Here is a 72,089-nt window from a genome sequence, read left to right as displayed (position 1 = left end):
AAAATTGTACAGCTTCAGCTTGAAGATGCTTTTACATTGGGAAATTGGATCCTACAAATGTTCGGATCTATTGACATCTGCAAGTTTATATGCAAAGTCAAGAGGAGTCATCTGGATAAGTCTAGGTCTTGCTGCAACACAAAATTAAGTTTTGAAATCTGTACAAGAAATTGAATACTTAGCATTAAATGATTCAGAAAGTACAGATATTCTTAAAACAAATATGTTGTATACGTACTATCCAAATAGAAGTCCACACCTGGAAAAGATATGTCTATATGAAAACTGTAACATTACATCTTTAAGAAAAATTATTACGGAAAAAATAATTAAAGAAAATATGCTGTAATTAGATGTGAAGGATGTTTGGTAAAACATGCGAAATGAAACCTTATTAATCACAGGAAACTCAGTTGCGATACTCCAGATAAAAGGGAGTTTTTCTATTTAGCTGTTCTGCAACTCTTTAAAACTTAGCAGACTGAAATAGATTTACTTGGAGATTTCTGCTGCACAAAGTCAAGATCCACTAGCAGAAGCCATACTTGAAAATGAAGCAGCAATAGCAATAAGTGAAGTTGAAACAGTGATGCAACAAGCACAACAGGACAATATTGATATGAAAATCTTAGAAGAACAACTGAATATTGAACAGAAATAAATATATCACCAAGTTACACAACAAATAGAACACAGACTACTGCATGAAAAGAGTGTTTGCCAATGTACATCAATGAAAACCTATTCTTATTTACATCAGTGGGCAATCTGGAACAGGAAAACGTTTCTTGATTAAATGTTTGTCACATTATCTACAGAAAAAAACGGATTCACATCTATTATGTATAGTAACCTTTCCAACTGGATTAGCAGCACACAACATCAAAGGGATTATATTACATTGTTTACTTATGTCACCAGTAGGACATGAAAATAAGTTGGAATATCACAAGCTATTTGGTGAAGCTTGTTTCAAATTGTCAAAAGTACTGAAGACAATGAAACTTCTGATAATTGGTGAGGTAAGCATGGTTTCAAACTGAATGCTTGTGTTTGTACATTTGAGAATACAGCAGATTTTAAAAACAAATTCTGACGTTGTATTTAATGGAAAACATGTAACTGTATTTGGTGATCTACTACAACTCACACCTGTGAAAGGCCAAACAGTTTTTAAGACCCTTCTCCATGAAGACTCTAAGAAATAATTGGGAAGTATGGGAAATTTGAACATTTGGGCTTATTTTGAATATAAAGAACTTATTAAGAACATGCGGCAAGCTAATGACAAAGATTATGGAAATATTCTTTAAAATGTTATAATTGGTGTCTTAAAAATGATTGGTAAAGAAGCTTTATAAAGTCGGCTACAAACAAACTTGTTTCCAAAAGAAAATATTGCAAATGAAACAATCTACCAAACAATTGCAGAAAAAATGGTAGCCACTGATAAAATAGAACATGAAGGAGTAACTATTCTTCTGTCAGAGAAGTTAAATTAAAATTAGACTCCTTGGAAAAATTAATATCTAAGACTGCTGGTTTGGAAAAGACCTTATATGTATCTGTAAACTTTTGGGTAATATTATGGCATACTTTTGATGTTGAGAGAGGTTTAGTAAATGGAACAATGGGGAAAGTTGTTGACTTCGTTAGTTATCCAAATAGAGATGGAATTGAATTTTTGAAGATTCAATTTGGTCAGATTGAAGCGGTGAAACAGATTGCACGTTGTGGTGTTCGTTTCTTGCTTGTAAAAAATATGTATGTTCATAGAAAACAGTTTCCTCTTTGTTTACCATATGCAGTGACCCTTCATAAATCTCAAGGTTTAAGTGTAGACAATGCTTTGGTAAATATTGGAAGTTCTGTTTTTAAAGAGGGTATGGAATATGTTGCATTGTCTCGAGTAAGAATATTCTCTGGATTATATTTGATTGATTTTGATGATCAAAATGTTAGTGCAGATGTAAATTGTGTAAAAGAATACATTAGTTTAAGAAGACTCTATGCTCCTAACTTCGGTGAATATCCTATTTATGAAAAATTTTTGATACGTCCAAAATGAAAATATGAGAAACATTTTAGTGAGGTTACATAGAAGAATAGAATTGAAAAGAATGATGAGGCTGAAAAGAAAACGAAAGTGGACATTGTAGCTAATATTGTAGGATATCAGTTAGAAAATAGTTCAGGTATCAACTGCTCAGCTAATGTAATCGTAAACATTGTGTTTTTTTACAAAATCGACAGCATGCAATTATGGAAAATTGAGAAAAAAGATTCTGTTCTATGTTACATTATCGTTTTGAAATGCTAAAAACTGATAAAACGAAAATCCATACAGCTTCTGGCATGGAGCATCTTTTGGATATATGTACTAGTTCTTCACAATTTACACTTAATGTACATCAAGATGCTCAAGCATTTCTTATGTTTATGCTTCAAACATTGGAAGGTGAAAGAATACAAATTGAAAATCTGTTTGAACTACGTTACACATGGGATCATACATGTGACAGCTGTTCTTTTCAATATACCACTAAAAAAGACACTGAACGATTAATATATTTGACAATACCAAATTGCTAAACAGTGTCTTTTAACAAATTAGTAAAATCAGCTAATCAAGATATAGAATGTTCTCAGTGCAAATTGGAAATCTTGTCAACATTATTTATAGAAAGATTTGGACAATATATAATTTTAATGCTGCAACGTTGTAGAGCAGATGTAACAAAATTGAAAACAAAAATTACAAATTTTGTGGCAGGTCAAGTGTCAATTTCAGGAAGAACTTTTAAAACATTGGCTGTTGTTTTCCACAATTGATCTACTGCAACATCTGGACACTATACTGTGTATTTAAAATGCAATAAAGGATGGACACTTTGCAATGATGCACGTTTAGAATTCAAATGTCGGTTACCTAATGACTTATGTTATGTTATGTTATGTTATAACTACTTATGTAGCGCTCAGCTGCCCCAGCGAAGGGGCGTCCCGGCGCTTACAGCAGCAAAAAGAAAAGCATACAACAATGAGGCCCAGTAAGACATATGAAGTATGCAGGAGCACAAGCGTTACCGTGTACCCCCGCAGCAGCAATTGACTAACTGCTGTCAAACCAAATTCATATCTAATATTTTTGATGCCAACATTCTGAGAATATTTCAACATAAATTAATGAGTATATTTTGGATATTTTCACTACAAAGGATTTCAGGAACATCATTTGGCCTATTGGAAAGATGCCAATATGAATTCAGAAGTTTATCTTGGATATACTCAATGCAAATGTTTTCAGAAACATCATTCGGCCTATTAGGAAGATGTCGAGAATTATGGATTGAATTATTGATTCTGTAGTTTGATATTGCACTTTAAAAATTGCGTTCGAAAGAAGGTGCTCATATATTTGATCTTTGTAATATATACAATATTAATGAGAGTGTTCATGTTTGAAAATGTAAAAAGATAGTTGAGTTTACTGTAGAGATTTTAAACACAGATTTAGTTTTTTAACAATCTTATTCATTGTATTTTTTTGCCCGCTGTCACCTGATGATCAAAATTGAAATCACTGTGTATAGTGAAATTCAATAGAATCTGAGGACAGCAAAAAAGGCAAACTGAATATGTTATGTAATTGTAAAATCATGTTGTGTTCTTTAAACTATAAAATTATATGTAATCACAGGATTTTTTTCTTCTCTTTTACAGACCCTACTACTAAAGTTTAAAATATTTTGAGTTTACATTACAAGAAAAAGAAGTGAAAAAATATTTCAATAAATTTCATAAATACTACAAAACAGAAAAGATTAAGTCATCCATACAGTACCCATGCACTGCTACAATCACATGTGCACCATCCATACAATTCTATAACCACGTAAGCACTACTTATTTACACCTTTAAGTACTCAGATAGTACTCATGTAGTCCAGCAGACACCCTCTCACTCCCCACACACTCCTGCAATGACCCAGGTACTAATACATGCACTGCTACAATCCCTTGAGCACTACTGATGTAGTCCAGCCATCTCCTTGTCACTACTTACGCACTCCTCCAATCACCCAGCCAGTTCCACGTCCTTATCTAATCACTGTGCCAAAACCCAAGCACTTATAAATTCACCATGCACTCTCCTTGCAATACTCTAATCATCTAGTCAATACCTATGTACTCATACAATGAATCAGACACTAACACATCCAGTGCTACAATCCCATGTGCACTACCCATGCAGTCCTCTAACCACCTTTACACTGCTTACTCACACCTTCATGTTCCCAGGTAGTGCCCATACAGTCCAGCAATCACTCCCCGTGCACTCCTCCAATCACCCATCGAGCACCATGTACTTATCCAATCACTCCGCCAATACCCAAGCACTTATAATATCACCATGTACTTTTGTTGCAGCACTATCATCATCCAGTCACTATCCATGTACTCACACAATGACTCAGGCACTAACTAATGCACTGCTATAATCCTCCATGCACTAACCATGTAGACCTCTAACCACCTACATACTACTGATTCACTCCTCCAATTACCCAGGTAGTACCCATGCACTCCAGGAATCCCCCTGTTGATTCCCATGCACTCCTGTAATCACCCATCCAGCACCATGTACTTATCCAATCACTCAGCCAATACCCAAGCACTTATAAATTCAGCATGTACTCTCTTTGTAGTACTCTAATCATCCAGTCACTACACATGTATTCATGCAATGATTAAGGCACTAACTCATGCACTGCTAAAATCCTCCATTAGGCATGGGCGGAAAATCCGTTCCGCTCGCGGATTTTGCGGATTTTCGGGAAATTCGCAATCCGCGAGATTCGCGAATCTCCCGCAAAATCCGCAAATCCGCGAGCAGCGGATTTTGCTCGCACTGCTCGCACTGTTCGCGTGAGTTCGCGCCCCGCGAATAAGTGCAAAATTGCAGAAATACGATCTTAGCAAAACTGAAAGTAACTACTTACCAGGTTCAAAAGTTCAGGCTCATCATTAGTAGCCATTTCCTGTAGTGCTTCCTGAGGGGCCCCTCCAGAGTTCAGTTGCCAGTTGAAACTATTATGTGACCCTGCTCTGAACCTCAGAATAGTTACACATATGCCACAAAGGTCCTGAATTACAGCTAAGGGAGACAAGCAGGAGCCAGGCTGGAAGTTAAAATCCATTAATCAGCTCCTAATTCATTATTGTCAGTTGGGGCAGGGCAGGTGTTGTAACTAATTTTGCAACAATGAAAGCACTTAGCAAGTGCAAAAGATCACTAATCAGGGCGCACTAAGGAAGCAGGTGCCAGCTAAAAAAATATTCTGTGACACATTAATCAGCCCCAAATTAATTCAGGTCACTTGAGGCAGGGAAGGTGTGCTTTGCTTTGCCGAAAATAATGTACACTGGACAACCAGAGGGTGTGGTGATGAAACAGAGGGTGGCATGGGTGGGCCAGAGGGTGGCATGAGTAGTCAGAGAGTGGCAGTGGTGACAGAGAGTGGCAGTGATGAAGAAGAGTGTCCCAAACAGGCTGGACACGTAGAAACAACAAGTTCGCAAAACTTGCGACCCGACAGGTAAGTTCGCAAATTGCGAAATTGTAAAAACCCTCGCGAACTGGCAGAAACACGGGCGAACACAAAAAAAAAAAAATCCGCAAATTCGCGGGAATTCGCAGATTTTGCGGATTGCGAATCCGCAAATCCGCAAAATTCGCGAACGCGAGATCCGCAAAATTCGCTCATGCTTATCCTCCATGCACTAACCATTCTGACCTCTAACCACCTACATAGTACTGATTCACTCCTACAATTACCCGGGTAGTACCCATGCACTCCAGCAATCCCCTTGTCACTCCCCATGCACATCTCCATCATCAATCCAGCACCATCTTCTAGTCCAATCGCTCCGCCAATACCCAAGCACTTAAAAATTCACCATGCACTCTCTTTACAGTACTCTAATCATCCAGTCACCATCTATGTACTCACACAATGACCCAGGCACTGACTCATGCACTGCTACAATCCACCATGCACAGTACTGATTCACTCCTCTAATTACCCAGGTGGTACCCTTGCAGTCCAGCAATCCCCGTGTCACTTCCCATGCACTCCTTCAATCACCCATCGAGCACCATGTACTTATCCAATCACTTTGCCAATATCCAAACACTTATAAATTCACCATGCACTCTCTTTACAGTTCTCTAATCATCCAATCAGTACCCATACTCATACATTGACTCAGGGCCCGATTGACAGAACTAATTTACGATAAAATCCTATACCTCTTACTTTTGGTATTCACAGAAGGCATTTAGTAGTCATAAGTTAGGATTTTGTCTTAAATTAGGATTTTGTCTTAAATTAGGATTTGTGTCCTAAATTAGGAATTTGTCCTAAATCAGGATTTTGTCCTAAATTAGGATTTTGTCTTAAGTTAAGATTTTGTCTTAAATTAGGAGTTTGTCTTAAGTTGTGTATTCATAAGGTTTACTTTGAAATATGGCTATGGATAAATTAGTGTGGTGACTTTTTGAGATTGCCATTATGTCTCTATAAAGTTTGATGCGCTGCCCCCTTGCTAAAGCCAATAGGCTAATCTTTTATATGTTGGTGTTCTGACCCTTTGACACAGCCAGTAGGACTGCCTTACTTAAAATATCATATGTGTATATTGTTACATTACATAAAAAAATCTTCGGAATTTCACAGAAAAAAACAAATGTTAAAGTGCTGTTATAGTTAGATCTGGTACTCATATCTTACTTGACATTGAACCCCCCCTAATTTACTGAAAAAAACAAAGGTTAAAGTGACATTATAGTTAGTTGTACTCTACATGAAGTACTTTTGACCTCACAAAGTATATCACTCATGTCATGTTCTATGACATCATTGATAATATTACTCATGTCATCTGAAAATACATCATTGATGACAACACTAGGCATGAAAATTGCAAAAAACACAGTTGGTGGACAGAATGTAGAACAATGTCATACATTCACCCCAGTACAAGGATCTGGGCCTAAATCCATCGTTTTTTTGCACTCCACACCACCCTGGGTTAGACACTGGCTATATGCAAATCAGCTCTGACCCTGTGCCTCATGGGAACAGTCCAGTCCGAACTACCAAGCCATGTCTTTCCCAGACCGGAATCAAGCATCCAAGGACCGGTTTCTGGCTATCAGCCTTCATCAGCCTGGATAGCTTGACTCCAGTGGTGTGGAGAGCCTGGGACTCACGTCTGAGTATACCCAGCACACTCGGGGTGAAAATTGCAAAAAACACAGTTGATGGACAGAATGTAGAACAATGTCATACATTCACCCCAGTACAAGGATCTGGGCCTAAATCCATCGTTTTTTTTCATTCCACAGCACCCTGGGTTAGACACTGGCTATATGCAAATCAGCTCTGACCCTGTGCCTCATGGGAACAGTCCAGTCCGAACTACCAAGCCATGTCTTTCCCAGACCGGAATCAAGCATCCAAGGACCGGTTTCTGGCTATCAGCCTTCATCAGCCTGGATGGCTTGACTCCAGTGGTGTGGAGAGCTTGGGACTCACGTCTAAGTATATCCAGCACACTCGGGGTGAAAATTGCAAAAAACACAGTTGATGGACAGAATGTAGAACAATGTCATACATTCACCCCAGTACAAGGATCTGGGCCTAAATCCATCGTTTTTTTGCACTCCACACCACCCTGGGTTAGACACTGGCTATATGCAAATCAGCTCTGACCCTGTGCCTCATGGGAACAGTCCAGTCCGAACTACCAAGCCATGTCTTTCCCAGACCGGAATCAAGCATCCAAGGACCGGTTTCTGGCTATCAGCCTTCATCAGCCTGGATAGCTTGACTCCAGTGGTGTGGAGAGCCTGGGACTCACGTCTGAGTATACCCAGCACACTCGGGGTGAAAATTGCAAAAAACACAGTTGATGGACAGAATGTAGAACAGTGTCATACATTCACCCCAGTACAAGGATCTGGGCCTAAATCCATCGTTTTTTTGCACTCCACACCACCCTGGGTTAGACACTGGCTATATGCAAATCAGCTCTGACCCTGTGCCTCATGGGAACAGTCCAGTCCGAACTACCAAGCCATGTCTTTCCCAGACCGGAATCAAGCATCCAAGGACCGGTTTCTGGCTATCAGCCTTCATTAGCCTGGATAGCTTGACGCCAGTGGTGTGGAGAGCCTGGGACTCACGTCTGAGTATACCCAGCACACTCGGGGTGAAAATTGCAAAAAACACAGTTGATGGACAGAATGTAGAACAATGTCATACATTCACCCCAGTACAAGGATCTGGGCCTAAATCCATCGTTTTTTTGCACTCCACCCACCCTGGGTTAGACACTGGCTATAGGCAAATCAGCTCTGACCCTGTGACTCATGGGAACAGTCCAGTCCGAACTACCAAGCCATGTCTTTCCCAGACCGGAATCAAGCATCCAAGGACCGGTTTCTGGCTATCAGCCTTCATCAGCCTGGATAGCTTGACTCCAGTGGTGTGGAGAGCCTGGGACTCACGTCTGAGTATACCCAGCACACTCGGGGTGAAAATTGCAAAAAACACAGTTGATGGACAGAATGTAGAGCAATGTCATACATTCACCCCAGTACAAGGATCTGGGCCTAAATCCATCGTTTTTTTGCACTCCACACCACCCTGGGTTAGGCTCTCCACACCACTGGAGTCAAGCTATCCAGGCTGAATGAAGGCTGATAGCCAGAAACCGGTCCTTGGATGCTTGATTCCGTTCTGGGAAAGACATGGCTTGGTAATTAGGACTGGACTGTTCCCATGGTGCACAGGGTCAGAGCTGATTTGCATATAGCCAGTGTCTAACCCAGGGTGGTGTGGAGTGCAAAGAAACGATGGATTTAGGCCCAGATCCTTGTACTGGGGTGAATGTATGACATTGTTCTATATTCTGTCCATCAATTGTGTTTTTTGCAATTTTCACCCCGAGTGTGCTGGGTATACTTAGACGTGAGTCCCAGGCTCTCCACACCACTGTAGTCAAGCTATCATGGCTGAATGAAGGCTGATAGCCAGAAACCGGTCCTTGGATGCTTGATTCCATTCTGGGAAAGACATGGCTTGGTAGTTCGGACTGGACTGTTCCCATGGGGCACAGGGTCAAAGCTGATTTGCATATAGCCAGTTTCTAACCCAGGGTGGTGTGGAGTGCGAAAAAACGATGGATTTAGGCCCAGATCCTTGTACTGGGGTGAATGTATGACATTGTTCTACATTCTGTCTATCAACTGTGTTTTTTGCAATTTTCACCCCGAGTGTGCTGGGTATACTCAGACGTGAGTCCCAGGCTCTCCACACCACTGGAGTCAAGCTATCCAGGCTGAATGAAGGCTGATAGCCAGAAACCGGTCCTTGGATGCTTGATTCCGTTCTGGGAAAGACATGGCTTGGTAGTTCGGACTGGACTGTTCCCATGGGGCACAGGGTCAGAGCTGATTTGCATATAGCCAGTGTCTAAGCCAGGGTGGTGTGGAGTGCAAAAAAACGATGGATTTAGGCCCAGATCCTTGTACTGGGGTGAATGTATGACATTGTTCTACATTCTGTCCATCAACTGTTTTTTTTGCAAGTTTCACCCCGAGTGTGCTGGGTATACTCAGACGTGAGTCCCAGGCTCTCCACACCACTGGAGTCAAGCTATACAGGCTGAATGAAGGCTGATAGCCAGAAACCGGTCCTTGGATGCTTGATTCCGTTCTGGGAAAGACATGGCTTGGTAGTTCGGACTGGACTGTTCCCATGGGGCACAGGGTCAGAGCTGATTTGCATATAGCCAGTGTCTAACCCAGGGTGGTGCGGAGTGCAAAAAAACGATGGATTTAGGCCCAGATCCTTGTACTGAGGTAAATGTATGACATTGTTCTACATTCTGTCCATCAACTGTGTTTTTTGCAATTTTCACCCCGAGTGTGCTGGGTATACTCAGACGTGAGTCCCAGGCTCTCCACACCACTGGAGTCAAGCTATCCAGGCTGAATGAAGGCTGATACCCAGAAACCGGTCCTTGGATGCTTGATTCCGTTCTGGGAAAGACATGGCTTGGTAGTTCGGACTGGACTGTTCCCATGGGGCACAGGGTCAGAGCTGATTTGCATACAGCCAGTGTCTAACCCAGGGTGGTGTGGAGTGCAAAAAAACGCTGGATTTAGGCCCAGATCCTTGTACTGGGGTGAATGTATGACATAGTTCTACATTCTGTCCATCAACTGTGTTCTTTGCAATTTTCACCCCGAGTGTGCTGGGTATACTCAGACGTGAGTCCCAGGCTCTCCACACCACTGGATTCAAGCTATCCAGGCTGAATGAAGGCTGATAGCCAGAAACCGGTCCTTGGATGCTTGATTCCGTTCTGGGGAAGACATTGCTTGGTAGTTCGGATGGACTGTTCCCATGGGGCACAGGGTCAGAGCTGATTTGCATATAGCCAGTGTCTAACCCAGGGTGGTGTGGAGTGCAAAGAAACGATGGATTTAGGCCCAGATCCTTGTACTGTGGTGAATGTATGACATTGTTCTATATTCTGTCCATCAATTGTGTTTTTTGCAATTTTCACCCCGAGTGTGCTAAGTATACTTAGACGTGAGTCCCAGGCTCTCCACACCACTGTAGTCAAGCTATCCAGGCTGAATGAAGGCTGATAGCCAGAAACCGGTCCTTGGAAGCTTGATTCCGTTCTGGGAAAGACATGGCTTGGTAGTTCGGACTGGACTGTTCCCATGGGGCACAGGGTCAGAGCTGATTTGCATATAGCCAGTTTCTAACCCAGGGTGGTGTGGAGTGCGAAAAAACGATGGATTTAGGCCCAGATCCTTGTACTGGGGTGAATGTATGACATTGTTCTACATTCTGTCCATCAACTGTGTTTTTTGCAAGTTTCACCCCGAGTGTGCTGGGTATACTCAGACATGAGTCCCAGGCTCTCCACACCACTGGAGTCAAGCTATACAGGCTGAATGAAGGCTGATAGCCAGAAACCGGTCCTTGGATGCTTGATTCAGTTCTGGGAAAGACATGGCTTGGTAGTTCGGACTGGACTGTTCCCATGGGGCACAGGGTCAGAGCTATTTGCATATAGCCAGTGTCTAACCCAGGGTGGTGTGGAGTGCAAAAAAACGATGGATTTAGGCCCAGATCCTTGTACTGGGGTGAATGTATGACATTGTTCTACATTCTGTCCATCAACTGTGTTTTTTGCAATTTTCACCCCGAGTGTGCTGGGTATACTCAGACGTGAGTCCCAGGCTCTCCACACCACTGGAGTCAAGCTATCCAGGCTGAATGAAGGCTGATAGCCAGAAACCGGTCCTTGGATGCTTGATTCCGTTCGGGGAAAGACATGGCTTGGTAGTTCGGACTGGACTGTTCCCATGGGGCACAGGGTCAGAGCTGATTTGCATATAGCCAGTGTCTAACCCAGGGTGGTGTGGAGTGCAAAAAAATGATGGATTTAGGCCCAGATCCTTGTACTGGGGTGAATGTATGACATTGTTCTACATTCTGTCCATCAACTGTTTTTTTTGCAAGTTTCACCCCGAGTGTGCTGGGTATACTCAGACGTGAGTCCCAGGCTCTCCACACCACTGGAGTCAAGCTATACAGGCTGAATGAAGGCTGATAGCCAGAAATCGGTCCTTGGATGCTTGATTCCGTTCTGGGAAAGACATGGCTTGGTAGTTCGGACTGGACTGTTCCCATGGGGCACAGGGTCAGAGCTGATTTGCATATAGCCAGTGTCTAACCCAGGGTGGTGCGGAGTGCAAAAAAACGATGGATTTAGGCCCAGATCCTTGTACTGGGGTGAATGTATGACATTGTTCTACATTCTGTCCATCAACTGTGTTTTTTGCAATTTTCACCCCGAGTGTGCTGGGTATACTCAGACGTGAGTCCCAGGCTCTCCACACCACTGGAGTCAAGCTATCCAGGCTGAATGAAGGCTGATAGCCAGAAACCGGTCCTTGGATGCTTGATTCCGTTCTGGGAAAGACATGGCTTGGTAGTTCGGACTGGACTGTTCCCATGGGGCACAGGGTCAGAGCTGATTTGCATACAGCCAGTGTCTAACCCAGGGTGGTGTGGAGTGCAAAGAAACGATGGATTTAGGCCCAGATCCTTGTACTGTGGTGAATGTATGACATTGTTCTATATTCTGTCCATCAATTGTGTTTTTTGCAATTTTCACCCCGAGTGTGCTGGGTATACTTAGACGTGAGTCCCAGGCTCTCCACACCACTGTAGTCAAGCTATCCAGGCTGAATGAAGGCTGATAGCCAGAAACCGGTCCTTGGATGCTTGATTCCGTTCTGGGAAAGACATGGCTTGGTAGTTCGGACTGGACTGTTCCCATGGGGCACAGGGTCAGAGCTGATTTGCATATAGCCAGTTTCTAACCCAGGGTGGTGTGGAGTGCGAAAAAACGATGGATTTAGGCCCAGATCCTTGTACTGGGGTGAATGTATGACATTGTTCTAAATTCTGTCCATCAACTGTGTTTTTTGCAAGTTTCACCCCGAGTGTGCTGGGTATACTCAGATGTGAGTCCCAGGCTCTCCACACCACTGGAGTCAAGCTATACAGGCTGAATGAAGGCTGATAGCCAGAAACCGGTCCTTGGATGCTTGATTCAGTTCTGGGAAAGACATGGCTTGGTTGTTCGGACTGGACTGTTCCAATGGGGCACAGGGTCAGAGCTATTTGCATATAGCCAGTGTCTAACCCAGGGTGGTGTGGAGTGCAAAAAAACGATGGATTTAGGCCCAGATCCTTGTACTGGGGTGAATGTATGACATTGTTCTACATTCTGTCCATCAACTGTGTTTTTTGCAATTTTCACCCCGAGTGTGCTGGGTATACTCAGACGTGAGTCCCAGGCTCTCCACACCACTGGAGTCAAGCTATCCAGGCTGAATGAAGGCTGATAGCCAGAAACCGGTCCTTGGATGCTTGATTCCGTTCGGGGAAAGACATGGCTTGGTAGTTCGGACTGGACTGTTCCCATGGGGCACAGGGTCAGAGCTGATTTGCATATAGCCAGTGTCTAACCCAGGGTGGTGTGGAGTGCAAAAAAACGATGGATTTAGGCCCAGATCCTTGTACTGGGGTGAATGTATGACATTGTTCTACATTCTGTCCATCAACTGTTTTTTTTGCAAGTTTCACCCCGAGTGTGCTGGGTATACTCAGACGTGAGTCCCAGGCTCTCCACACCACTGGAGTCAAGCTATACAGGCTGAATGAAGGCTGATAGCCAGAAACCGGTCCTTGGATGCTTGATTCCGTTCTGGGAAAGACATGGCTTGGTAGTTCGGACTGGACTGTTCCCATGGGGCACAGGGTCAGAGCTGATTTGCATATAGCCAGTGTCTAACCCAGGGTGGTGCGGAGTGCAAAAAACGATGGATTTAGGCCCAGATCCTTGTACTGGGGTGAATGTATGACATTGTTCTACATTCTGTCCATCAACTGTGTTTTTTGCAATTTTCACCCCGAGTGTGCTGGGTATACTCAGACGTGAGTCCCAGGCTCTCCACACCACTGGAGTCAAGCTATCGAGGCTGAATGAAGGCTGATAGCCGGAAACCGGTCCTTGGATGCTTGATTCCTTTCTGGGAAAGACATGGCTTGGTAGTTCGGGCTGGACTGTTCCCATGGGGCACAGGGTCAGAGCTGATTTGCATATAGCCAGTGTCTAACCCAGGGTGGTGTGGAGTGCAAAAAAACGATGGATTTAGGCCCAGATCCTTGTACTGGGGTGAATGTATGACATTGTTCTACATTCTGTCCATCAACTGTGTTTTTTGCAATTTTCACCCCGAGTGTGCTGGGTATACTCAGACGTGAGTCCCAGGCTCTCCACACCACTGGAGTCAAGCTATCCAGGCTGAATGAAGGCTGATAGCCAGAAACCGGTCCTTGGATGCTTGATTCCGTTCGGGGAAAGACATGGCTTGGTAGTTCGGACTGGACTGTTCCCATGGGGCACAGGGTCAGAGCTGATTTGCATATAGCCAGTGTCTAACCCAGGGTGGTGTGGAGTGCAAAAAAATGATGGATTTAGGCCCAGATCCTTGTACTGGGGTGAATGTATGACATTGTTCTACATTCTGTCCATCAACTGTTTTTTTTGCAAGTTTCACCCCGAGTGTGCTGGGTATACTCAGACGTGAGTCCCAGGCTCTCCACACCACTGGCGTCAAGCTATACAGGCTGAATGAAGGCTGATAGCCAGAAACCGGTCCTTGGATGCTTGATTCCGTTCTGGGAAAGACATGGCTTGGTAGTTCGGACTGGACTGTTCCCATGGGGCACAGGGTCAGAGCTGATTTGCATATAGCCAGTGTCTAACCCAGGGTGGTGCGGAGTGCAAAAAAACGATGGATTTAGGCCCAGATCCTTGTACTGGGGTGAATGTATGACATTGTTCTACATTCTGTCCATCAACTGTGTTTTTTGCAATTTTCACCCCGAGTGTGCTGGGTATACTCAGACGTGAGTCCCAGGCTCTCCACACCACTGGAGTCAAGCTATCCAGGCTGAATGAAGGCTGATAGCCAGAAACCGGTCCTTGGATGCTTGATTCCGTTCTGGGAAAGACATGGCTTGGTAGTTCGGACTGGACTGTTCCCATGGGGCACAGGGTCAGAGCTGATTTGCATACAGCCAGTGTCTAACCCAGGGTGGTGTGGAGTGCAAAGAAACGATGGATTTAGGCCCAGATCCTTGTACTGTGGTGAATGTATGACATTGTTCTATATTCTGTCCATCAATTGTGTTTTTTGCAATTTTCACCCCGAGTGTGCTGGGTATACTTAGACGTGAGTCCCAGGCTCTCCACACCACTGTAGTCAAGCTATCCAGGCTGAATGAAGGCTGATAGCCAGAAACCGGTCCTTGGATGCTTGATTCCGTTCTGGGAAAGACATGGCTTGGTAGTTCGGACTGGACTGTTCCCATGGGGCACAGGGTCAGAGCTGATTTGCATATAGCCAGTTTCTAACCCAGGGTGGTGTGGAGTGCGAAAAAACGATGGATTTAGGCCCAGATCCTTGTACTGGGGTGAATGTATGACATTGTTCTAAATTCTGTCCATCAACTGTGTTTTTTGCAAGTTTCACCCCGAGTGTGCTGGGTATACTCAGATGTGAGTCCCAGGCTCTCCACACCACTGGAGTCAAGCTATACAGGCTGAATGAAGGCTGATAGCCAGAAACCGGTCCTTGGATGCTTGATTCAGTTCTGGGAAAGACATGGCTTGGTAGTTCGGACTGGACTGTTCCAATGGGGCACAGGGTCAGAGCTATTTGCATATAGCCAGTGTCTAACCCAGGGTGGTGTGGAGTGCAAAAAAACGATGGATTTAGGCCCAGATCCTTGTACTGGGGTGAATGTATGACATTGTTCTACATTCTGTCCATCAACTGTGTTTTTTGCAATTTTCACCCCGAGTGTGCTGGGTATACTCAGACGTGAGTCCCAGGCTCTCCACACCACTGGAGTCAAGCTATCCAGGCTGAATGAAGGCTGATAGCCAGAAACCGGTCCTTGGATGCTTGATTCCGTTCGGGGAAAGACATGGCTTGGTAGTTCGGACTGGACTGTTCCCATGGGGCACAGGGTCAGAGCTGATTTGCATATAGCCAGTGTCTAACCCAGGGTGGTGTGGAGTGCAAAAAAACGATGGATTTAGGCCCAGATCCTTGTACTGGGGTGAATGTATGACATTGTTCTACATTCTGTCCATCAACTGTTTTTTTTGCAAGTTTCACCCCGAGTGTGCTGGGTATACTCAGGCGTGAGTCCCAGGCTCTCCACACCACTGGAGTCAAGCTATACAGGCTGAATGAAGGCTGATAGCCAGAAACCGGTCCTTGGATGCTTGATTCCGTTCTGGGAAAGACATGGCTTGGTAGTTCGGACTGGACTGTTCCCATGGGGCACAGGGTCAGAGCTGATTTGCATATAGCCAGTGTCTAACCCAGGGTGGTGCGGAGTGCAAAAAAACGATGGATTTAGGCCCAGATCCTTGTACTGGGGTGAATGTATGACATTGTTCTACATTCTGTCCATCAACTGTGTTTTTTGCAATTTTCACCCCGAGTGTGCTGGGTATACTCAGACGTGAGTCCCAGGCTCTCCACACCACTGGAGTCAAGCTATCGAGGCTGAATGAAGGCTGATAGCCGGAAACCGGTCCTTGGATGCTTGATTCCTTTCTGGGAAAGACATGGCTTGGTAGTTCGGGCTGGACTGTTCCCATGGGGCACAGGGTCAGAGCTGATTTGCATATAGCCAGTGTCTAACCCAGGGTGGTGTGGAGTGCAAAAAAACGATGGATTTAGGCCCAGATCCTTGTACTGGGGTGAATGTATGACATTGTTCTACATTCTGTCCATCAACTGTGTTTTTTGCAATTTTCACCCCGAGTGTGCTGGGTATACTCAGACGTGAGTCCCAGGCTCTCCACACCACTGGAGTCAAGCTATCCAGGCTCAATGAAGGCTGATAGCCAGAAACCGGTCCTTGGATGCTTGATTCCCTTCTGGGAAAGACATGGCTTGGTAGTTTGGACTGGACTGTTCCCATGGGGCACAGGGTCAGAGCTGATTTGCATATAGCTAGTGTCTAACCCAGGGTGGTGTGGAGTGCAAAAAAACGATGGATTTAGGCCCAGATCTTTGTACCGGGGTGAATGCATGACATTTTTCTACATTCTGTCCATCAACTGTGTTTTTTGACAACACTAGGCATGGCATGAGTGCAAGTGATTGTTACTTCAGTTAGTTATAACTGGTAAATTTCAGTAGTTTTATTGAGTTTAAAATGCTTGGTGTGACGTTTACCACTAACTGCAACTTCCTTTTAACCTTTGGTATAGAAATAGCTAGATTTAAAAATTCAGCAGAATTAATATAAATATACATTTTTTTTTCTAAAAGATTTTATTAGGTTTTAAGTAACTTGACCCTTAGGCAAATGTTTACAAGAAACTAAAAGCATACCAAATGATCATAAACAGTAGCATAAAATACGCACAGAAAGTTACACATATTTACCCCCAACCCAACAGCCAGACCCAGAATTCTCAATGAATGAGAGTTGAACCCTCCTCCTTTTGCCCACCGCCAATATTCGCACCATTTCGGATCTCTTCTTCGACACTTGAAGTTAAGGAATGTACAAGCTATAGAAAAAAACCGTATAGTCTGCCCAATCATTTACTTTTTAATTAGTTAAAAATGTTAACTTATTTAAAAAAAATACATCTGAAAACGTTCAATAAAAATTCAAACTGAATTTACATTAATTGAACACAACATTGAATTATCAAATATAAATTAAAAATAACATTGCTTTATTTTATTTTGATTTTAAATTAACTTTTAAAAATATTAATAATATATTGAAAATATGTAATGATTTGCTAAACATTTTTTTGAAGAGGTGAAATGCTGTCAAAAAAGATAGTCAGAGGAAAAATAATTAATATAATTTAAATGTTAGTTTACATTTATATTTTATGATAAAGCAAAAAAAAGTTTTTTCCAGTTAAGAATTTTTTTATAATTTTCCCTATTCTTTCTCAGTAGTAACTTTACACTTTTAAATATAGCTCCACCCCTGCCTTCCAGGGGGTGCAGACATGTAACGGTGAAGAATCAAAAATGTAAATGTACTCCAATGTATAAAAGTAAATTTACTAATGTATAAATGTACCTTTTTGAATAGGCCTCATTGATTTTAGTTTACCATTAGCTACTCTGAGACTGTCTCAAAATGCAAACCTGGCATGGGTAATAGGATGTCCTTTGCAGTTGGCTGAGGGGTATAAATGCGCAAAATTCACATACTTTGCATTTAAGTAATTACAATTTTTTTTTTAATTTACGTGCAATTATGCGAAACACAAATCCGGTGTTTGCCACTATATTTCAGAGTGAAATGAATCCTTGTGTTCATTTTGGATGTAACAACACATTTTGTCCTTCAAAAATAAGCAAAAACTACTGGCACTACAAACGCGTGCTAAATGTCTTCTGTGTATGGCTCCTATTTACACAATGTAGGCATAATATTTTAATATGGATAATTTTGTATGACAAGCATAATGCAAAATTACCGAAATTTCATGGGATTATGCCCTTTTTACCACAATTATGGCTTGAAAACACAAGTAGGAGTGGAAGGAACTTGTAGAGTTTCACTTTGCGAAATTCCTCAGAGTTACATAAAAACTGAGAGTTAGAATTGGGATGAACTTATATTCTGAATATATGATGTGTGTGAGTAAATTATGTATTTTTTTGTGATTATATCTGACTGTGCTTTCATGGGTCGTTTTGGAATTAACAGAGTCTCTGTGTGGTTGCCTGTTTTCTGCATATTTTTGCGCCAGTATATGTGTCTCTGTGCCTCAGTGGGTAAAAATGTGCGTACTTGGGGCTGTATTATCAAGAACGGCCATAACATTATCGCTGCTTTAGAGGCATGAAACTGCCGCAAAAGCGGTGACAAGGGGCTTGATAATATGCCCTTGTGAATTCCCATAGAAGCCCAGGTTCTGGTGTGAACCTCGCCTTCTATGGGATGTCACAAGGGCATATTATCGGGCCACTTATTGTTGCTTTAGCGCCAGTTTCCTTCCGCTAAAGCAGCAATAATGTTATTGCCGTTCTTGATAATATGGCCCTCGCTTCTTTCTTTATGGTTTTGTATGTTTCAATTAACAACATGTGCTTTATGGAGCATTGTAGAAAATTGCCAACTGTGAAAATTACAACAATATTATGGGTATACGCAAAATATTCACATTACGCTTCAATGTCAACCTTGGATAAAAAGTAAATTTCAGATTGTTTGGACACTGTGCAAGCCAATACAAGTGTGTATTACTGTAGGACTGCAGACCCTTGGAAAATGTGTACTTTAGTGGGGTTCTGAGTTTATTGGCGATGCCAGATTTTTGTAATGGGGACACCTGGTTTTGGAGTAACAAAGGCCATCATGAACATTTAATGCATGGACTCTATTATTCATCACATTCAGCAACGTTATTTTCTCTGGTGAGTCCTCCTGTGGCACTGAGACTGATGTAAAAAGGTGCACATATGGTTAAGGAGCAGTGAGGACAATATTATTTGTTTGAAAGGGGGCAGTATTTATTTACTTCTTTGTCTTCGGTGCCATAGTGATCATGCTTTGCCACTCTCCACACACATACAGTAGCAGGGTCCCCACGACATCTCCCTTTAATGCCCTCATCAGCACTTTATTCCACTCCCTGCTCAGGTCGCACCCTAGTGAGGCCGGTGAACACTGCTCTGTTTGCATGTCCGCTTTCATGTCGACATCCAATCCATATTAAACACAATTGAATAAAGAAAAAATGATCATTCATAAAATCCTTCATAAAACTGAAATAACAATGTAGAGAAGGACAAAAAGATAGTCATACTAGTGAGTCAGTGCAACACACAAACATGCCATTACCATTTGGGCACGCTTCGAAGAATGATTTCACCTGCCAAATAAAATATAAAATTACAATATATAACATTCCATTTAGATTTTTCATGTACTTCTTGTGTTCAAGAACATATTTGTTGCACTTATTTTAGTTTCCAGTCTTCCAACTAGTCATCTAACTATTTCTTGCAGTGCTCCCTATTTTTTTGACACTGCAGTAATGATGCCTTAGATGGCAACAGATGTTCGTGATTGTGTTAAGATTGCTGCAGTGAAAGGTAGAGTAAAATTATATAACTAAATGTCATTTGTTATGCAGCATAATTGATTCAGCGGCTTAGATAATTAGTTATATTCCTTGGAGTTCAAACGTTGCTCTCTGAAATTTTGAAATACAGAAACCGATATATCATGATTAGTTTAGTTGGAGAGCTACAGATCCACCCAGAAAGCAAAGATCTGAAAATGATATGCTCCAGGTTGAGGTAGCACGTGTTTAAAGGTTATGAATTTTGTACAAATCTTGAATTCTAGATAAAACAGGCAATCTGAAATGACTGATTTCGCGAAACGCTGCAATGGCTAAGTCCAAAAATCAGTAGTACATAATTTTAAGAAACAAGTGAGATATGGTGATAATATTCAACTAGCAGAACTTCCTTCTAAATGTTATGGTTCCATGATAACAGATGTTGCTACTTCAGGCTTCAGTAACATCATTTTGGGCAAGAGGGCGCAAAATGTACTACTGACAACTTCTTAGTATGTAAAGGGTCGCTTTAATTGGGCAGGTGCACATCACAAAAACATTATCCAAAAACATAAAAGAAACGATATACAGAACAAAAGCCTCACTATACAGGAAATGCACCTCAAGGCTCTCCTACCGCCACCCCTAACTGTTACCCCAACACTTCGTCTTGAACTTGATCAGCTTTCCTACACATTATGAATTTGACCAAAACTAACTTTGATTCTTAGAAAACCTGCAACTTCATGCATCCATAAGACAAAATAACTCTCACCCTTATAACTGTTTTTCTTGCCCCCAATGCACACTGCTTGAAAGACTAAAAAACTTCTCCTCAAACGCCTACCAACACCTGCCATGAGTGACGACATATAATAAAAAGCACAATCTCTGTGCATCTATCCCAAACATCTAGCCTCTACCTCTCGAGGAATTCATCACCTCAACCATTTGGACTAAACCACTTGCCCAAAATCTACCGGAAGGCATAACTCTGTTATGGTATTCCAGCAAGCCCCCATTTTGTGAGGGCACTGACAACTTCATAGAGTGGAAAACGTCCCTTATTTAGGGAGGTTCACATCACAAAAACAATACTTAAAACCCTACTGAGAAATGCATAACATATCTAAAACCTCACTATACAGTATATACACCTACTGGCTGCTCCTACCCCACCCATAACGGTACGCCCACAACTCTTCCTTTTGAACTTGACCAACTTTCCTGCACAGCACTTTACATTAAGAATTTAATCAAAAACAAATTTGATTCTTCTGACTCGAAAACCTTCAGCTTTGAGTCCGCTAGATAAAAAAACTCTCCCCTTTTTAACCATTTCCCCTGCCCCAAACCCAATATAATACAAACCACTTGAAAGGCTGTTAGAACTGGGGGTCTCTAGTTGGCAGAGGTAGGGTAAGGGGTACACTCCTAAAATAACCCCTGCTCACCACCTTGGTAGCTTGGCATGAACAGACAGGCTTATCTTAGATACTGCAGCGCAGGGAAGGGGATGAGTCGGTTCCTTACCAGAGAGAAAGGTATGCATTGCTTTCTTACTGTGATCTGGTGTGATGCGACAAGATGGCTCCTCGATGCGATGTGACGATCCGGTGCGATGCGAGAAAATGGTGTCTCGATGCAATGCGACAATGTTGGATGTGATGTGTGCACGCCCGACTGCCGTGCGGCGAACTCTGTAACTTCTGAGCCGCGTCAGGCCCTGCAACACACTTCTCTGGTGAGGCAACGGTGACCTCTGTGGCGGCGATACGCTTCTCCGGTGATGCAACACGCTTCGGCGATGATGCGACGGTGAACAGCTTCTACTCGTTGCATCACGCTTCCAGCTCCCAGCGACTTCTCAGTCTTCTTTGAGGGTCCAACAATAGTAGGCACCTCTCTGCATGCAGAATTCCATAGCAAGGGAATTCAGGGGAGGTGGGGGTGAAGTCTTTTATCCCTGAGACTTCAGGCAGGAGGCACGCTCAGTTCAAGCCCTTGGAGATTTTGCTTCAAGATTGCAAAAGTACACACAAAGTCCCTGTTCTCCTTTCCTTGGAAATAAAGTAACCACTGCAGGCCAACACCAACAGCACAGGGGCAGTCTCCTCCTTCAGCTTCCTTGGTTCTTCTCTTTGGCAAAAGCTCGTCTTGATTCCCAGAGGTGATCTGAAGTTCTGGGGTCTGGGTCCCCCTTTTTATACATCAAAATCCTTTGTCTCTGAGTGTCTGTACCTAGTCCAAACCAGTTCTGTCTAGTCCTGGAACACTTTGTTTACAGGACTCCTTCTTTTCTTTGTCAGGGTGGGCCAGGGTCCTCAGACACACCACAGGACGAGGAGCCATCATTGTGGAAGGCGGGTACACTATTCCGCCCAGGTGCTACTCCTTCCACCACTCCTCATGCAGACAGGTCTATTCAGCCTTGTGCTGACTCACCCTGTCTCCTGAAGTCCCCCAGCCCCTGTCACTCACAAAACCAGACATGGAATACACAACCTAGCGGAGGCAGGCTTGGATGGTTTAGGCAAGAAAATACCTACTTTCTAAAAGCAGTATTTTCAAACACAACATTGTAAAACCAACTTCACTAAAAGATGTATTTTATCATTCTGAGTTCAGGCATAGTAAACTTGAATTTATACCTCGTTCCCTCAGTCAGTTTGGATTATAAGATGGTATAATCAAACTGTCCATTCTGGCCGATGGGAACAGGTAACCTTTCAATAGTGAAAAATAATTAAATTGGCTGCAATTCACTATCAGGACATGCTACACACATCAGGGCATGTCGTACATTTTACATACAATGCACCCTGCCCTTGGGCCTACCTTAGAGGTGCCTAATATGTAGAAAAGGGAAGCTTTAGGGACTGGCAAGTGTGTGCACTTGTTAAGTCGAGATGGCAGCCCCGGGCTGCACACAGGCTCTGCAATTGCAGGCTTGAGTCACATTTTACAAGCTGCTTCTGTGGGTGGCACAACCAGTGCTACAAGCCTGCAGCATTTGATTTACAGGCCCTGGGCACACATGATGAACTGTACTAGGGTCTGACAAGTAAACCAAATGAACCAATCATGGAATCACTAACCCAATACAATACTTTACAATAGGGAACACGGGCACTTTGGCACTGAATAGCAGTGGCAAAGTGCCCAAAGCATCTAGTCCAGCAAAACACATAGCAAAAATACAGGAGGCAACAGCAACAAAATGGAAGGTAGACCCAGGCCAATGGTGCCAGGTCTAACAAAGACCAAAAAACATCTCCATAAATGTCCTGGTGATTTTCTGTTCCATCCTCTGCAGCCTCACAAAACCTGCCCTCAACCAGTTGGTGACCACCCCACACCCAACAACTCTCCCACCACCTCTCTGCACTGCAATAGACACAGAACGATACCCTTGTCAGAAAAGTGTACGCCATCACCCCTGAAAAAATGTGCCACATCAAACCTGATATATGAGTGTACAACTCTCCCTAGCCTTCTTTTTCCACAAAACTTATATGTCTCCCTATTGAATTTCCTCCGTGCCTTGTCAATGGCCACTGGGCTCTCTACTCCTTCCCACCTACAATGTCAAACCACTTCTTCCACAAAATCTGAGTCCCTGCCCATGACCTCCATATTTTCTCCAAAGTTGCCTTCATGGCCTTCAACAGTGCCAATCCCTTTGTCTGAACCAAATAATGTTTCCCTAAGTGAATGACCAACACGTCCGGGCACTCAAACCCTCCAAACAATTCCAACAAGGAAGCAGTTCCCTTCATAACATTTCTCCTTCCCCAAATCATGCAACTTTAATCTCCTGTTGTGACAAACCAAGGTGTGACCCAAATTTCTTTACATATGCCTGCCATTTTGGCAGTCTCACAAACAAGTGTCCCACAATCCAGATGCTCATCCCAGCTATCTGAGGTCCAGGCACTGAACCTAAAATGAAAATCATGCAATTAGACTCTAACAATGCACCTCAACACTCACCAATGAACACATAAGTCTTATAGCAATCCACTAACCACCAATCCAATTGCTATATCTGCTCTTTGCCCCATCCATTCTTACCTGCTCAGTAACCGCTTCTATTCTGAAGGAATGCATACTGTATTCTTCTGCTGGCTGTCTTACTTGTCGCAAAGCCTTGGGCAGTACTTGCAGAAGCTGGAAGGCTAACACTGGTGACCAGTCTCATGCTGCAAATCCATGCCCTGTGTATCTCCTGTTTGTCTTTTTAACTGCCAAACCCAAAATAATACCCGGTAACACTGCCTACGTGGATGTGGAGACAAAAACACTGTTGAGCCTTTCCCTTTCTAATACACCTACGACTTATAAATTATTATCAGAACGCCCCTTTGCTCTGGCTGCACCTCCAACCATCATAGATCCATCCAACCTTTTCCCCTCGAAAGTTTGACACACTAACCACCACAAAACAAATCGAACACATGAGACAAGAAAACAAGACATCTTCCCCAAGGCTAGTGCACAATGTCAACAATCGATAAATTACTTTGCAAACAACTGGCCATTCCAAAGATCTCCTCATGTACTCAGCCTTTTAATAGCCTCAAACCCAGGTCCAGGCCAAGGGCATATAGCCCCAGACACATTCCCCACAAAAGCAATGCCAGAGAGCTTCTCTGGGATGGGCACCCTGGACTAACACTTTTGCACCATCAACATGAAAAGTTCACCAAATCTTCTTGATCCTGCCCAAATTCACCATCCCAGACCCTCCTCTGTGGCCCTAACGTCGGAAACGTCCATCATGCTTGGCCATATGCCCCTCTAGTATAAATGGGTAAGGAACAAATTACCAATTGCAGCACCCTTTTTCTCCTACTCCCCACAAATCGACTGGCATCACCATTCTTTCCACGTCCGCTCCCGACGCAAGTCCACGGAAACTCTGCTACTGAAAACAATAAAGAACATTTGTCATGTTATTACATGTCACATTCTGAAACACATTTTCTAGCGTAAACAGGACAGTACAAATAGTATCAGCAACTTCAAAACTTGCTCCGACACCTGAGTCACCAACTGTACCACTGCCATGTTAGCCACATGAAACACTTTCTTCTATGCAAACTTGCCTCCTCAAAGAGCCAGCACCACCAACAATGGAAACAACTCAAAGAAAGCTATGCTCCTGCCTCCTTCTCTCCATGCTTCCAGCCCTTGTTCTGCAAACCAATGTCCCTGTAAATAGAGGCCAAAACCTGCCCTCCTACAGCATCCAAAAAACCCCTCATCTTCCATTCAGCTTTGTCACTGAGGACCTCCAAAAACACCTCAATAAATTCAGTCAAGAAGGTCTACCCCATCTGCAAGTCATCTTTAACCCCTTCTTCAAAAGCAGGCAATGGTCAACCAAAGACAGACCGGCCAAAGCCAGCCCAGGTGCCGACAAATAAGTTCTGCCTGCCCGCTTCACTCTCCATGCCAAATTCAGATGCCCCAAAAGAACTTTCTTCACTCACGCTTACTCTTACGGAGCTTTGCCTCAATCAGTTGCAACATTGTCAGGTTTTTATTCACTGCAAGTGTAGCTTCCCTCTTTCCTGTGTCAATTTTGATGCCCAAAAAGGTCAAAACAGTAGCTGGACCCACTGTCTGTTTTCTTATGCCAAAGGCACCCTAACATCCTCCATGAGCGATCTAAAACTTACCAGCATCCGCTGGCAGTATGTAGAACTAGTAGGAGTCACAAAGAAGAAATCATCCAGATAGTGTGTCACTGAGTCTAAACCAGACACAAATGTGAACAGCCATTGCAAAATGAAATTGAGCGTCTCAAATAAGGCACATGAAATCAAGCAGCTCATGGGCAGTGCTTTATCCACGTACCAGTGTCCCTCGAACTGTAGACCCAAAAACTTAAAATCCTGAGCATGCACTGGCAGCAGCCTGAAAAATTGACTTGATGTCACTCTTTGCCATAGTCTGCCCCAGACCCGCCACGTCCACCAACTCCAATGCTACATCTACTGAAGATTCAGACACCCTTGAAAAATCCTACAGGATGAATGCATAAAGGACCTGGCCCTCCAGCCTGGACATGTGCTGAATCAAATAAAACAGTCCCTTCTCACACATTGGTACCACCCCAACCGGTGAGTCAATCAACCTTTCCAATGGCCAGTCATTGAATGGGCCTGCCATCTTCCCCTCTGCGACCTCCTTGTCCAACTTACCCTGCACCACTTCGGAGTGTTTGCACACCGACTTCAGGCTTTCTGCCCTTCTTTACACCCTCGGACCTTCGTATCCCAACTTGAAACAATCACGAAACCTGTCCATCGGCAACTTCCTGTCAGCCCAGTTCCTGTCCCACTGCAGCCAATAAGTCAGTCTGTCAACTTAACTGGCATATGAGCCCATCCCTCAAATGCTTGCATTTCCCTTACAACCCCGTCTATAACCTCACTGCTGCCACTGCACCCTTTAAGCACTTATCCTTCGGCGGCCCCTGAGAAATGGATAAATGGGTGCCTATTCACACATATGGAGTACTAGCTTGTAAATTTGCAGAAATCTCATGTAATAATAATATAGACATCTATTATATATAGCGCACACATCTCTCCCAAAGGAGTATCTCGATACTGCACTACTGAAGAGGAGGAACAGCCAGGTCTTCAAAGCCTTCTTAAAAGCGTAGGGTCTGAGCATAAGCAAAGATTAGTGGGGATTTTATTCCATTGACAAAAACCTCTGTTGAACGCCCAATATGCCCCTTCCTGATTCAATCAATCAATCAATCAATCAGCATTTGTAAAGTGCAGCATTGTCACTCGTCAAGGTATCTGGGTGCTGAGGATGCTGTGTGCATTGAAAAGCCAGGTTTTGAGTCTCTTTCTGAAGTCCACCAGGGATGGTGTTGTTCGGAGGTGGAGGTGGTTAAAGGTCTTTGCGGTGATGTAGGCAAAGGAGCAGACCCAGATGTGGTTGCGATGGATGTGGGGAGAGGGCGAGTGAGGAGGAATTATGGTTTTCTGGAGGGTTGATGGAATTTCAGTTGATGGTTGATGAGAAATGGTCCTTAATCGTGGAGGGCTTTGTAGGCGCACTTGAGGATCTTGAACTGGCATCCCTTCTGGATGGGGTTTCTAAGGTGGTTTCTAAGGTTTCTAAGGTGGTGATGTGGGATGGTTTGGGGAAGGTCCAAGATGGGTATGGGTGTAGTGATCTATATGATCCGGAGTCTTCTGAGGAGTAGGCAGAAGATTCTGGTGTAGAGCGTGTTGCCATAGTTGAGGCGGCTGGTGACAAGGGCCTGAGTGACGATCTTTCTGATGTTGATTGGAATCCATCTGAAGATTCTGTGGAGCTTGCAAAGATTTTGGAAGCAGGAGGAGGTGACTGATTGACTGAATGACTTGTCGTTTTATGATCATTTGGCTGTTGAGGATGATCCCCAGGTTGCATGCATGGTCTGTTGGTGTAGGGGTTGGTCCACGTTAAGCTGGCTATCAGCTGTGGTGCCAGGCAGAGGTGTTGTTTCCAAAGATCAATGCTTCTGTCTTGTCAGAATTCAGTCTGAGGCAGTTGTCTCTCATCCCATTGGCTGCGTTGGTTATGGTGCTGGAAAAATTGGTTTTGGCATTGGTGGGGTTCGCGGTGAGTGAGAGGTTAAGTTGAGTATTTGTTGAAGCCATGGGATCTGATGATGCATGCAAGGGGAGCAATTAGATGTTGAATAGTAATAATAATCTTTATTGCGTGATTTAAAAATAAACCATTGCAAGTACAAAACATTTAAAAAGTTCAAGATTACATTTAGAATGTTAAATTCATTAAAAGTCAGTATGTATAGATGATAACAAATGAAACTTCCATTTTAAAAAGTCATATTCATAAAAAGCCAGCAACAGCAAGTAAAATTTGGCAGCATTATTCCAATGGGGGATCGCAAACTCTGGGCAGCTCAGTAAGTTTTTTTGCAGCGCGCTCCATGAATCTTACTAGGGCACAATTTAATTTAGTGTTCCTAGGGTCGAAACAGGCCAAAACTGCTGCTCTACAGCTTCTAATCATGTTTCTATTCCAATGATGCTTGAGTAGGGCCCGTCTCTCTGTCAATAGTAGAGGGCACAGGCATATGATGTGTATAATGTCTTCTTTGTGGGTCCCACAAAGTCGGCATTGATCTTTTCCATGTTCTCTTTTCCATTTTGGCCAATGAGTCAACAGGTTAATAACTCCCAGTCTCAGTTTTAAAAAACGTAGTTTTGTCCGAGCACTGAACGATATAGTAAGGTACGGCTGTGGAATTAACAAGGCATAGGATTGAAGGGTCATCCACCCATGACTTCTTTTTGCAAAGGCTGGCTTTGTCTTCCACTATTGATAATTGTTTGGTGCTGATTTTTGCTAGCCTTTTAAATTCCATCTGACTAGCGTGCAAGTTCCAGAGGTCATTTAGGCACAGGGTTTTTAAGCCGTTTGACCAGTATTCATGTCCTGCTCGCCATGAGTTGTTATCAATGCTGGCCCACAAATGGTATCCTAAACTTCCCTCCTTTGATAACCTCAATTTGTGACAGCACACGAGGAAAGATATGGCTCTGGCCAATCGTTGTTTGCAGATGCCAAGTTCCAACCTAATTTGTGCCGGTGATGTATGGTTTGGTAATTTGAACACAGACCTGTAGATCTTAGTAATTATTTTATCTAGATGGTCACTGTCCAATCCTTTTAATGCTTCGCTTCCGTAAGTTAAGGTGGTAATGATTTTTGCCTGAGCCGCCTGTAGTGTGGGTGCAAGAGTAGGGCCTTGTAGTTTCTTTTGAATTAGTCCGATTGCAAAAGCGAGTGCCGTACCCTTCCTTTTTTGCTCTTCTAGGTGGGATTTGTATTATCCATTGTTGTTGAAAGTGAATCCAAGGTACCTTTGGCAATTTGATTCGACAATGCTTTCATTATTCAAAGCCCAAGACAGTTTCTTAACTTTCCTTGAGTGCACCGCTAACATTTTCGTCTTCCTGTTGTTGATGTGAAGCTCATTGTCGTTAGAGTAGTCGGAAGTAGCATCCAGAAGTCTTTGCATTCCGATCTTTGTTTTGCTTAACAGTACCACGTCATCAGCATATAATAGATTTGTCAGCGGCAAGCCAGATAGTTTGGGAGCGTGGGAGTTGACCTTACTAAGAGCTTCAGGGAGGTCAGCTAAGAATAGATTAAAAAGAGTCGGGGCCAAGACACAACCCTGTTTGAGGCCTTTTTCCGTCGGAATCGGGCGAGACAATCTTGAGCCGTCCCCGATCTTAATTCTAACCCATGTGTCCTGGTGTAGGAGTTGTATGGCTCTTAGGAGGGCCTAGATGTTGAATAGGATGGGGCTGAGTAATGATCATTGAGGTATACTGCATATGATGTACTTAGGTGCGGAGGGGAAGGAAGTCAGCCAGATATTCTCTATGTGCCCAGTAAGGTAGGAGCGATCCACTTGAGAGCGTCTAGCTTCATGCAGAATGTTGTAGAATCTTTTGATGTGGGCCTCAGAGAGATTGAAGAGGAAAAGGGCCAATGTTTCTCCGGAGTCGAGGAAGGTTCTTATGTAATCTATAGCAGCTATCAGCACAGTCTCAGTTCTGTGGTTGGCCCGGAATCCTGACTGTGAGGCTTCTAGTAGGTGATTGTGTTCCAGGAATTTGTTTTGTCGATGGTTGAAGGCTTTCGCAAGTACTTTGGCAGAGTAGGGAAGAAGGGAGATCGGGCGATAATGTTTTAGGTATCTGGGGTCAGCAGTGTTTTTTTTTTTTAAAGGTGTTTCACATCTGAATATTTCCATACATCCAGGAAGTTTGCTGTGTTGATGGAGGTCTTAAGGATGCTGGTGACTTTTGTGCTGATTGGGTTCATTTCTAGGATGAAGAGGGGTCAGGGGTCAGTGGGTGCTCTGGAGTGGATGGAAGGCATGATGGCTGTGGTGGTCTGGGTGGTGGATGGAGGCCAGGTGGTGAGCTTTTGGCTGGTGTTCTCTGTTTGGTTGAGGTTGTTGAAGTTGAGGGTGGTAGTTTGCACATCGAAATTGTTATAGATGGCAACAATCTTGCTGTGTAAGTAGTCTGAGAGAGTGTCACAGAGTTCTTGGGAGGGATGATTGGTGTTCTCCATGGCTGTCGGGTTAGAGAATTCCTTGATTATTTTGAACAGTTTTTTAGTGTGTTTGGCCACTGTGTGGATGAGGGCGTTATGTCTGAATAAACTGCGACCTTTTAAGGCACCAAATCACGTTGTCAGTGGTGTCATGTAAGGGTAGAAGGGACACAGTTAAGTGGGCATGGGGGGAGAACGACTTGCCCCTGGGAGAGGTTAATAAAGTCAAAATCTTTTTTGATCCATAGGTCTCTGCAATTACTAAATCTATCCATTGTGTTTTTACACAGTGAATTTGATTATTTGAGAAGGAGGGCACAGACAGCCCCCCAGCCTACTATTGAGAAATGTAATAGTGATGCCCTACCTATTCAATTATCTTTCTGCCCATCTAACTCCAAGATGCTTTTGCGCAATGGACATCCTTGATTGCGCTTTATATGTTTTATTGTGATCATTGGTTTTGTAATTGATATTTATATAACTGTGTGCTGCTTATGATTGTATCTTCTTATAATGCACATGCACTTTAGACAAGGGACTATGCCAAATTTGCACATCAACTTTTCAGTGGTTGAAAGAACTTCTGATGTAAGCTCCAACTGCAAGATAGTTCTTTTACACTTTTATTGTCCGTTATTTTAAACTTTCTATTGATGGCCTTTTTTAAATTGTATTGCCAAGTCTTACCATATGTCTAGCCCTGTCCTCTTAGCGACATGGGCTATGCTTAACTTGCATCTATCTGTGTTTTCTTTTATGGTATTTTACCGAAATAAAGAGAGTTTAAATATGATTTTTGAGAAAAAACTTTATAAAAGTTTTCCAGGTGAAGCATTGTATTTTGAGTACGTCCAGTGACACAGTCAATATGCTGATGAAATGTTTTATTATTTGAGAACATGATTCCCAAGTAGCAGCATCTAGTTACAGTATCTAGTGGACTGTAGTTGAATCTCCAATCGAAACGTGTTTGGCAGCTTTTCCTTTGGAGCACCTTAACCTAATTGTCATTGTATTGATCTTCAGATTTTTTTTTTTTACAGTATTACGAAAAAGCATTTTGTGCACGCTGTAATTTGACAGGTTGTAGCTGAAAAAGAATCATATTATCTGCATAGCATTGGCATTGTATAGACTCTTGAACAACTTTCTGTGGAGAGCAACATGTTTGAATAAAGGTTTTTGGAGCATCTGATAGATGAACAGTAAATAATGACGATGCTAGCGTACAACCATGTCTAATTACACGAGGAATCGTTATCCTTTTTAGATAGGGATCCATTTTCCTCTAGATGGATTCGTATCCATCAATTATTATGCAGTTTGATTATCAAGTGCTATGTTACTAGCAGGCCACATGCCCTTCTCCTTTTCCAATTTCTTACATCAAGATGCCACTGTAATTTCAATATAGGCAACATTGAAGCAGACTCCTTTTAGGGCTGCTATATAGTCAATATTGCTTGCTTGCATTATTGGTTCATTCCCTTCAGGAAGTTAATGTTTCAGGCACCCATCACCAATGTAAAGTACCGCGGTTCTTTTTAGGATTCTTGTGTAATCAGTGCCTCTCAGTGTGGTTGTTTTCTTTGATGACGACAGTGGGTGAGTGAGAGTTAATAGTAGTGACTATTACCGGCTCAGTGAACTCTAGAAAATATGTACAGCTTATTAGTGATACGACTGTGCTGATCATACATCAAAAACATTTTCTGAAGCCATGAACAGACTACTGATGAGAAAATAAATTGAAAAAAAGAGTATTCATTCTTGTCCCTTGTGCCCCTCACACAGTCTTACCCGAAGTAGGTGCCGCTCACACAGTCTTACCCAAAGTGTGTTGCTTTGCTTGCTAAAGGAGGAATCACCACGCCAAATGCTAACCTGCATTTCTGGCCACAGCCTCCCCACCAACGCGGATTCGCTGGTGTGAGCGTGTCCTGCAATCGGCAGGACTTGCTGTTGCTCCCAGCTTGAGTCCCCAGGGTCGAGGCTAGAGGCGAGCTTCATCAAGCGAGGGCGCAGACCGGGGGACTGCGAGGACCAGCATTCCTCACCTAGCTCAGCTGGTTCCTCTTCCCCCGGCGGCCACGCCCACGGACACGCCCACCGCCTAACAGGACTTAACCTTTCGCGACACCCGCTCCTCGGGTGCCGCTCACACAGTCTTACCCGAAGTGTGTTGCTTTGCTTGCTAAAGGAGGAATCACCACGCCAATAGCTAACCTGCATTTCTGGCCACAGCCTCCCCACCAACGCGGATTCGCTGGTGTGAGCGCGTCCTGCAATCGGCAGGACTTGCTAACACTCCCAGCTTGAGTCCCCAGGGTCGAGGCTAGAGGCGAGCTTCATCAAGCGAGGGCGCAGACCGGGGGACTGCGAGGATCAGCATTCCTCACCTAGCTCAGCTGGTTCCTCTTCCCCCGGCGGCCACGCCCATGGACACGCCCACCGCCTAACAGGACTTAACCTTTCGCGACACCCGCTCCGCGGGTGCAGCTCACACAGTCTTACCCGAAGTGTGTTGCTTTGCTTGCTAAAGGAGGAATCACCATGCCAAACGCTAACCTGCATTTCTGGCCACAGCCTCCCCACCAACGCGGATTCGCTGGTGTGAGCGCGTCCTGCAATTGGCAGGACTTGCTAACGCTCCCAGCTTGAGTCCCCAGGGTCGAGGCTAGAGGCGAGCTTCATCAAGCGAGGGCGCTGACCGGGGGACTGCGAGGACCAGCATTCTTCACCTAGCTCAGCTGGTTCCTCTTCCCCCGGCGGCCACGCCCACGGACACGCCCACCGCCTAACAGGACTTAACCTTTCCCGACACCCGCTCCGCGGGTGCCGCTCACACAGTCTTACCCGAAGTGTGTTGCTTTGCTTGCTAAAGGAGGAATCACCACGCCAAACGCTAACCTGCATTTCTGGCCACAGCCTCCCCACCAACGCGGATTCGCTGGTGTGAGCGCGTCCTGCAATCGGCAGGACTTGCTAACGCTCCCAGCTTGAGTCCCCAGGGTCGAGGCTAGAAGTGAGCTTCATCAAGCGAGGGCGCAGACGGGGGACTCCGAGGACCAGCATTCCTCACCTAGCTCAGCTGGTTCCTCTTCCCCGGCGGCCACACCCACGGACACGCCCACCGCCTACACGTATTTAGCTGACACAACCCTTACCGCGACGCAGGACGCGCATGGAGGGGAGCTCGAGGCGAAGACCGGGCACAGAGCGGGCCGTTTGAGGCCGTTCGAGAGCGTGAGAGACCGGTCCGGGCCCCTGCTCTAAACTCTGCATAAACGGACTATTACTGTAGGTACCCATCCAAATCACCTCTGTGAAACAAATTACCTTTTTCTACCACAAACTAAGCTCTAGCACATCTTATTCATTGAAAATGAACACGAGGGGTAGTAAACTAAAAAAACTAAAAAAAACTGGGGTAGGAGAACAGCTGTTAGGACCAATGGATGATTTTATTACTAAAGCTAACACATTCATTGATCAAAGCATTAGTCTGATTGAGGGTAGAGTCTCTACTGATCTTGCCATTGCAAGGCGATCATCAATGGGTCTACTGGCAGTAGCAAGAACTCCAGAAACACAGTGCACTCTAACTCAATCTTCACTAGGCAACAATAGGCTCAGTCTCCCAAACGTTGTAGATCTTTCAGCCTCCCAACTCTTGGTATCAATTTCTGACTCTGAGCTAGAAAAAACCCCTGAAATCTTCCCTGACCACACCCCTGAAGAAGTTAGGCAAGCAAGAGGGAGGAGGGAGGGAGCCATCAAGAAAAGGAAAGAGAAGGAAAAGGTAGATCAACTGTAACCAAGGATGTGGTTGACCAGATAGACTTAATCGTCACTACAAATCCGGTAGGTCCATCCCACCAAATAGCTGATGCCGGTAACCACCATGTGACGATACATCATCCACCACAGAATATCCCAGACACCCTCACCCCCGAATCTCCTGTCTTACCGATAGCTGGCAAAGAACAGGATACATCAGGGTTGGTAAACGAAATAGCTTCCCTACTAAAGTCCTTCTTCCGTCCGATAGAAACCAGATTGCTTAAAATCGAGACGCAATTGACTAAACTTGCTAGTTACCCAAACCCAAAACCTATCCAGGGACCACAAAAAACGGGGAAAAATAACCCGGTCATTTCACTTGCACAAAAGAAAGCTACAACTTTGGTCTGCCCATCCCCCAAACAACAAATCGCAGCAAAGGCCCCCACAGCAGTAAAGGCTCCCACAGTACCGAAACCCCCCCCTAAAGTTCCAACTATTACACCTCAGATTAACACGGCCCTAAAAACACCTACTTTAAATACGCCTGCTGTAAAAACACCAGCACCAAAACCCCTGCCACCAAAAAAACAAACCCTCCAGTAAATAAAGGAGGTACGAGAGGGACTATTGACAGCAGGTTCCCTCTAAACATGCCACCTGAGGCATGTCCTTACGTGGTAGTGATGACAGGGGTACCAGAACTAACGGGGAGGGGGCGGAACCGAATTGGTCTTTAAAAAATAAGGTTCAACATTGGTTGAACACAAACCGACCCATTCCCCCAAACTGGTCAAGTAGGATAACATCAGTATGCAGGACCCCTTGGGTGGGACATAGGAAAAAAACTATACAGGGAGATTGTATTGTGATCACCTTCGAGGACCCAAGTGTAGTCGAATATATTTGCTCTTGGGAACACCACAATATAAGTGGTGGGATCGACACAAGGTCTCTTTCCTTTTTCTATCCAAAAAGACATCACAATAACTACATCCAAGAATCTGATAACACCTGGCGTAAAGCAGCCCCACAACCTTGGGAACTAGACTTCGTCGGGCCCAAAATGCCCCAACGACATAGCGATTACGACAATTCTTGGTGGTCAGCAGACTCAAATTACCAGCACTATGATGGCCCATGGCAGACCGTGGGACCACGGAATAGAGGCAGAGAATGGGAACATTGGGGCGGGTCTCGATACCAATCATACAGACCTACCTACAGACATGCTCCACCCTGGGAAAACTGGCCGGGTATACCGACCATGAATCGGTTCAGTAGCCTAGAAATGGTCGACTGACCATTAGTTGAAATCCCAACTCCCGTACAGACTGTGCCAGTCCCAGCCCCAGACCCTTCAGGGAATAAGACGGAAGACCCACAAAAGAATACATTATGGCTCTCTGTCATCTTCTGGAATATTGCAGGCCTCCGACCGAAAATAGAGGATGGCTCTGCTGCCCACTTTCTTGAGGAAGGCAAGATAATATGTCTACAAGAGACATGGGCCACGAAGGCCCTACATCTTGTGGGCTATAAGACATACTTTTCCCCAGCCCTCCCAAGTAACGCAGGTAGACCCAGAGGGGGCCTGGTAACTTACATAGCCAATACAATAACAGACCTAAAGGTACTAGATGTAGAACCTTTTACAACCTTCCAACTGCTTTGCCTTATGGTAGGGAAAAAATATACCATCATCCTAATAAACTTTTACAACAACTTAGAGGATGATGACTTTCTCAATACTCTTTTAACAATTCAAGAAAAAAACACACATTTTAGACACCTACATGAAAAAAAGGGTAATGTCCACATATTATGGGGAGGGGATTTCAATTTACACCCCTGCCCGTCATCAGGCAACCAGAGCTGTGGAATAGTGGATGAAGATGAGAATCCTCTCATACATTTCCCCCATTCACGAACGGGGCTAGCCATGAATAACCTCCTTTCAGACTTGGAACTAACAATAGTAAATCCAATAGAACCAACTAAGAATCTACTAGAACCCACATATCGAGGGAGAGGGCATGAGACCACTGTTGATTATATTGTCCTGACAGACGGCCTGAGACACTTAAGTAGGGATTTTAAAATCATGGAAAATACGTTAAGCGATCATTCCGCTCTCAGGCTGGACTTTCAGCTGAATCACTCAGTATCCCACGTAACAACAATAGCAAATACTTTATCCCAAAATAGGCTTGAATTGGGCAAAAGAAATGAATACACTATAAAATGGGAAAAAGTGGATCCCAACAAACTGACTAGCACACTAATAAAGACTGTTTATAATAACATAATAAAATGCTTAGATCCATCAGTAGACGATGGTACAGTCCTGCAAAATTTCAAGCTAATATTAGACCAAGTAAAAATATTGCTGACCAGAACCCCTAAACAAAATAATTTAAGTTTTACAGGATGGTTCAACCATGACTGCACCAAGGCGCAAACCAACCTAAGAAAGGCCCTCGGGAAATCGATTAGAGACCAGCTAGAGATACAACACCTTAGGCTAGAGTACAACAAGGCCAGAAAGATGAGGAAAAAAGAGTTGAAATTAGCTTTATGGAACGATCTCCATCAAAGTGCACTCATGAAAAATAGTCAGTCTTTTTGGCGAATAGTGAAGTCCCCCCTGTTATCTGACTCCAACACACCCCAGATCGATGTTGCTATTGATGAGGAAACCTGGGTAAATCATTTTTCTAAAATCTTCAAACTAACATCTCCAATAGAAGAATTCCATCATCTTCTCCCCCCAGTAGTGTTTCCAATACCAATAGCATTCGAACTACAGACATCGAACAGGCACTGCAAATGAGTAAGGGTGGTAAAGCACCCGGACCCGACGGGGCCCCTGTAGATCTATTTAAACATCTCCCCGAGCTTTGGGCCCCCATACTTACACGAGTATGTACTGCAGCTGCAAAACTGGGTCTGATGGAGTCATGGTCAAATTCCATCATGGTTCCAATCTTCAAAAAAGGGGATCGTCAGGACGCAAAATGCTACCGTCCCATTTCATTTTTAGACTCTCTGGGCAAAGTAGTCGGCAGAGTAGTCTAAGAACAACTCCAGCAATGGGCAGATGATAAAAACATTCTATCGGACCTGCAATTTGGATTTAGGGAAGGCTTCGGAACTGTTGAACAGCCAAGCCAGGGACAATCTATATGGTTTACGTGGATTTGTCCTCCGCGTTTGACTGCGTATCTCATGCGAAGCTTTCGACCCTTCTAGGAACCTTAGGCGTGGATCCCCCCCTCTTGGATTTCCTAAGAGAATTATACGGTGAAGGCTCTGCAAGAGTGCGTTATGGAACAAAAGGAGAGCTCACCGCGCCATTCAGAGTAGAACGAGGAGTAAGGCAGGGATGCATCCTAGCCCCCTTCCTCTTCTCCCTGTATACCAACGGATTGGAGGAGACGATGTTGAGGGGGGGGGCAGGACCTCCCCAGACTGAAACATCGCCTGATCCCCGCACTGCTCTATGCGGATGACGCAGTTATTTTAGCACGCACGCCTATTGAGCTCCAGAAATCCCTATCTAAGTATGCTGACTTCATGAGTGCCTTAGATCTACACATAAATGTAAAAAAAACATTTGTCATGGGAGCGGGCGGAGGCCGAAAAGCCACAAAGAACATTTATCTAAAAGACCAAAAACTTGAGAGGACCCCACAGTACCCTTACTTGGGCATTATGATTGATGAAAGACTAAACTGGAGGGCCGCTGTCGAGGCCAGGAGACATCTGTTCAAAAGAGCAATTGTAGCATTGATGAACTTTTCCCAGCGACTCGGAAAGAGACCAACAGCTGAACTCCTAAAGATCTATGCAGCAAAATGCCAAGCTATCGCCCTTTATGGGGCTGGGGTATGGGGACATACAGACATTGGTTCACTTCAAATAGCAGAGAATTCATTCATGAGATTCCTTTTATCCACCCCAAAATGATCTTCCATCTATGCTTGTCATGTGGAACTGGGAATCCCATACATAGAAGACTTGATAAAGATTCAGCCATTGCTACTCTGGAGACGTATCTGGCTGTCGGATAAAAATTCACTGACAAAAGACATTTTACCGGACTCCATGGCACTGGATTGTGCACACAAAATAGCATGGCTCACCTACCTCAGATACTTTTTTTCTGACTTGGGTCTAGAAAAGTACTATACCACCCCAGAAAAACTAACTGAAATATCAAAGAAAGACCTAAAACAAACAGCGCTGAGCCATCTAGAGTCTCTCAGGCTGACTCTGCTATCGACCAAACAATCTGTGCTCCATGCAAACATGATACACATACCCCGCAAATCCAGCTTTAGCTTACATTAGAATTCACCACATATGATAAGATGCTCCTGACAAGGTTTAGGCTGAATCTTTTCCATAGACTTGTGGCCTTTCCAGAAAAGAACATTTGGGACGCAAACTTGGTCCTCTGCCCATGTGACGATATGTCCCCTCAGTCATGTATTCATACAATACTGTTCTGTAAATATTTTCACACTCATAGAAAGATCTGGCTATTTCCGCTACTAAAATGTTGGGGTTTCAGACAGTGTCGGCCCGCCATGCTAGCCTTGCAGATGTTAGATTCTGAACGTACTTGCTATCACGTACTTAATTTTTTAAAGTGCATTATGAGACATAGGAATAATCTTTAAAAAACCTGATTGAAACCTATTGATTTATTCCTTTTTTAAGAAAGTACAGGATTTTGGTTACATTCATGTCTTAAAATTGATAATTTGTTTTTATTTCATATATGAACATGTATGTACCTTGTGATAACTTTTATGGTTTTGCACTGCTAAAAAACCGAATAAAGGAATTTATTATTATTATTGTCCCAGTCGACTCTTGATGCTAAGAGGAACGGAGCACAATTTCCATGAATTCCTTCCTCTACGGAAACTGGTGAGGACGCCTCTTTGTTTCTTGCGTTTGGAAAATGTGTGCTTTAATGTGTTTTCGAGATGTTTTGATCAAGAGATAATCCTTCACCCGTGATTTGCATTCGTAAACCCTATAAATCTACAAGTTATCATGTTCAATTGTCAATGAACAGATCGGAGACCCACTTTGTTGAGAGCATAGGGGCATATTATCAAGCCTGTGCGCTAAAATTATCGCCGCTTTATCGGCCGAAAACGGCCGATAAAGCGGCGATAATGGGCTTGATAATATGCTCTGTGGAATTCCAATCGAAGCCCATGTTAGATGTCTTCACATCTAACATGTGCTTCGATTGGAATTCCATAGAGCATATTATCAAGCCCATTATCGCCGCTTTATCGGCCGTTTTCGGCCGATAAAGCGGCGATAATTTTAGCGCACAGGCTTGATAATATGCCCCATAATTTCGAATTAATATTTCAAAGTACGGCCATGTTTGTATTAGCGTAAAATGTTATGCGGAGTAAGTAGCAGTTAAAGCTGAGTCAAAAGATAAATCAGATGGAAGGCATTCGCATGTAAAGGGCGATGATTTATATGCTTGGTGCTCACTGTTGCCCTATAAAATGGCGCTTCTGCGGCATTCAGCAAAGCATTGCGAACTTTGGTGTGCCGGTTGACAAGAGTCGAGCATGACCTTAGCTTAAACCCTGCCTCCGAGCAGCATTAAATGGAGTCCTTTCCACCTCAACAGATAACTTTCCAAGGCTTGATGAATGATTCACACCATGAAAGGTTATACATTTGTTCATCTTCTGCTGTGGTTCATTCATCACATTGAGGTGGTCTCATGGAGGTGAATTCTAATTGGAAGGCAGACTTTTTCCTTTTCCATGACTGATAGCATCCCGGAGACACTGGCCTCTGCCTTTTCCATCTGCTCTTCATTAACACGAGGACGTTTTACTGGGCCACAGGGTTCGTGGATTCAAATATTGCCACGAGCGCTTGCTGGCTGACGTGCGAAAACCTACGGGTTTGATCGTTTATTAGTTTATTTTGTAAGATTTTGCACAGTGTGGCTCTGCAATCCGTTTCTGTTATATGTAGCGGATTTTGAAGCCAAATACATTCTACCCACCTCCCAATCTTTTGCATCTTCAATGCTCCTGTGGAAGCGCTACATAGATGACATTTTGTTACTATGGACTGGGAATGACACTGATCTCGATCTATTTCTTAACTGGATCAACACTCTAGACCGGAACCTGCGGTTTACATACACCAAGAGTAGGTCTGAGATTGTCTTCCTTGATGTTGAGATCTCGGTACAAGGAACTGGCCTTAGGACTAAGACACATCATAAGCCTACTGCAAGAAACAACCTCCTAGAATTCAGTAGCTTCCATCCGCGCCCTTTGAAGGAAAACCTCCCCTATGGGCAATTTTTGAGACTTAGGCGCAACTGCACCTCCCTCTCGGACTTCAAAGAACAGTCCCTAAACCTCACTGGGAAATTAAAAGACAGAGGATATCCGGCATCCATCTTGAGCAAAGGTTTCAAGCGAGCGAGGAACCAACCAAGAGAGGCACTACTAGAGGAGAAAGTCACCAACCAGAGGACAATACCTCTCACGTGTGTGACAACATACAGTAGTCTGTCCAACATAATGAAAAAATCCATCAACAAACATTGGAATATTCTGACCTCTTACAGAGAGAATTGGGAAAAACCTCTTTTTTCTTTTAAAAAAGGTCGTAGTCTAAAGGACGCTCTGGTACACACCCGTCCAAAAGAGAAAGTCTCTGAACCCTCACCGACAGTCACCAGGGCTTGGGGTATGCCCAAGGTTGTGGGACATTTTCCATGCTCGAATTGCAGTGTCTGTCATTTGACAGAGGCAACTAAAACCCTCTCACTTGAAGCAGGCAAAATATGGACCCAAAGGGAACATACTAACTGTAACACCATGAATGTGGTGTATTTGATCACATGTCCTTGCCAGCTACGATATGTTGGCATGACAACGCGGAGAATAAAACAACGTATCTGCGAGCATCGGAGTAATGTCCGATGCAAAAAACTGACCACCAAACTGAGCCGTCACTTTTTGGAAAGCAATCATACTACTAATGACATGAGGTGGACGGTAATCGAGGAAGTGAAGGGCACAACCAACATCACCAGTAGACTTTTTGAAAAAGAGCAACGTTGGGTGTATCGTTTAGGCACCAACGTTAATGGGCTCAACGATGATATTCCGTGGAGCTCAGTGTTATCCTAAATCTAGTTTCTCTGAAACACAGTCCCATCTTAAATTGTATCACTCTGCCTGTTTGTAAACAGTCAACCCCCCCCCCCCCTTCTCTCTGTAATCTACACAGATTAATCTTCATCTTTAATGCATGCTCTTAAGTACAGCCTATTGCCTTTGATGTAGATCATTTTTTCATTAATTATCATTAATACTGAGATAATGATAAGCAGCACAAGCGTAAATTCTACCACTATCCTTTTATCAGCACTAGCGCTACTGCGCTACTCGCCCTTAATAGCTTAGACGACTTCTAAGCCTCTTTTTCCAACAGCAAAAGTGGGCGTGGTCGTCCCCAGCCGACATCCAAGCCTCACACTGATCCAGGCGAGGCCCCCGAGGAGGGCGTATGCGTTCCAAGCCTCGTTTTCGGCCAGACACGCCCACCCGGAAACAGGTCGCACCCGCGACCGCTCTGGTTAAAAACAAGGTTACCGGCCCCGTCTTTCTATCCTCGGGGTCCGGATTTGAGGCCACAAACAGGTTTAACAGTGGGTCGAGAGCGCTGAGGGCGTGAGTAACTACGATACCTGATCCGCTGCTGCTTCTGCCAACTGAGCTAAGTAACCGCCTATGTACATGCCTTGCAAATGTACCATTTCTCTCTGCTTTTAGGATGTGCCAGGTCGCTCCGATCCCCTCCCGAGACCCATGGTGCTAGTAGCGCCCCTTTTGAAAGTGAGAACTGAACCTTCTATTACTTACTTGAAGGGGCACAGACCTTTTAGGTCCATTGATCCCTTCATAAGGAGTACACGCAATCGCGTTTTTAATCCCCCATTTTAATCGTTTGTCTTGTAAATAGCACACCTCTAGCACATCACTTCCCAGAGATATTTGCTATCATCCTCTAGGGGCTATTTGGATGGTGCATAAAATCTATGGTTACTTTGGGAAAACCACTTGAGCCACACATCATGGAGCACTATGATCATTCAGGAAGGCTCATATTAACAATGTTCATGTTTGTCTTCTGTTTGTCTATGTGTTTTTTTCACTTTACAGGTGCAGTGACACTCCAAATTTACGGAGTATTTTTTGGAATTGAGTAATTCACTCTTCCATTATTTTTATGCACTTTTTTCACTTCTTGTTTTTCACTTTCACGTCCCCAGGTTAGGGTGGGTGATTAGAGAGCCCATACCGCCGGGGTGTAGTCCTGAAGAATGCCACGGTAATATACCACCCTTATGGCTGAAACATGTTGACTAAAAAATTGAGTATATTCTGTATTTTACCAACCTTAAACCTTGGCATGTAAATACAGACACATAATACTCCTTACTTTGTGCCTCAGGGATCATTTATTAAATATATTTTTTTCGATACCCTTTTTCAGGCACTTTTAAACCTTTCACTGTAAACAAGAGCACGCCCTCCAAACACAAAACCTGCTCCGCAGTCTTTCTGGCGTCGTAGCACACCACAGAGGCATTCGGCCTCTGTCGGTGGGGCCCGATGATGAAGCATGACACTGACTAGGTCAGTGTGTGAGGGCTTTCTTTATCACCCAAATCGGTTGTGGTAGTCGAATCTTGTGTTAACTCCATGAACTGTGGTCTGTAAAGTTTGCGTTTAGATTGATCAATAGCCTGATCTGACCTCTCTTTTCTTGTTTTTGCGCGATATGTCCCCTCAGTCATGTATTCATACAATACTGTTCTGTAAATATTTTCACACTCATAGAAAGATCTGGCTATTTCCGCTACTAAAATGTTGGGGTTTCAGACAGTGTCGGCCCGCCATGCTAGCCTTGCAGATGTTAGATTCTGAACGTACTTGCTATCACGTACTTAATTTTTTAAAGTGCATTATGAGACATAGGAATAATCTTTAAAAAACCTGATTGAAACCTATTGATTTATTCCTTTTTTAAGAAAGTACAGGATTTTGGTTACATTCATGTCTTAAAATTGATAATTTGTTTTTATTTCATATATGAACATGTATGTACCTTGTGATAACTTTTATGGTTTTGCACTGCTAAAAAACCGAATAAAGGAATTTATTATTATTATTGTCCCAGTCGACTCTTGATGCTAAGAGGAACGGAGCACAATTTCCATGAATTCCTTCCTCTACGGAAACTGGTGAGGACGCCTCTTTGTTTCTTGCGTTTGGAAAATGTGTGCTTTAATGTGTTTTCGAGATGTTTTGATCAAGAGATAATCCTTCACCCGTGATTTGCATTCGTAAACCCTATAAATCTACAAGTTATCATGTTCAATTGTCAATGAACAGATCGGAGACCCACTTTGTTGAGAGCATAGGGGCATATTATCAAGCCTGTGCGCTAAAATTATCGCCGCTTTATCGGCCGAAAACGGCCGATAAAGCGGCGATAATGGGCTTGATAATATGCTCTGTGGAATTCCAATCGAAGCCCATGTTAGATGTCTTCACATCTAACATGTGCTTCGATTGGAATTCCATAGAGCATATTATCAAGCCCATTATCGCCGCTTTATCGGCCGTTTTCGGCCGATAAAGCGGCGATAATTTTAGCGCACAGGCTTGATAATATGCCCCATAATTTCGAATTAATATTTCAAAGTACGGCCATGTTTGTATTAGCGTAAAATGTTATGCGGAGTAAGTAGCAGTTAAAGCTGAGTCAAAAGATAAATCAGATGGAAGGCATTCGCATGTAAAGGGCGATGATTTATATGCTTGGTGCTCACTGTTGCCCTATAAAATGGCGCTTCTGCGGCATTCAGCAAAGCATTGCGAACTTTGGTGTGCCGGTTGACAAGAGTCGAGCATGACCTTAGCTTAAACCCTGCCTCCGAGCAGCATTAAATGGAGTCCTTTCCACCTCAACAGATAACTTTCCAAGGCTTGATGAATGATTCACACCATGAAAGGTTATACATTTGTTCATCTTCTGCTGTGGTTCATTCATCACATTGAGGTGGTCTCATGGAGGTGAATTCTAATTGGAAGGCAGACTTTTTCCTTTTCCATGACTGATAGCATCCCGGAGACACTGGCCTCTGCCTTTTCCATCTGCTCTTCATTAACACGAGGACGTTTTACTGGGCCACAGGGTTCGTGGATTCAAATATTGCCACGAGCGCTTGCTGGCTGACGTGCGAAAACCTACGGGTTTGATCGTTTATTAGTTTATTTTGTAAGATTTTGCACAGTGTGGCTCTGCAATCCGTTTCTGTTACGGCTCTATAACGCACAGGACATATACATAACACTTTCAGATTAATTAATAATTAAAGAGAAATAGTTTCCAAATGTGTACTATCTTTTTATTTCTTATGCATATCGTTGATATGCTCAGTGCTTGCAGGGTCCTAGCTCAGTGTTACAGAAACTAGCATTAATAGAATCGTGGCAGACATTGCACGGTTCATAACAGTGCCCCTTCCAGGACACATATTAACAACTTAAGGGGCAGTTGGAGTCGCCATTGCATAATTATCATGCCCGCATTATCATAAGTGGCTTTACTACGTCTTAGGCAGTCATTCGGAGAATTGTGATAATGCTCATGTTTTACCCGAAAATCTGTGGTAAAATCATGGAACACATGGGGTCGATTTAACCTGATCCAGTAAACCCGAAATGCAAAGTTAGAGCATGTGGGGCATATTATCAAGGGCTGGTGATACAATTTTTGCCGCTTTAGCATTAGTTTTCGGGCGAAAAGCGGCAATAATTTTATCACATTATTTGCAAGGACATTAGTTTCAATGACTCAGCACCCGTTTACAGCACACCTCGCATTGCATCGGTAATGAGATGCAAAGGAGGCTTGCCTCACAAAACATCATGGAATAATACCGCTAATGGGGCATAGCAATACTTAAAACGAGGCTCTGTCCGGCGAAACGATAATCATATTTGCGCTAACTCAGCATTTACGCTGCTTTCTAATGTCGGCAAAAATCATGACTTATGTATACATAACATTGGGGGTGGATTATGGTATACGACCACAAGGTCCTATCAGAAATGTTATCACTATTTTTCATGCAACATCGCTGGTTTTTCAGCGATGTTGGCCCATTTCCCCCTCTATCGCTGGAATATTTATAGCCATTGCGCTATGCGTTGTTAATACGTACATATGTGAGCTTTCATACTATATGCCCCTTTGGTAAGCCCCACATCTCCCACCTTTGTGTATACTATATGTGTATCGCTGCATCTCCGACCACATCGATATCCTCTTTTCTTGGAATTCACTCCGCACCACTGCGCCGTTTTTCACTTGACTATGATGTTTTTCCAATATAAATGTACCGCCGTACCTGCATCCACTGTGAAATCCACTCGTACCACTGCGCCGTTTTTTACTTGACTTTTTGGTCACCCCTGGTTTTATTCTGAGAACTACTCACTCACACTTCTGCACTTACTCAGTCACCAACAGTATGTGCTTCCTCACCCAGTCACATGCCTGTTGACACCGTAAATAAATCCATTCGCTGTCTCCACCAGGATATAAGCGATTTAGTTTAGTAACCATTGCACAATGTCACTACCATTATGCGTGTAGTAAAATTTAATGTATCCCTTGTCCCCCCTTTTTTTCCCTTAGGCTAAAGAGGCTTATAACTTAAAAGGCAACTATTGTTTTGTCCTGATGATGGACCCCATCATTTAGTAAGGGGGTCCGAAACGTCGTCGACTTACTGTGTACCATATACTTGTGGAATGATTTACTTTAAAAAACTTTGTAATGGTACCTACAAGAAATTCTCTGTCTAAAATTGGAACTTTGCAGAGACTGTTGATTTTGCCTTACAAGCCCTTTGTGTATGTCCTTGTCTGTGTATTGTCGTGGTTGGGTACAGGCTTGTGCCCCACGTACGTGAATTGTTGAATGTGTTATTGTGTTTTGCAAACCTTGATCTAAATATAAACTTTGAGGACCTCTGCCCGGCTGGGCATGTCTTCGCTAATATAGAACTGACAGAGTCTATATTCATTTTCAATTACTCGTCTCCTTGCCAGGGACCATTGTTGTTTCTATATGGTTAATACAGAGCTAGCATGGCGATAAATTCCAGCGATTACCAGGCTAAGAAAATTTGCGCTAAGCACGGCCAGCGATAATTATCGCTGCAACTTGAGGATATGCACCTGTATCTCTAGCGAATCCAAATGTATTGCATCTCAATTCAAATGCAAAGTTTACATATGCATCTAATTTTGTTTGAATTAACACACCCCCAGTCGCAAGCGGTATGGACAAAACCCTAGAATTGAATACATTTACTTGCTTACTTTATGTCTTTATTCAGTTTATACATTTAAACCACAAAAGTACATGATAAAAAGCAACGCAGTTTACAACATAATGAATACAAAAGGAACAGTTCATCATAAATATGAAGCAACGGCTAAAAATGCAACAATAAATGAATCTCTAAAAACGTGCTAGAATTCTAAAACAGACACTGTGGCTTTTATAAACAGCACAACACAGTTAAAAATATCCTCATTATTCATTTGAAAAGGTGCGTTATATGCTTCTCTAAAGTCGCTGATGTATAGCTTCTTAATAAATGTTAGCAGGATACATTTGGTGTATATTGTAGGAGAGTAGGATCAGATTACTATGGTTACCCCCAGTTTTTGCTGGTGTTTCACTGTTTTTCGACTTTAGTCTGGCTGGGGCCCTGCTATCCAGGACCCCAACCTAGCTGATTCCTCTCTAAATTGATTGCATGTACTATAGGTACACTCTAGTTTGGTTACTGGCTTACCCTTGTGAGTCCCTGGTATAGGGAACACTAGGTACTAAGGGCATAGGTACCCTAAAGGCCTACCAGGGGCTGCAGCATGTAGTGTGCCACTCCTGGGAAGGTTAAAAAATGACACCACAGGACTGCTACTGCAGCATGGATAAGGTGGTGCATGCACCACTTACTGAGATATAGGTTACCTATATCTACTTTAAATCACTACACATAGAAACCTATCAGTCACCCCTATGGCAGGCTTTCTCAATCCTGAAGGCAGGGTGCTTGGTTCTGTGTGAGAGGGTGCCCATGCATGAGCAATACCCCTCTGCAGCCTTCGGAATCTATTCTCTGGGGCTGTTCTGAGATTCAGCCAGACCATATACTCATAATTGCAATATAACCTCGCAGTGAATGCTAACTTTGGAATGGCTGTATGGAAACATGTTGTGTTTGGTGTGAAAACCCTTTGGAATCCTACCCCTACCAGTTCAGACAGCGGGGTAGAAATCTACATGTACACACCGGTCTACCAGGTAATAGTTTAAAAGAGCCCTGGCATCACAAAATGGATGTTGCAGACACTAGTCTGGCCTCCTGCTGCTGACTAAAACTCTAGCAGAGGAGGCCTGGACAATAGGTTACCTGTCACAGTGATGTCTAACCAACTCCCAGACAGGCTTTAGTGTATTGGGGTTGGGTAGGTGCACTCTGAAAGTGCTCTAAAGTCTGTACTGGGGGCACATTTGGTGTCCCTGTGCATAACCCAGTTCAAACTGGTTGCAGGGGCTACCATCCCCTACTCTGGTGCGAAACTGGACAAAGGAAATGGGTGTAACCACCCCTCTTTCTAGACCCTTCCATAGGTGGGTACCCAGAGTGTGTCAACCCCTTCCTAGGGTATAAGAAAGGAACCCCTGGCAACAGGACTTTAGATTGCACCTGGACGAAACTCTGCTACAGAAATCCTGGAACTATGATGCTCTACTAAAGACAAGAGGATGGAAAATCTTCCTTGGGGTCAAGGAGTGATTCCCCTGCTTAGCAGGCACCAACAAAGCGATTGCCAGTCTGCATCTCCGAAGCTCCCGACGGACTCCGAAGTACCTGAAGCTCAGGAAGAGGATTTCCAGACTTCTCAGAGGCGACCTGAGTCCCCAGCAAAGCTGAGATCCGCAGCCCCTACGAGTGAAGTGGAACTGGAACGCCTCGACACCATGCACATTTGCTAGTGCATTGATTTATCAACGTCTTTTGAATTTGTGCTTTCGGTTACTTGTAGCCCAAGCCTCGAGCACTAACTGCACCAAAGATTGCGGGCCTACACTCAACGAATGTTCCGTGAGCCCACTTCTTGGATTTCTGCTTGAGGCTCCTTCACGATCCCTGGTCTGTCAACTAGTGGGTCCCTACGAAAGCAACTCTGATTTTCCTTGGGTTTCCCTGGTTGCTCCAGATGTGCCCTGACTTCCCACCATGTGGTAAGTCCCTCGGAACTTGCTGGTCTACACCAACGCATTTCTTTACTTTCTGCCTGGGTTGCTGTTGCCAAGGCTTTTTGGGACTGATCCCAGCACTGACATCGCAGCACTCAACATCTTCTGTGGGACAGCTCGATTCCAGATCCTGGTAGTCGTCAATGCCTCCTGGTCCTTGTGGCTGAAGAGTCAAGATTCACCTTCTGCACCTGAAATCACCCCACATCAGTGGGTATTCAACTATCGTGCCCCTGGTCAATGGTAAGTGACCCAGCTTCTGTCCCCTCTGCTTTCAGGTTCTTCTCATCCTCGATCCAGGCTTGAATCACACCGGACACTTTCCTTTTCGATGGCAGCAGCACTTTGCAGCAGAACGCCATTGGAAAAGACGACGATTCCCAACACCAAAAGCACCTATGCACCCGGCCTCCCTTGGTAAAGTAACTCGAGTACTCCGGTGCTCGCGTGGGTGTTGGCTCTAGAACCCCTTAAGTATAAAGGGGTTTGCTCAAAGTCCTCTCCTAAGTGTCATTTATCTTTAAATTTCCAACCGCGACTTTTCCCATAGAAGCTAACGTTGATTTGTTGCTGTGTTCCCATACTGCACGTGTCCCCTGTGAGTTCCCTGTGTCACTACCTTGGGTGGTTCCTTGTGGTGCCAGCAATTCTACAAGCTCTAGGCCTTGTGTCTAGTCAAGTCGTGGTTCTTATACCACTTTCTTAAATATATGGTTTGGTACGCCCCTAGGGCTCAATCTATATTTTGCTAATTTACTATGTGCTGTTGAATTTACTGTATGCACATGTGCCTCTAGCCTCATAAACAGACTAGTGGGATGTGTTTAAAATAAATACATATATTTTATATATGTACCTGGTGTGGTTCTCCTTTCATTTGGTCATTCACAAGATTATAGACTGGTAAAACAAGCTGCTTTACATTCCTCCAAGACTTCGCCTGACGGCTGATCTCCATAGCTACCACTAGGATAGCTTTCAATAAAGTTGCCTTTAACCTATCATCAATAAGGGTCATGTGGACTGGTGCAAGGTGCCCACTAGAATAGTGGACAGCATATGCCATGCCAACTTCTCACATATATTCGGTAAAAATCACAAGAATAAAAAGGTGTAGCATTGATAGGCCAGAATACCCATTACATGGACAAGGACAGGAATCTAGATTAGCTTGGAAGACTAGTGGGAAGTTTAACAAATATTGTATTGATCCTTCCCTGAAGTGGAAAAGCAAACTGCATTTCCACTGGTTCATAAGGCTGATCAGATAACTTCAGGGTAAGACATTCCATTCCTGGTTTCTACTCAGGTAGGCTGTAATTCTATAGTTTTCAGATTCCCTCCTCAGTCTCTCAGTTATCTGACCAGCTTTATGAACCAATTGGATACACTTTTGTAGGGAAATTTTAGCCCCCTAAAAAGATGATGTAGCATATCTACAGTTTAAAAGGGAGCACCAGAACCCAAGTAGTGATTGATGTCATCCCGCAAAGATGGGATTTCTTGATTTGCTTTATGCTAAAGTAATCACTGGAGCTTCTTCCCCAACCTTGGAGCACGTAATAGATCACGCCACACATGGAGCCCTGGTTTGCATGTCTTTATTCTTCAGCATGCAACTGTTAACTGAACACACAGCTGCACAAACGTTATAAATTTCAACAAGCCACACGCAACAGATTATGTAATACTTGTAAGAAGTCCACTGAGGACCACTAGGGCCCTCATAGACACAAGCACAGGATACCACATCTCCCTTTGTAAAATAAAAAGTCTGAAAAAATATATACACATATATGCATTATAACTCCTTGATGAGTCATTGAGGTGCTCACACCAGTCTTTTAGATCTAGTTGTGAGAGATAAAGGAGGGCGACTTCATCTGGCATCTTTTGAGAACAGTGGACTTGCCTCATTCAGGAGGTCTGGCGCCGACGAGCATCAAAGTAAATGTTTAAAATGTGGTGAGTGTCTGGTTTGGGATTTTGCCAGGTCATTGGGCAGTGACCATTTGTCCTTTGCCCATCACATCTCCTATTGGTCCAGCATCAAATGGAGTGTCCGTCTTTAGCATGTGCTTTTGCTTGACAAGAACTAAGTCTCGACCTATTGGTGGTGCATTGTAATATCTTCGTTTCGAAAGCTCTCTCAAACAGCTAGGTGGCAGGACTTTCTCTTGTCATGAAATGAGGTTGATTTCTTCCAGAGCAGCATGCAGAGCCACCCTTTTACAAAGTACTCATAAATTATTCCACAGCGCCATTTGCCTGTGGCCAGAGAGGTATGCTTTTCAAATGTTTCATGTTCAAACATTCTGCTATTGAAGGGTGTACGGTTTTCAGATTTGTGAATCGAACAAACATTTCATGCTGATGAATGTCATCCAACCTCTCAATGACTTTGTCATGTGTGGTTGATGATAAGTCTTCCGATACAGGAAAATGTGAGCACTTATCGACAACTATCATGAAATGATGTCTATTATTGAGGAGTCCGAAGAAGTCAACTGCATCTTAGTATGACATCATCATATATAACAGAAAGTTCTTCATGAACATTCTTGAATTTCTAGTACTCAACATCATCTGCAAGAGGTCAAGTATTTTTCCTTCATGACTGAGTTGCAATGATTTCTTTAAGCTTTAGCATGTCTTTGTCAGTCCTAGTAGCTGTCAGAATCTTTCCAATACAAAGAGCTGCATATATACTTGACTTTGCTATGGAATTGATGTAGGCCTCTGCCATTTTGGACTTTAGACTATGACACTGCAGCAGCACTTGTGAAAAGTATTCTGAAGAGTTTTGGTACTGCACCAGTTTGTGCACAATAGTGTAATCATATTCATGCGGACGCAACCCCATCTCAAAATGTGAGGGAGCATTTTGGCTTTCAGATTTCTGAAAATGGTGAGCAACATCGTGATGATCTGTGACATGGGTGAAATGCTTTCCTTACAGAAACACATGAAAGTGTTCACATGACCATACTAAGGTTAAGCTTTCTTTCTTTGGTTGAGAATAAGCATGTACGGTCTGAGATAGAATCCTGCTAGCATAGGCCACAATATGTCTCTGAGCTTTAAGCCATCCATTGTGATGAGCAAGGATAACCCCAACCCTACCGGGCTTGCATCTATCACAATCTCTATATGCAATTTCAGATCACAGTAAGCCTTTACAGTTATATTTTCAATTGTGTGTTTTATTTTCTTAAAAACGTCTGTCACATTCAGATGACCATTCAAGCGGAACATCTCCTCGCATGTGATTTTAACATCTAAAAAGAAGTTGTTGCTTTTGGTGATTCTTTTTAGATTTATGTTCTTCTATGCAAGTGGCCAATCTTACATGCGCATGTCGGTCTGTGACTTGCATTACCATTGCACATCCATCATCCTCACTGTCACTCGATGACATTAATGAACCTTTGGAAGAGGAATTTGATAACAATCAACTTTTCATTTCCACTTACCTTAGTCAATGTTGTTGTTTGGCCTTGTGAGAGTGACTAGAGCATTTCTGAACCTTCTGGTGTCCATCTTGTCGTCTCTCAGTGATGCACTTAGTTTCTCTTTCAGTTTACACACCATTAGGAAATGGTTTTATTTCCTTCAGCCTTTGCATATCTGCTCAATGGTGAGACATTTACCTTCATGTTTAAAGGAGAACCCAGAGTGGAAATACACTTTATTTTTCTCCTGAGACATCACTTTGTGGGCCTCTGCCTTATTTTTCTGCTGATTTTTCATGCTCATTTTGGGTTGCTCCAGCTTCCAGCCTCTCAATCAGCATGTTCCATGCTCTTGCAGCCATAAATACTTTCCCCACACTGATCGTTTCTTGCAGCATGCGTCATCGGAATGAATCAGAGAGACAACCATTGATAATGCATGGATTCTGCATCATTACTGAACTGGCAGTGCTTTTTGAGCATATCAAGTCGCTCAACAAACTCATGCATCATCTTACTAGGTTACTGTTATGCTAGGTTTGAAGTGTACCTATCATAACTGACATTCTGCAAATCTTCTGATTTGATTGTATAATACTTCATCAGATAGTGATATCTTCTTTATCACTTTTTTTTTACTCAGTCACCTGCAAGTATCTACTTCTTCTATAGCATCTATGAAGTCATCAACCGTTTTGATCCAGGCAGTCCATCTGGCACCAATATTCAGATTTTTGGTGGTATCAAATGGAAATGGTGATTTCAGACACACAGTCGCATCATATTTCGTGCTGTTTCCTACTGATGTGGAGAATATATGCTGCTCAGGCAGCATTTAAATCTTTTTTTAGCATCTCTTGGCCTGATGTCACCGTTGCAAGCATCAGCATTCTCACTAGTACTCAGGTCACCGCGCCTGAGCTGAGGTCGGTGGGTGCCATCATTCTTCTTCACAATGCGAAATGGTTTCACTTCTTGTAAGTGCTCTTCACTGCTCTCAACTTTATGTATTATGCCTGGATGTTGCTGCCTTTAATATCACTGTCTTTAGCCTTTCTGCTTTGTATCTGAGCTTGCTCTGTGTTATGCTGTGGCACAGTAGCTCTTCTTTCGGAATTTCCAGTAAATATTTGGCATGGTTACTGACTTTGATCTTCCGTAGGGACTTAACCTTCTTAAAGGGCCTTTCAAAATCTGAAGTAGCACGTTGACTCCATATACTCCAGCTGTAGACCCCTTCTTGGGGCTCATGTGGCTCATACAAGCAGTTTTCTGGACCATGGCAAACTCCTAGGAAGAGTAATCTTGTATCATTGGGGGCATGTATCCCACTCTTGTCGCCATAAGTAGTGTTTACCCCTGCCCAGGAGTACGTGGTAGATCATACCACACACAGAGCTCTGGTTTTCAGGTCTTTATTCTTCAGCTTGCAACCATTAACTGAACGCACTGCATCACAAACTTTCTTAACCACATCCAGCAATACCCAGCTGATTATATAATACTTGTAAGGAATCTGCTGAGTACCACAAAGGTGTAAACAGACAGTGGTCCAGAGCCTATAGATTACAACAGTTGACTCAATCAACAATGACTCAATATTTATAGGTGAGAGGTAATATCCAGACTGCTCTGTAGTACACCAATACTTATACTGAGAAAAACCTAACACCACGGTTAAAGAAAAATATATATTTATTCTATTCCATTTTTAAAATTTTCATTTTTGTGTTCATATTAAATACAATATATTTTAAGGTAAGTAAAAACAGATAGGTTGCCCCAAAGGAAGCGTGCAAAGAGAAAGAGATGTGATCAGAGAGTTGAAACAGATGAAAGGAAAAACACAGTGGTGGACAAGAAAATATTCACATTATTTTTCAACCAATATCGGACATACAATTTGCCGTATTGAATACCTGGCCAAGATATTGTTTTGAAATCACAACATTGTAATACATAAACCTATATGTCCTATATTTTTTGCACTATCGACAATGGTGTTAAACAATTGGTCCAAGGTTATAAAAAGAAGGTGTCGACGTTTCGACTCGTCTTAGCCCAACGGTGATTTAGACCTGGGGATTGCGAGTCTTCATCATGACTGTAGGAACAAACTGGGACAACCAAGGGATTTTTATAATTACCCCTTCTGACTAGAGCAAGCGACGGAAGGAGATCCAAATCAACACTTCCCAACAGATATCCTTAAGCCCATGTCCTCATCCAAGTAGGGAAGGCGATACTTCATTTGTGTTAACTGGCAAAGTTAGAACCTTGATATAAAAGTTGTGCCAAAATCAAGCGTTCTCGTTGACGATTCCAGGTTGCTTCTAATGCAATGCACCCAAAAAGGGGAAGCAGGTCCTAATTTTCGGACTCCTAATCTTGGATTCAAAAATTGTAATACACTACTTCACAGGCAAGCCTTTGCTCAAAAACGAATTCCTAATCGTTTTCAGATCGCCAAAAATTAGACCGCGTTTGCTATCCGAGCCTCTCTGTGCATCACGGTGCGTGCATTTCCGCCAGGCTTGCCTGTGAAAATGAAAATTTAAAAAATGGAATAGAATAAATATATATTTTTCTTTAACCATGGTGTTAGGTTTTTCTCAGTATAAGTATTGGTGTACTATAGAGCAGACTGGATATTGTTGCTCACCTATAAATATTGAGTCATTGTTGATTGAGTTAACTGTTGTAATCTATAGGCTCTGGACCACTGTCTGTTTATATCAATGTATACCCAGGTCCATGTCTTATGGGCTACCCCATTTTCTTAATGAGTACCACAAAGGGCCTCATACACACAAACACAGGACATAACAATCCACATAAGCTGAGACAAAGCTGATCATAATCGGCAAACAAAGTGATCAATTTGGACCAAGAAACACTAGAGACTGTGTGCATCTCTGAATGAATGACTGGGTGGGAACATTCTATAGAATTGTTCTGAAAATTGAATTGCCCTACAGTTCCTCTTTGCCACTGTACAATAATTTAGGATTCAGAAAAGTAGGTTTTCACAATTTTTTCAGAAGGCCACTTGGTTGACTTTGGTGCAGATGGTCAAGGGGAGTGTATTTCATAGTGTAGATCCTTGCATGCAAAGCATGTTCATCCATTTAGGATTCAACATGTTCAAGGTATCCTGAATTCTGGGTAAATTTTCTTTACAAATAGTTTCATATAGTTACTGTGACATTGTTAGGACTATTTCACAGGGCCCAAATGGCATCCTTGGGTAATTGTGCCTCAATTCTTAAAACAGGTCACTTACCATTGTGGTCCAGGGGTCCCTGTACAATTGTTAACACAAACCAAGAGCCATACACAACATTTCATCGTTTGACTCTCAGGTTAGCAATTGCAGAGCAGTCGACACGTCATAAAACTATGTTCCATCTTAATAACTAAGAAACTGCACTATATTTACAACTGTCAACCAAGGCTTTCCTTCCAAACCCCAGGGGTTGCTTTGTACCTATACACACCAACAGTCACTGTTATACTTGTATCACTGTGTGATCACTGGGGGCATTTAGCACTATATAATATTTATTGAAATACTATTTATGATGAAATATTTGTTTATTAGCTAGTTCCCCTTCTGCAATTATAACAGTAGCAATAGGTGACTATAATTGATCGTTTTGGGAATTAAAATGAGGTAACTTTTGCCTTTATTACTGACTCCAATCTGATGGCAGGGAAGCAGGAATTAATTTACTGGTCGTTGCTGCAAAGGTTAATGTGTGTTCCATGAGTTTAGGAGTTGTAGTAGACACTCATATCAGGAATAATCTTTAGGACAAGGAAGAGGTAGATGGTAAAGAAGATTGTAGATAAATGCAACACGTCACAGGAGCTGATTTGAGTGTGACAAAAAGACACAAGATATTGTATGTTGTGAAAGTATGTAAATAAGGTAATCCAAGCAATAAACACATCTTCTTTCTTCTACCTTGGCAGCTTTGTAAGGGTATTTCCATGATTCTGAGGAAGCAGCATCAGTCGTAAGCCTTGTTTGTATGATGAATAGTGATCGGTGAAGAAGGCCCCCTGTTTTTAGATTTATCTCATTTATGTATTTACTTATTTGGTAAATTGATAAAACACAGTTCTAGCCCCATAGGCGAAGGAGCAATTTACATTTAGCATGCAATTCAATAGAACACAGTGTGGGAGTACTAACAACAAAGGTGCAAAGAACAGCCAGAGTACAAGGGTAGAACCAGATTGCTAAGGAACCATTCTTAATAGGGAATACCTAGGCTTCTGAAGTATTAGGAAGTTGACAGATACATTTTGAAAAGGTAGACTTTCAGCTTTTTCCTAAACAAGTTATAGGGATTCATTGAATCTTTGCTTTTCTTCAACATTGTTAAAAATTCTAGGACCTTTATGTGCGAATATTTCATTTTAGTGTTTTAGTCTTCTTTACTTTAGTAATTTCCAGTTTTACAAAGGGCTTTTTCCTAGTATTTCTTTCTCCTCCTGATAAAAGTCATTTATCTTTTAAGTAGCTGTTTCATCCCAGGTGAATGGCTTTGCATGTTAGGCAGACAATTTTGAACTGGATTATGAACTCCAAAAATATCCAGTAGAGAGCCCTCAAGATGGGGGGGATGTGGTCTCATTTTTATGCTCCTCTGACTAGCCAAGCAGCTAACACTAATTACTTCCTCAAAAGGAGCTACACCATTTGTGCGTAGGGCCAACAGTAAGCCATTGCCCATGTCTATATGAGAGATGCCCAGTGCCTTTACTGTGGATCTGAATTTGAACAGTGGAAGGTATGGTTTCCGGTTTTACAGACCTTAGAGCTAATATCTTGTACTTTTTGTCAATTTGCTAATGTTAACAGACATGGAAATATTTTTACATTCATAAAAACTGTGAATATTGTTGTGTGAAATTTTTCTTGTAGGGAGAACATACCTTTTAAAGTGAGAGGCACCCCCATGCTGAGAAACTGCAACATTTTCTTATGATTTTAAATATGCTAGTGATTGAACTGTAATTATTCAGGACTAATGCTTTGTTTTTCAAAAAGGCAAAAACATTGCAAGTTTATGAGATGATTTGTGGGTAGGATCAGGATTTTGATCGTACTACACAACAAGATTCAGACAAATCTGGAAGCCACATTTAGGGCCTGATTATGAGTTTTTTGGCCTGACCGTTTGACTGCTCCATCCGCCACCTCCAGGACACAACCACGCCAGTGGTCTACCACCCACCGTATTACGAGTTGTGCTCTCTGAAACACTGACACCGGCGACTGCATTGTTCCTGCTGGTACCGCAGTAGTCTGCAATGTTGGCACTGTGTCCTCTGACTCCATCGGTCTTAGTTGTACCCGCTGAGCGTATTGCGTACAGTCATACTGGCGGTCCACCAGCAGCGGTTACCCATTTGCAGTAAACCACTGCGGTACGCATGCATAAAATCACCACAACAGTGACCATTGGATAGATTTAAAAACTACACAATTGATGTGCTTTTGCCAAGTGGATACGCCTGCAAATCGCACTATAAAACACAACCCATGCCTGAGAAGCATTCTTTGCTTCTCACCTCCAGCACAGTTCAAGTTCAAGTTCAAGTTCAAGTTCAGGGATTTGTATAGCGCACTACTCACCCAGAGGGTCTCGAGGCGCTTGAAGGAGGGTGGGTGCATTACTTATCGAATAGCCAGGTTTTTAGCTGCTTCCTGAAAGAGAGGTGGTTCTGTGTAAGGCGGAGGTGAGTGGGGAGAGAATTCCAGGTTTTGGCCGCTAAGTAGGAGAAGGATCTTCCTCCCATGGTGGATCTATGGATGCGCGGAATTGCAGCGAGGGCTTGATTGGATGATCGTAGTTGGCGTGTGGGTGTGTAGAAGGACAGTCTTGTGTTGAGGCATTCGGGTCCTAGGTCGTAGAGGGCCTTGTGTGCGTGGGTGAGGAGAGGGAATGTTATTCTCTTGTTGACGGGGAGCCAGTGGAGGTCTTTCAGGTGACCGGAAATGTGAGCATGACGGGGGATGTCCAGTATGAGTCTGGCTGAAGCGTTTTGGATGCGTTGGAGTTTTTTCTGTAGTTTGGCTGTGGTTCCGGCGTAAAGGGTATTTCTGTAGTCCAGTCGGCTAGTGACCAGTGCGTGGGCGACTGTCTTTCTTGTTTCGGTGGGGATCCAACAGAAGATTTTTTTGAGCATGCGTAGGATGTTGAAGCATGAAGATGAGACGGCGTTGACTTTTCTGGTCATCGAGAGGTAGGAGTTCAGGATGAAGCCCAGGTTACATGCGTGATCTGTAGGTATGGGTGCTGTACCCAGGGCCGGTGGCCACTATGAGTCATCCCAGGAAGAGGGGGATGATCCTAAGATGAGGACTTCCGTTTTGTCCGAGTTTAGTTTTAAACGGCTGTTCTTCATCCATTCAGCTACTTTCTTTCATTCCTTCGTGTAGATTGGTTTTGGCGGTGTTTGGGTCTTTGGTGAGGGAGAGGATCAGCTGGGTGTCGTCTGCGTAGGAGATGAGGTTGAGGTTGTATTGTCGCGCGATGGATGTGAGGGGACTCATGTAAACGTTGAAGAGGGTGGTACTGAGTGATGATCCTTGTGGTACGCCGCAGATGACTTCGGTGGCCTCTGATTTGAATGGGGGGAGGCGGACTCTCTGGGTTCTTCTGACGAGGAACGAGATGATCCAGTCCAAAGCTTTTCCTTGTATTCCGACGTTGCTGAGGCGTTGTATGAGGGTGTTATGACAGACTGTGTCGAAGGCGGCGGAGAGGTCGAGTAGGATGAGGGCAACTGTTTCTCCGTTGTCCAGTAGCGTTCGGATGTCGTCTGTAGCTGCGATGAAGGCGGATTCGGTGCTGTGTTTGGCTCGGAAGCCGGACTGTGAGGGGTCGAGGGAATTCAAGGAAGGCGGCTAGCTGGCTATTGACGGCTTTCTCAATGATTTTGGCAGGGAAAGGGAGGAGTGAGATGGGGCGGTAGTTCTTAAGTTCAGAGGGGTCTGCTGTGGGTTTCTTTAGAAGGGCGCTGAGTTCGGCATGTTTCCAGCTTTCCGGGAAGGTAGCGGAGTTGAAGGAACAGTTGATGACATCGCGGAGATGGGGTGCGATGATGGAGTCTGCTTTGTTGAAAATGTGGTGGGGACATGGGTCGGTTGGTGAACCTGAGTGGATGGGGTTCATCAAGTGGATGGTGTCTTCAGTAGTGATTGGGTTCCAGGTGCAAAGTTTGTGAGAGCGCTGTTTTGGTTCGGAGGTGGGTGGAGTGGACTGTTCTTCGGACTGGTTTTTAAAGCTGTTATGTATGTCGGCGATTTTGTTGTGGAAGAAAGAGGATAAAGAGTCGCAGAGGTTTTGGGAGGGAGTGATGTCGTTGGTGCCGGCGGTGGGGTCGGTAAATTCTTTAACGATGTTGAATAGTTCCTTGCTGTTGTGGGCGTTGTTGTCGAGTCGATCCTGTCATCGGTTGGGTTTTTTCTCCAGGTTTTCTCGAGAGTACGACATAACTTCTTGGATTTCTTAAGGTCATCGTTGAACCAGGGGGCCTTTTTGCTACCTTGTTGGATCTGGGGGTTTTTCAAGGGTGCTAATTCGTCAGCACTGTGGGTAATCCATTGTGTGAGTTTGGTGGCAGCTTGGTTTGGGTTCGATGATATGGCAGGGGGGTTTTGGTTAAGCAATGTGAAGAGTTGGTTGGTGGTGATTTTGTTCCAGTTTCTTTGAGGAATAGGTTGTGGGGGATTGTGGGTCGTGGTCTTTTTGTAGCTGAAGTGAACGCAGCTGTGGTCTGTCCAATGGAGAGCTGTGGTGTGATCGAAGGAGATGTGTTTGCTGAAGGTGAAGATAGGTTCGAGCGTGTGTCCGGCAGAGTGGGTGGGGGTGTCAACAAGTTGTTTGAGTCCGAGATTGGCCAGGTTGTCCTGAAGGGTGGTGGTGTTGTTGTCGTTTTTCTTTTCCAGGTGGAAGTTGAGGTCTCCCAGTAGAATGTAGTTTTCGGAGGTGAGGGCATGTGGGCTGATGAAGTCAGTGATGTCTTCGTTGAATTGTGTGTGGGTTCCTGGTGGTCTGTAGATGAGGGTGCCTCTAAGTGTGGTCCTGGGGTCGGTGTGGATCTGGAAGTGAAGGCGTTCGGCGGTCGCGAGGTTATCGTCGGAACTGGTCGTGATTCGGATGGTGTCCTTATGGACGATGGCGATGCCTCCTCCTGTTTGGTTGGTGCGGTCTTTTCGGATGATCTTGTATGCATCCGGGATGGCTATGGCGATGTCGGGCGCTGATGAGGCATTGATCCAGGTTTCAGTAAGGAATGCGACGTCCGGCGATGCAGTGTCGAGTAGGTCCCAGAGTTCAGTGGCGTGTCTGTGGACCGAGTGGGTGTTCATCAGGATGCACTTCAGGTGGTTAGCGTCGGAGCTGAGTTTGGATTTAGTGGATTTGGTGTGGATCCTGACGCAGGCGAACTTGCAGGAGTGGCAGGTGAAGGGTCCATTGGTGTGTCCTGGGGCAGCTTCGCAGCATTGTGGTGTTTGTCTGGGGTTAAGGGCAAAGAGGGTAGCGGCGTCATACGTTATGCGGGTGGAGTGAGTTTTGCGAGGACCAGGGAGTCTGGCGCTGGGCGCGGTCCGGGCGCGACGGGCGTAGACTGGCTTACCTTTGGCGCACCTTCGGCGCTCATGGGGCGCGACCGCTGCTCGTGACGGCTGCGCGCATAGGCATCTGTCATATGTGGATAGTGGAAGGGAAGGGGCGAGGGAGGATCAGCTGGGAGGCAGGAGCGGGGTGGAGATCCGGGCAGGGAGGCACACAAACAACAACAAAATACAAAATGGCAGTGAGCCAAAATCGATACAGGATTGGGGCACAAACACAAAAAGTGCGATGTTAATGGCAGTGGCAGCGGCATAATCAGGCGAAAAAGATTACTTTAAGCAGCACAGCACTATTGAAAACAAACTTACAGCGCACTTTGGCAGTCTCGCGTTATGAAATGAAATAATTATGCTTAGCGGTAATTTAAGCAGTCAGGCAATCTAGCGATAGCAATAGTGGTAGTAAAGCGAGGTAGTAGGCAGCAGTTTGGCTGTATAGCACTACGATACCAGGTAGAGCAGGGGAGCAGCGTGAGTTGCGGCCACGTCTGGTGGGAGCAGGGCGGTCACAGCCTAACACACGGGAGATCGGGCTTGATAGTATCAGTGGGAGGGAGGATCAGCTGGTAGGCCCGAGCGCGGTGGTGATCCGGGCAGGGAGGCACACAAACAACAACAAAATACAAAATGGCAGCGAGCCAAAATCGATACAGGATTGGGGCACAAACACAAAAAGCGCGATGTTAATGGCAGTGGCAGCGGCACAATCAAGCTAAAAAAATTACTTTAAGCAGCACAGCACTATTGAAAACAAACTTACAGCGCACTTTGGCAGTCTCGCGCTATGAAATGAAATAATTATGCTTAGCGGTAATTTAAGCAGTCAGGCAATCTAGCGATAGCAAAAGTGGTAGTAAGGCGAGGTGGCAGGCAGCAGTTTGGCTGTATAGCGCTACGATACCAGGTAGAGCAGGGGAGCAGCGTGAGGAGCCGCCGCGTCTGGTGGGAGCAGGGTGGTCACAGCGTAACAAACAGAAGATCGGGTTTGATAGTATCAGTGGGAGGGAGGATCAGCTGGGAGGCGGGAGCGGGGTGGAGATCCGGGCAGGGAGGCACACAAACAACAACAAAATACAAAATGGCAGCGAGCCAAAATCGATATAGGATTGGGGCACAAACACAAAAAGCGCGATGTTAATGGCAGTGGCAGCGGCACAATCAGGCGAAAAAGATTACTTTAAGCAGCACAGCACTATTGAAAACAAACTTACAGCGCACTTTGGCAGTCTCGCGCTATGAAATGAAATATTTGTGAGGCCCATTCATGGTCTCAAAACATGAGTTTTTCAATTTAAAAAGATCAATTAGGTGCTGTACAACTTTTTACTTTTAATTTTTTGATATTGCTAAATATGAGTTAAATGTAACTTTAGGAGTGGAAGTATCTTCTCCTTTAAGGTCCTGAAAAAAAGCTTTGGGGTAGGGCTTGAAACTAGTCAACCAAGTAAATGGTAAGTAATACACCAGCAATGTTTCCCACCATCCCCATAATTTAACATATCAAACTAGATGAGCGAATACAGTTATTTTTTCCTACTAGTCTGATATTTTTAACCAAACCTCCCCTTTTTTGTTATATATAAGTAACCCACTCCAATAACAAGAAACTACATAAGTGTATAGGAATATCCTTTTGTAAAGTGCTCCCGCGTCTCCGTAGGTAGCAGCACGCCCCTGTCCTTAGAAGGGCAGGGATGAACCCTATGATGAAGCTGCCACCTTGGAGAAACCCTTGTGGGTGTGGGTTATTTAGAAATAATGTTTTTTCTTTCCTATCCTACAAAAAGGTTACACTTCTTTCCTTTCCCCATTCGGAGGGACTCTTTTTTTTTGGTTATATCATTACATTGTTAAATCACCACTTGTGTTTAGCATCGAAAATGCTGTTTCATACATTCTAAAAGTGACAGATTTGCATGATGTCTTACTCCTTCACAAATGTGTGTGAAAGCCAGTCTGTTGTTTAACAAATAATTGTGATAGGCATACAATTGTTGCTGAAACACAGACAGGAATGTGTACACATTTGGTGACAGAGTAACACATACCCAAAACCATTGCTCAATGTCCTTTGCCATGTCCAGATGATAAATCACTAATGGAGAAAATGGCAAATTTAAAGGGATTTTAGAATCTGAAATGATCCATCACATATATGTCGGAGTATCCCACCAGGAAAACTCAGAATCAAGCCAAACTCACACCTCAATAGGCAAATGTTGAAATGCATCAAGGTGTAATATGTTGCATATTATGATTTACATTTGAAACTTAGAAGGAATTATTATATATTAGTCAATGTATGTAAGGATTACTGTGAATTTCCACCCATTTTTTACTACATTGAAAGGCAGCATGTTTAGTGAAACTATTTCTCAATGATAAACTTCAAATAAGTAGGGATATTCATGAGTCAAATGTGAAGATGTTTTAGCTCTGTACGGAAGTGTATTAGAAATGTTTCAAGTGTTTTGTATTTACTTATGCCATAGAAGTCATTTGTCAGTCCAACCAAATATTTGTTTCTTACTGTCTTAAACAGCATAGGTTGCTAGGCTACTTCAGTACAGAATTCATTTATATATTTTTTAATTTGACATATACTTTAGTGACTTGAAGTAAGTGTTACCATTGTGGAATGGCCAAACAAAGTTAACTTTCTTTCAGTTTGTGCTTATCTTGGTACATTTTTGCAGTATTTGTTGCCACACATTTATTAATATTTTACTTATTGAGAATGAAAAGTATTCAGTGTTTAGGGCTTGTGAACATACTGTGGAAATGTATTTTTGGTTGATACCCTTTTTAGTGACATCACTTCACTTTTGTATACAACAAAGGCCAACCATTCAGAGGTGTGAAAAAATTCCTTGAGAAACATAGCAAGGTATAACAGACAAGATCATATGTGATATAGGAGCTATCATGGGGAATGACATAGTTGTATCAAAATGTTTAATACATGAGCTTATGCTAATGTAGAACCAAAGTTTCAGAGCCTTGAAGCAGGTGAAATCTGTTCTGAGTTCAAAGGACATGATCAGTTCTGTTTACACAGATTCAATAAAACTATTGTATATGTCATTTCAGCATCATCTGGAGCAGGTGAATAAGAAGTTGGCAACAAAGGTCGGGAAGCAGTAGGCCACTGTGGTATGGATGTGGCCACCACTGACACTGAGGGACCCATTGGCACACAGAGTGAGGGGAGTGCAATGGAGGAGTCCAGCTCCTCACCATCTTCTTTGGAGGCCTCCTTCAGCAAGCACTCGCTAGTGGTGGTGGACCCAACAGAAAGTCTACCACCTTCATCTTCCTCTGTGACCCAGAAAACCATCTCCTCCCTCCTCTTTCTCCTTCCCAGTTGGCAAAACCTGCCTCCTTAAACGGGGTGATGTCTACTTTGCTGCAGGCACCTCACCCCCTGCCCCTGTCCTCCCAGTTGTGCTAAGTGAGGAGTCTATTGATCTCCTTCGATGTAGTGTAGTTCCTATTTTCCCAATAGGCTCTGCGCATTGGAATAACATAAACAGCAGTGTAGACGTAGGACTGAGGTCATCTAGGTCTCTACTGACTATGTTAGACTTAATTAGTTTTGCCAGCTAGCTCAGAGGTCACTAGAAACTTTTTTGAATGAACAGGGAGGAGTGAACTTCCCTGACAAGAAGGGATTCAATTTCTGACAACCGCATAAACATGACAACTTTGCTCCCTCAGAATAAAGAGTGTATCTCTAGAGTCGTGTGAAAACAATAGACAGCTATTTCACTCAGTCAATCGTGCATGCTTAGTTCCACCAGAATGCAGAGAAATAGAGGGACGGGCGTTTTCAATAAAAAAGGTGTTATTTTATTGAGCAGTCTTCTTTCTCATGCAAGAGAAATGAATTGCCACAATTGCAATACTTATTATAAAGTAAAGTGCGTACAGTAAAAGTAGTATTATGAAATAATACTGTAAAAGCATTGATATGGTTTCTTAGCCATATGATACTTTAAAATGGATAAAATATATACATACATAAAAACATTGACTAACGAACTCAACTGGTGCTTCTAAGATACGCCTACCCCAGTGTACCTGACCTAAGCCTAATACGTGGGAAGGAGTAAGTAAGTAGCAGTTTTAAGTTAAGTTAGGTTTTTTGCCAAGGATCGGAATCAAGAATTCTCTCTAAGGTTTTAATCAGCTCCGTACGTTGGTTATAGAATGAAGGAGGTCTTGTATCTCGCTTCTCAGGACTCAATCTCCCAGCAACCCGCGAGGGTAACTTGGGAACACCGGAGCTGGATTTCTTGGCGTGAGAAAAGGCAGCTTCTCCCTCGCGTTAAAAAGGGAGGGGAGGCTTCCTTCGGCTCTGGCAACAGCTGGGCTCTCGGACAAGTAGAACATCGCTCTGCTCCCCACCACCGTGGGGTTTGCTTAAGGCAACGCTGGTATATTTATACCTGAAAAGTGCCGGGTTTGACGTAAGGTTGGACATAAGACGTCACTAAGAACTAACAGTTCTTTCTGGACTCCAGGAGTTCTTGTGCAAATCAAAACAAAAGCAGGGGGTTTTCCCAGGCTGCTGGAGGCTTGGTTTGTTTAAAGGACCCGTTGTGCTTTCTAGGCGTCTATGGGAGTAGCCTTGCCGTGCTTTGGACTGCATGGTCTATTTACTAAATATGGATATGATTCTTATGCCTTTATAAGGATATTATTTATTATAACCACATAAGGGCATGAATCGGGAATATCGAATTAGGGTCCTAGATAGAAATACAACATCGGAACATCTCTGTAGGCCAGACTGCACTACTAAATGCCATCCATGGGCTTGGCTGCCAATTGCAACAAATGATAGCACGAATGAAAGAATCAGCAAAACCCGGACTGAGGACACTGCACTGGCTCCCTATAAAGGAAAGAGTAAACTTTAAATCACTCTGCATCGCTCACCAGACCTTCTGGTCTTTAGGCCCGGCAATCAATCTCCCTCTCATCTCACCCTATCTCCCCACAAGACAGTTGCACTCCACCTCTGCAAATCTAGCCACTGTGCCGCTATTAAAGAAATCAAGGTCTGGAGGCCGCTCCTTCTCCTACAATGTAGCCAAGAGGTGGAACGCTCTGCCCCAGCATCTAAGGTCTAATCCTGATATTCTCTCCTTCCGCAAACAGCTGAAAACGCTCCTGTTCACTACATAACTGTGGAGCTGAATCTGCCTTTTCCTAACTCAACCTCAGTCGGTATACTTAGCGCTTGGACGCCTCAGGGCAGCTACATGCGCTTTATAAATCTGAGTTCATTCATTCATTCATAGCCTACCTGGAAGGCGTTCACAGTGCAATGTCTGGCCTAAAGATGTCTTTTCACAGTCTAGCTCCTCAGTGATCACACCCCCTTAACACCCAGTGCACACTCATTCACCCATACACATATCATAGAGAACATACCTAAATAACACAAATGTCCATACTTAAGCAAAGAATTGACACCTAGTAAGCAAGACACATCCAAATGTGCACAACATACCCCAGAACCACAGGCACTGTCACTCCCTCTATCTCCCAAACTTAACTCCCAGCCAAACACTCTACTCATTTTCCCATTGTGCTTTTTACCCATGACCTAACCCCCACTAATAACCAACACAAATCTAGCAAATTCAAATATATACCTCACACACCCCAACCCACCCCTTCCACATCCCAAACCACCCTTACAACATGCAAATCTATCCCTTCCACACCACACCCCATCCCTTCCACATCGAGTCCTCCTCCCAAACTCCGAGGGAATCCCTCTCAAACCCAAACCCTGTGTACGATCTTTGAGGTGCTTGCTCTGCCTACTAGATGACCCTTCATGCAGAGGTTAGTCTCAACAGTGAATTTGGAGGCAAGCTTTGTGCCAGTGCACAACAGTGCACAATTTTGGACTTGATGTACTGCCATTTGATATTATTTTGGGAGCCTTATCTCATTTTGTAGAATACATTCATAACAAAATTAGTCCGGCATTAATTTTCCTCAGCAATAGTTTGATTCCTAGCAATGCTTTTGACTAAAATGTGAGGTACTTATTTTTCTTTACCATGATGGCAGGTAATACAACAGATTTATTCAATGTCTACTTTGTTAAGGGCATACACTGGCTATCATAGTTTGTGATGGTCTTATAATTTAGGCAAGTAAGTGCCTGATTATGATGGCAGTTGGATGAGGATCTGACTGCCATCCAGTCGGGAACTAGACCAGCCGATAGGAAGTCGGTGGTCCTGTCAGACAAATTATTATCTAACGGCTGTGGAGGCAGTTGAAAATATACCTCTTAGCACTGAGGCTTGTGCTGTGGCCCGAAAAAGGGCTGCCACACAAGCCTCACTGCTAAGAGGCATGTTTGTAAACATCCCTGCACCTTGTGATAGGCATCATGTGGTGCCTGCCACAAGGTGCATGGATGGTCCATAGGTGCCCCCAGAATTCATAGCTGAGGGCCAGGAGGAAACGGGTCCCGCTAGGTGCCCCCAAAGTCACTTTTCATCTGCCTTTTCATGGCAGGCAGAACGCCATGAAATGGCATGCAGGAAGGGACATTGTAATCCCTACGGCGGTGCCTGAGCAGGCACTGCCACTATTATAGGGATTGCAGTCCTTCCGATGGTCTGACAGGCTCCTTGGGCCCGTTGGATGTGAGGCAGACGTTCCTTCAAACAGATATGTCCGACTGCCTCATCCTAATGCCGCGAGCATTCCTACAGGGGTGCTGGTGGTGAGACTGCCACTGATGGAGTGACCGTGGTGGTCCCACAGCCATTGTAATCAGACCCTAAGTAACAATTTTCTTAAGCATGCAAATTTCAAGGTGTCTTAGCGCTAAATATGCGGCCCTCGAAACAATCCATCAGAACTCGAGCATCACCATTCTATCAAGGAGGATGAGTAAAGCCAGGTTTTGAGCTGTTTCTTGAAGCATGGGAGACTCCCCAGAGCTATAAGTGCTAAAGGCAGGGAATTCCAGAATTTGCTGCCAATATGGTAAAGACTCCTACCCTCCATTGGACTTTCTTTATCTTTGGGACTTTGAGCAGATGGCCAGAGGTGGAATGAAAAGCTCATTGAGGACAGTAACAGTGAAAGTGGGACCAGTGGAATTGCGCTCCCTTACTGCAGATGCAGGCATTCATCATAGTAATGGCCACTTGCACCAACTAAATGATGGTACAAATTATATTTGGATGTGTTACTCCAGGTCTGTTTGTTTCACCTTGATTACCGATCGGACTTGCACTAGAGAAAATGTTACATGCAGGTATATGTTGAATACTTCGATTTTGTGACTGACATTGTGTCATGTCGTTCCTACAAATCTATATAGGATCTGCATGTTTAGACAACATAAACTAAGGGATTGGTGTCCTGACTGGTTCAAGACACCCCCAACGGATAAGACTCCTCAAGACCTGGCTCTTCGAGCAGTAGCGGCACCCCCCCAGCGCCTTGAGACCCTCACGGGTAAGTTGTGAGCTTTACAAGTACTGATTGATTGATTGATTGTTATGTTAGTCTGTAGACCAGCTAGCTCATAGTGCCACTATGAGCTCCTCTTACCAAGGAGCGAATACGTTTTTTGGCAACTATCGAACATGACAACCCTGACCCATCCAGGATCATGGAAACAGTATTGGTGCTTTCTGCTCAGTCACTCATGCTTACTTTGTTTCAGAGAAATACACAGAATAAACAGCTGGGACATTTTCAATAAGTATTTATTGAACCAGCGTCATTCTAGTATAAATTACTTGGGCTGCAACACGATTATGAGAACTAGTGGAGTAAAATGGTAGAATTCTACCATAGCGCTAAAACAATGAATATATACAGGCATACAGATATATAACAGTAATAATGCATACTACTATGATGCAAACCCTAAAAAGATGTACCTAAATTACCTATCATGTATGTAGGTGTATAGCCAAGAATCCCCTTAGGATAGAGACAATCCCATCACCTGATGTGGGAGAACGAAGGACCCTGTGATGGATACCCCGCAAGAGATGTCAGACCACTGCGTGCTCAAGTGTCTGCAAGCAGATACCTCAGCGTCTCATGTCAGCGTATCAGTATGGACGTCTTTCTCCTCTAGCTTGCCCAGTGAAGATGTAGTGCCTATATACCCAAAGGGTACCCTCAGGGGTTTTACCTAGAAGTGTGCTATGGGCATGTTGAGCAAGTATGACGACAGAGGTGAACCTTATACTGAGTTGTTATGCAGAATATGGTAATCCTGCTGTGATACTGACAATCCTCATGCATAATACATGAGGCTAGTTTTTGGAGAAAACCACAGACAGCCATTTATTGTATTTATTTTATTTATAAAGTTGTACATAGCGCAAACTTGATACCGAAAGGATATCAAAGCGCTTTACAGTTAGAGGGAGAGGAAGGTAAGATCACAGTCAGACAAAAATGGTGAAACAATATGCATAGAATCATATGGTGCAATCATAACAGATCCTATCTAATTCAGGGTTAACGCAGACTGGGCTAGTCAGTGATAAGATGACATCAGGGAGTGATGATACATAAAGATGTAAGGGGAGGGGAACACAGTTATAACAGACAGAATTATTAACCAATGCTGTAGTAATTACAGAGCGATTAGAGTCCATTGTGTTAAGGTAAGAACTTATTCATGAGGAATCTTTTTGCTTTCACTTTCACAGCATCCTTGGAGGAGATTCTATGAATTTCCGTTACGAAAGATCTGAGGTTTCAAGAGGAGGGAGTTAGCACTCCTAGACAGTCTACCCCCTCCTGATAGTACTAGTTTTTACGAAGGTAGGTGGGGGTTTTGAAGTGAAGGGCTTTGTGGTATAGGCAGGCAATCTTCAGTTGAATTCCAGCTTCAAAGAGCAGCCAGTTTAGAGATTTTTAGACCTGGGAGATGTGGGCATTTTGCTTGGCGTTCGTGATCAATCTGGCCGCTGTGTTCAGTGAAGCCTTTAAGGGGCCCAGCGTGTATTTGCGGTGGCCACATAACATAGCACTGCCATAATCCAGCTTCGGCAGAACAAGCGTTTGGACCACTTGCTAGAAGTCAGATTGAGGTAGGAAGGGTTTGGAATTCCTGAGTGTTCTCAACACGTGGTTAGCACTCTTGCACACGTTGCTAATATGGGTCTTCATAGTCAGATGCTTGTCCAAGGTTATTGCGGGAGATTTAGCTGGATCAGTAATGTGGGGGGAGCAGTTGAAAGCTGTGAGTTGGTTCATCCAGAGGTCTATTTTAGGAGTATGTTTCGGGGGAGAAATGAGGAAGAATTCAGTTTTGGATGTATTTAACAGGAGGTGGTTCTCCGTTAAGCAGTTTTGGGTAGTCAGTAGGGTGGATTTGAGTGAAGTGAAGTCATCTTGTAGGAGATTTTGAGATGGAGTTAGGTGTCGTCTGCATACATGTGGAAGCAAATGTCCAAGGATTTTAGAACATTAGTTAAGGGTTCAAGGAACAAATTGAAAAGAATGGGAGAAAGGGAGAACACTTGTGGAACCCCCATGTTGACTGGGGATGGCAGGAAGAGGGAGTGGATAGCTTTAACTATGTGTGACCTGTGCTACAGGAAGGATGAAAACCACAGAAGCACCTGACCGGAGAGGCCCATCCTTTGTTCAAGAGTGAATAAAAGGTTGTCATGATTGACAGTGTCAAAGGCGGAGGAGAGGTCGAGTAGGATAAGGAGGCAGAATTAATTTTGATCAAGCATCATTAAGATGTCATCCATCACATGCGTGAGAGCCAATTCTGTGCTATGCCCACTCCTAAAACCAGATTGGTGTTGGTCGAGAAGATTGAAATTTTCGATATGCACGAAAAGTTGACACTGGACACATTTTTCAAGGAGTTTGGCTAGTGTAGGGATACTGGAAATAGGTCGGAGGTTGTTAAGATCTGTACTGTCTGCTGTTTTTTTTTTTAAATAGGTGTTACGTGCGCCTCTTTTAGGCAATCTGGGATAGTGCCTTGTGACGGAGATGCATTGACGATCTTTGTCCAGAAGGGGGAGATTTCATCCTTAATTTCTTTGAAGAAGGTGGGAGGAAGTAGGTCGTTGAAGTGATTTGATGGTTTAATACTCCGAAGAACCTTTTTGATCTCAGTTTCAGTTAGGGGAATAAATGTATCCCAGGAGACGTTGTTCTTAATACCCCATCTGACTGGTTCTGCCTTGTCTAACAAGGCCAGGGGGTTGCAGGTTCATTGTGTAGCAATAGAGCCCTCCTGGTCTCCAAATCGATGTTAATAAGTCTAGATTTCTCCGTGAAGAAGCAGCCAGATCATCACAAGAGGGAAGGATGACTTCCTCGGCTGGACGGTTAGGGGCTTCGACCGATTGTTGTTCAACCAGTTCAAACTATTTCTTGGGTCGATTAGACTCTTGGATAAGTTGGGATCTGAAATATTCAGCTTTATCCATTTTGATTTGTTTGTTATAAGCTCTTCTTGCTGATCGTAGGGTTTTTAGATGGTCCGCAGAATGTGTGGATCTCCAGGAATGTTCGATGGCCCTTAGATTGCGACGTTCTGAGTTTAGGTTGCCATTGAACCAAGGTTTAGATCTTTTAGAAGTTGCATTCTTTTGTTGGAGTGGCGCTATAGAATCCAGGATACTGGCAATATAGGAGTTGTAGTAAACTGTGAGTTCATTGACTTCAAGTATTTCCCATTTAGGAGGAATTGCTCGCTTACAGCGGGTTGCTAGGTCAGCTGTGTTGATATCTTTGAGGTCCCTTTTCCATATCTTTGGTTTAGTTGTTTGTGTCTTACACTGGAGGACCTCCGAGTTGAGATGAAATGGAATGATGTGATGATCTGACCAGTCACAAGGTATGATGGAGTCCAGAGTGATGTTATGATCTTCGGAGATGATGAGGTCTAGAGTTTCCCCTTTAGTGTGTGTGGATGGTTCTCAATGTTAAATCAATTTGTTATGATTCAAGAAGGCATGATACTGCTTGGTCATTAGTATTTGACCAATGTAGGGTAAAGTCCCCAAGGTATATGTGGAGCTGGACTGAGTCCACGTTGCCAGAGATGATTTCCATTAATTGTTCAATGAAGGGAAGATTGTTGCCTGGAGGGTGATAGAAAGTGCGTAATTTGCAGACCAATTGGTTGTTACTAGAGATGTTTAGGCAAAGGTATTCATAATTAGCTGGCGAGGAGGGATCAGCAAGGGAGACCGCAAGTGTGTTCCTATGTATACAGGCAAGACCACCACTCTGCTTCCTCACTCTATATAGGCGGATTATGTCATGTGAGGGGGGCACCAAAAGGTCTAAGATTGGGGTGGACGGAGGGTTGAGCCAGGTTTCAGTGAGGATAATGATATCTATCTCATTATTTTGTATGAGGTCGAAGATCTTGGATGCATGTTTGTTGGCAGACCTGCAATTGAGTAGTATGCACTTGAGTGGAGCCGGCGTGAGGGTGGGCGGGGTCAGAATGATGTTTACTCTATTGAGGTTGCCATTATTTATAGTTCTGAGGTTGTGGTAGGGTTCTCTGTTAGGGGTTGGAATGAATGGTTTGAATTATACCCTTTGGGCTCAAGTTGTTATCTGTGTTAGACGGGTAAGACTTGAGCAGGCTGTCAATTTCATTGGGCATAAGGCTGGATGATCTTCTTGGCTGCATTGGGTAGGGGAATGGATTAGGAGATAGAATTGGAAGAGGGATGGTCACGTGGGGCTGTATCAATAGTGCTGGCGGGGGTACTGAGCCTGGTATGGGTAGAGAGGAGGGGGCTTACAACGGGGCTTACAACGGGAGATAATCAAGTGAGAGGGATTTTAAATCA

The sequence above is a fragment of the Lissotriton vulgaris genome, chromosome 5, assembly GCF_964263255.1.
Source record: "Lissotriton vulgaris chromosome 5, aLisVul1.2, whole genome shotgun sequence".
Lineage (NCBI taxonomy): Eukaryota > Metazoa > Chordata > Amphibia > Caudata > Salamandridae > Lissotriton > Lissotriton vulgaris.
The sequence above is the reverse complement of the archived record's forward strand: the minus strand, read 5'-3'. Positions refer to the sequence as shown.